The sequence below is a fragment of the Oncorhynchus mykiss genome, chromosome 26 (assembly GCF_013265735.2).
Source record: "Oncorhynchus mykiss isolate Arlee chromosome 26, USDA_OmykA_1.1, whole genome shotgun sequence".
NCBI lineage: Eukaryota > Metazoa > Chordata > Actinopteri > Salmoniformes > Salmonidae > Oncorhynchus > Oncorhynchus mykiss.
Genome location: NC_048590.1, coordinates 31,424,210 through 31,496,298, shown reverse-complemented (window position 1 = coordinate 31,496,298; position 72,089 = coordinate 31,424,210). Strand labels below are relative to the sequence as shown.

Genomic DNA, 72,089 nt, shown 5'->3' with positions numbered 1-72,089 from the left:
CTGTCTGTGTGGGTGGACCAATTCAGTTTGTCTGTGATGTGTACGCCGAGGAACTTAAAACGTATTACCCTCTCCACTGCTGTTCCATCGATGTGGATAGGGGGGTGTTCCCACTGCTGTTTCCTGAAGTCCACAATCATCTCCTTAGTTTTGTTGAGTGTGAGGTTATTTTCCTGACACCACACTCCGAGGGCCCTCACCTCCTCCCTGTAGGCCGTCTCGTCGTTGTTGGTAATCAAGCCTACCACTGTTGTGTCGTCCGCAAACTTGATGATTGAGTTGGAGGCGTGCGTGGCCACGCAGTCGTGGCTGAACAGGGAGTACAGGAGAGGGCTCAGAACGCACCCTTGTGGGGCCCCAGTGTTGAGGATCAGCGGGGTGGAGATGTTGTTGCCTACCCTCACCACCTGGGGGCGGCCCGTCAGGAAGTCCAGTACCCAGTTGCACAGGGCGGGGTCGAGACCCAGGGTCTCGAGCTTGATGACGAGTTTGGAGGGTACTATGGTGTTAAATGCTGAGCTGTAGTCAATGAACAGCATTCTCACATAGGTATTCCTCTTGTCCAGATGGGTTAGGGCAGTGTGGTTGTGGTCTGTGGACCTATTTGGGCGGTAAGCAAATTGGAGTGGGTCTATGGTGTCAGGTAGGGTGGAGGTGATATGGTCCTTGACTAGTCTCTCAAAGCACTTCATGATGACGGAAGGTAGTCGTTTAGCTCAGTTACCTTAGCTTTCTTGGGAACAGGAACAATGGTGGCCCTCTTGAAGCATGTGGGAACAGCAGACTGGGATAGGGATTGATTGAATATGTCCGTAAACACACCAGCCAGCTGGTCTGCGCATGCTCTGAGTTAACACGTTTAAATGTTTTCCTCACGTCGGCTGCAGTGAAGGAGAGTCCGCATGTTTTGGTTGCAGGCAGTGTCAGTGGCACTGTATTGTCCTCAAAGCGGGCAAAAAAGTGATTTAGTCTGCCTGGGAGCAAGGCATCCTGGTCCGTGACTGGGCTGGTTTTCTTTTTGTAATCCGTGATTGACTGTAGACCCTGCCACATACCTCTTGTGTCTGAGCCGTTGAATTGCAATTCTACTTTGTCTCTATATTGACACTTAGCTTGTTTGATTGCCTTGGAGGGAATAGCTACACTGTTTGTATTCGGTCATGTTTCCGGTCACCTTGCCCTGATTAAAAGCAGTGGTTCGCGCTTTCAGTTTCACGCGAATGGTGCCATCAATCCACGTTTTCTGGTTTGGGAATGTTTTAATCGTTGCTATGGGAACGATGTCACACCCTGACCATAGTTTGCTTTGTATGTTTCTATGTTTTGGTTGGTCAGGGTGTGATCTGAGTGAGCATTCTATGTTACATGTCTAGTTTGTCTAGTTCTTTGTTTGGCCTGATATGGTTCTCAATCAGAGGCAGGTGTTAGTCATTGTCTCTGATTGGGAACCATATTTAGGTAGCCTGTTTGGTGTTGGGTTTTGTGGGTGATTGTTCCTGTCTCTGTGTTTGCACCAGATAGGGCTGTTTTGGTTTTTCACATTTCTTGTTTTGTTAGTTTATTCATGTATAGTGTCTTTATTAAAGTACCATGAATAACCACCACGCTGCGTTTTGGTCCGCCTCTCCTTCACCACAAGAAAGCCGTTACAAACGACATCTTCAACGCACGTTCTAATGAACTCGCTCACCGAATCAGCGTATTCGTCAATATTGTTATCTGACGCAATACGAAACATATCCCAGTCCACGTGATGGAAGCAGTCTTGGAGTGTGGAATCAGATTGGTCAGACCAGCGTTGAACAGACCTCAGCGCGGGAGCTTCTTGTTTTAGTTTCTGTTTACAGGCAGTGGGTTAGCTAAAGAAACTGCAGTTGCTGGCCCAGCAACATCTACCAGTTAATCAAGCTTTTATATGGCCCACTTGGGCCAGTAGGCTACATTTTCAAACTCCAAAATAAATATTTGTATTTAATCCTTCACAATCTCCCTGACGTCTGACACTTCACACTTGTTATCAACCAGCATTCTCTCTCAAGTGACCCCCGCCTCCAAAAGATTGGCCGCTTCGTGGGTGTGTGCGTAGGCATGAACCATTTCAAGTAAGTAAATGTATTATTAGCTAGCTAGCTACAACAAGCTAATGAGCTTCTAGCTAGATAGCTAGCTAGCCAACTTTACATACTATAGCTGTCACGCCCTGACCTTAGAGATCCTTTTATTCTCTATGTTTGTTTGGTCAGGGTGTGACAAGGGTGGGAAAGTCTATGCTTTCTGGTTCTTTGTTTTTGGCAGGGTATGATTCTCAATCAGGAACAGCTGTCTATCGTTGTCTCTGATTGGGAATCATGCTTAGGCAAATTTTTTCCTTTTCTCATTTGTGGGTTGTTGTCTTTGTTTAATGCATGTATAGCCTGACGGAGCATCACGTTCGTTTTTGTTGTTTTATAATAAAGAAAAATGTACGCTCACCACGCTGCACCTTGGTCCGGTCATTTTCAAGACGACGTTCGTGACAATAGCTAAGTAAAATGTCATCAGCTAGCTAACTACATATTAGCATGTTAGCATGTTATATTGTTATATTAGCATGTTATAGCATGTTATATTGACGTAAGCCTATTTATAGTTGTAAATTATAAACACATGATCCAAATGCATTTGTAGATAACAACAATGTAAAAGGGTGAAAGGATTTGCTGCTCCAGCTGTCAGAAAAGGAAGTAGGTGTACTAGTTAGATAGGGCAGGTTGTCCTTTATGAAAAGATTCTAGTCCATATAGAGGAAAACTAGGTAGACAAAGAGAGATAAGCCAGAGCTGTCTAATTGTAATTATTAAAATTTTTTTGGTACTTTGTTACCCCTTTTTCGTGATATCCAATTGGTAGGGATGAACTCGGGAGAGGCGAAGGTCGAGAGCCATGCATCCTCCGAAACACGACCCTGCCAAGCTGCATTGCCTCTTGACCCACTGCTTGCTTAACCCGGAAGCCAAATCCTCCCCTAACCTGGACGACGCGTGTTCCTTTCCAAATCATCTCCAATCACTTGAATGTACCACAGGTGGACTCCAATCAAGTTTTTAGAAACATCTCAAGGATGATCAATGGAAACAGGATGCACCTGAGCTCATTTCGAGTCTCATAGAAAAGTGTTTTATTTTTTTTGTCTAAAACACTGTTTTTGCTTTGTCATTATGGGGTATTGTGTGTAGATTGATGAGGATTTTTATTTATTTAATCAAAAATGTAACAAAATGTGGAAAGGGGGAAGGGGTCTACGAGCTAGCTAGCTATATGATCATGTATATGAAGCTAACCATAAGCTAGATTTTCTACATGATTTTTCTGACATAATAAATTGTTTAGTGCAAATCCAAACCTTGTATTCTAGGTACTGCACGTGGAAATAAGGAGCTGACAACTTGTAGGATAAAATTACAACAAAGAAAATAATGGGGCGTGGGGAGCGTCGTAATTCTACCTCGTTTATTTGCTGAGAATGATTTTTAGAATACAGAGACAAAATCAGAAGGTCAATAGCATGGAGGAGGATTGCAGGTTGTTGGTGTTGATGGTGCGTGAAGAGAAATTTGCACAACAATGTTTGCAAGTCAAACCACACTTTCCTTTACCCAAAGTACCCATTCATGTGCATTTTACATGCAGGCCTATGTATTTTACAGGAAGTGAGCTATAATCATCAATGTCATGACACAGGTATAATGAAAGAGCCATTAGATATAAGAGAATCATAATGTTAAAATACCATAATCCAATTGGTAGCATATTGCATGGGAATTGTATGCTTAGTGTATAATTTAATGTTATGTGTGATTTCTATCCTTTGGTTGCCGCAATTTCATTGAGTCAACACAATGGTGGCTTTGATCGCAGTTTTGAGGTTAGAGTTGATTGACGTTCATATCTAGCTAGCAGCACAAGCAAATCTCTCTTCACCCATCGTCAAGACCAACAATCTCTGCAGTCCTCTTCCATTCCATTGACCTTCTGATTTTGTCTCTTTATTCTAGCATAGCGACATTGATGCTTTTCATCAACATGTTATTGGGCTCATCATTTCTGGAGGGAATATTACATTTTAAACAGTTTAATATAAGCTATATGTCAACATTGAGAGGGGGGTGGTTTAATCAGTGTAAATATCAGATTTGATGGTTTGATGTAATAATATAATGTAGTTGCCCAGACTGCAAATGAAACATGAAATCAACCACGATTGAAATTCTGTGTGCATAACTTGCTGTGATCTTGGCCCAGGCCAGTCATTTTCTGGTACTGGCCTGGTGTGCCACTGGCAAATTTACCTGAATGTCAAGCACTGGATTGGTACCAAAGGCTAACTGCCTTCCATTTTTAAAGACATTTATGTTCATTGTTAGAGCGGCTATTTGCATATCTGGTCAATATAATGGATAGTCTGTGGTCACACATGATAGTCACACGTGATAGCTTAATTGGGGGGGGCTGAATCCTTCGTGAGGGACGATATGTTACTTGTTATCTCTCTCTTTCGCTCTCTTTCTCTCCCTCTCTGTCTCTCCTCTTCTGCACTTACTTAATGTACATACTGGATTATAAACATTTTACAGTTATTATTGATATATCCTTTTTTATGTAATTATTTGGTTGTGTAATGAAATTCAAGAGCGTTTAATCAAAAGAACTGGAAGGGGTTTACGTGGGCTTATAGCCACATTCTTTATCTACTTTTTCATTGGTGTTTTTATTCCTTGAATAAAGTTGAAGTTAATGCCTCTACACAATGAATGGCCCCCAGCACCCACTCATGTTTATTGTTTATTTATCTGGAGTTACGATTTGTCACTTTGAGGGTTGGATATTAACAGGAATTAGGAAGTGTGTGTGTGTCACGGGCGTCGTAAGAAGTGGACCAAGGTGCAGCGTGGCGAGCGTACATATTCCTTTTTATTAGAATGTCGCCAACAAAAACAATAAACAAAAAACGACCGTGAAGCTTACTAGGGCTATATTGCCACTAACAAAGTCAACTACCCACCAAATACAAAGGAAAAAAGGCTGCCTAAGTATGATTCCCATTCAGAGACAACGATAGACAGCTGTCACTGATTGAGAACCATACCTGGCCAAAACAGAGAAATACAAAAACATAGAACATAGAATGCCCACCCATATCACACCTTGACCAAAACAAAATAGAGACATAAAAAAATCTCTACGGTCAGGGCGTGACAGTATGGCTGTTTGTGCGTGTATACACGCGTATTTGTGCGCGCGTGTGTGTGAATACACGTGCATTCCAGTGGAAATTCAGTGTTTGCCATCCTAGCCCGAGGGCAAGCTATTTCCTACTATACCCACTGGGGAGTCTGTCACACACAGGTCAATGTGAACTGGAGAGTAGTTAAGCAGGGTGTTGGGCAAAATGTCATACAATCCTCTCTCCATCCACTGACTGTCCTCAGATCAGTTGTAATACAGTATTAATGCCCTGTTCCTGTGTGTGAGGCATGCTGCCTAATGTGTGCTGTGTACAGGAACGGCGCCAAATTATTCATAGGCTGATGTGTGTCTACAGAGATATACAGTGACATGAGATATGTAGTATCATCACAATATAAGGGAAGTGCATGAACCCTGGCAAAAGGGCGGCATGTAGCCTTGCGGTTAAGAGCGTTGTGCCACTAACTGAAAGTTTGCTGTTTTGAATCCCAGAGCCAACCAGATATAAATCTGTTGAGGTACCCTTGAGCAAGGCACTTAACCCTACTTGTTCCTGTAATGTAAGTGGCTCTGGATACGAGCATCTGGTAAATGATTTAAATATAAGGATACAGGGAAAGGCTAGTCATTAATTCAGTGTCAAACTCAAATGTTGCCTGACCATAGTTTCATGGTTGCTTCAGTGTTACACTATTGTTGTTGAATTAATCAGACACAGCACATCATGAGAACGCCACCTGAACATACAGGTTGTCTTTGTTCGTCAAAGCAAACTGCAGTGGCCTTCTGTTAGCTAGAACAGATCTGTGAAGGTGGGTAAGGACAAGGACATATTGTCTTGCCTTCATCCATATGGTTCTCTCATCTTTTGCAATGTTTTGAGAGGAAAGTGTGTATTTTTACATGCTATGTGATGTTAGAAACATAAGGCTTGTTGTTTAGAGGAATGGTTCCTTTAATTCCTTTATGAACATAATTGGTTTCCGCCAAATGTCTCAATGCTCTGAATGTCAATATTCAATGTCCCTAATTGATTTGTGTGTTTCATGCTTTTTCCATCACTGCATGTAGACTATGTCCTACTGTATGTGACTATAACTAATCCATTGGGCCTAACAATGGAAAACACACACAAACACACAACTTCGCAATCACCTGACATTTTACATTTCGCCAAGCAGTCTCAATAGCAAGGGAGCCCAAGTAAGAGCATAGTTTTAAAACAATTACCTGCTCAACTCTTGCACTTCTTACACAGCCAGTCATGGCTTGTACCGAGCCCACACTATTCCATAACACCATGGTTGGAAACATATTATAGAGACAATCTCAGACAGTATGATTTTATCAGTGAACACCTCTCAACTTCAATCTCATATGGTGCCCATTCCTGAGCGTTCTGCATCAGTGGTAACTTGTGTCTACCACTTAGAGAGCGGGCCAACAATCAATACCTTCAACTCGGAATGGAATGAGACAGGCTTTACTGGGGGGGGGGGGTCTGGGAGAGTGAGTGAGGTGCCGATGGTGGTAGTGGTTGCTGGGTTGCTATGGCAACAAGAATGTGGGAAACGACATACAGCTGTATATGGAGCTTTACATGGTGTGTTTGAGGATATTTGTGACTCCCCTACACTCTTAGAAGAAAAGGTTCCAAAAGGGTTCTTTGGCTGTCCCCATAGGAGAACCCTCTTTGGTTCCAGGTAGAACTTTTGGGGATTCTTTGTAGAACCTTTTGGGGTTCTATGTAGAACCCTCTGTGGAAAGGGTTCTACATGGAACTCAAAAGGTTTCTATCTGGAACCAAAAAGGGTTCTTTAAAGGGTTCTCCTATTGGGACAGCTGAAGAAGCTTTTTAGGTTCTATATAGTAAGCATTAGTAAGCAAGAACCCTGTTTTATTTGGCGCATGTCACCAATAAAATTTGATTTGAGATAGCACCTTTTTTTCTATTAGTATACCTTATTGGTGGTAAAAAAAAACGGGTTTATTTTTTTTCCATTATTCACCCCCAAATATGTAGAATTTGGCTAATATGGTTTTCAATTACCCCTTCTCAGTTCCATAGGAGCTGAGGTCCAGGGTTGGAGAGGGACACTGACACACTAAAACTAATCTCCCATACTGATTAATAATTGATGCTAGCCATGGGCATACTGAATAATAATTAATAATTTTTACAGACAGTTCCAGCGTACCTTAAATCCTGCATTGATACTGGTGAGAAGATATAATTGTTTTTGAGGCTCATGGTAGCACGTGTCATGCAAGGACACGCACACCAAAGCGTCCATTGAATACTATTTTATATAGCCAGTAGACCAACGGACACCAGCTTGATTAATGGGAGCTAATAGGCTCATCCATCCCGAACAAATCAAAGCCACATAATGAAAATGATGTGAATCTATATGAAGTCATATTTAGTAAATATCATGAGAGACATCTAGTTCATAGTAAATCAGCAGGGCCAGTTTAAGGGACAGACAGTACACCATTATGTCATGTCCCAGTAGCTGAACTGTTTTGTTGATGTAGCTGTCTGTGTATCCTCCTCTACAGTATACTGGCCCATAGGGACACTTAGCTTCCACTCAATTAATTATTACTGATACATCAACACACACACGCACACACACACACACACACACAAATATATGGATGCACAAACATATGTATATCCATAAACAAATAAACACATACACATGTACACAAACATGCACACACTCACACACACTTGCAAACTCGCACACACAAACATACACACAATCGTACATCTAGCTCCACAGCCCATCCCCATGAGGCCATTTAGAATGCTCTCTGAGTCAGAAGCCATGAGCCCAGTGATGTGGAGCCCAGTGATGTGGAGCTGGGAATGTGTCAGACTAACTGAGAGGAGTGTAACTGCACCACTCAGACTACTAACCATCCGTAGGATTAGAATCTTACTTTCTGTGATTAACCACATACACATGCACACACACAAACACATACAATCTTCCTATTTCCGGTTAAGTTTGCACACACGCATGCATGCACACATACACACAAAAACACACACACAGTGGGTGGCAGGTAGCTTAGTGGTTAGAGCAATGGGCCGGTAACTGAAGGGTTTGTAGTTTGAATCCCCGAGCCGTGAAATATCTTCCCTTTGAGCAAGGTGTTCAACACTAATTGCTCCAGGGTTGCCTAATTGCTCCAGGGTCGCCATCAATAATGGCTGATCGCTGGCTGTGTCCCCATTCTCAGGGACATGCAATTTCCATTTCACACCACACACTTGTAAAGGTTACCTTTACTGACTTTATTGTCTCCATGGGGAAATTTTGTTGGTGTCATGTACACGTTTAAAGTGGTGTTTAAAATACAAAAAAATTGACAATATAACTTTCATAATAGTTACATACCAACAAAAAGATACTAGCCTTCTGGCCTTACTGGGTTGACAGGAACATTAGCCCGAGCTATTTAGGAGTGATTTCACACCTGGCACAAAATGATGTCTAGTTGTGTTTTTCCTGCTGAGGGGTGCCCTATACCTGCACCCAGACGGGAGTAGTTCAAAGTCCGGGCACAGCGGGTGGCTTGAGTCTAAAATTATTTTATGAGCCTTGTAGTCTGACGTGATAAAAAAAATCTGAGCAACAGGTAACTCCTCCAAATGGATTCATCCTTCAAATTGATGCATCCCCAAACCTTCCCACCACCTCATCTACAAAGGGCCAATGTGATACTTCAATAATTGACGAGGCCTTTATGAGTGATGCATTCATTTGTTCAGTGAAATATACAGAGGCAGAACAGTTTTGTTCGCTGTCGCATTTTAGCCCTGAAGAAAATGACTAGGTTGACATCCTGAATCTTGTTCCAGTCTCATGCTCTCTAAATGGTTCTGCTTTTAGAGAACAGTAAATAATACCTCCATAGAACTAGAGACCATGAGCTTCTAGTGCTTTCTATCAAAACTAGCTGCTAATTAGCTACAAATGTGTCCAACATAATGGTCTGTTTTTGGCTAAATGTTTCTATCATGGACAATGACCATAGCTAGGGTTCCAGAAATCCTGGTTAGAAGATTCCCAGCATCAGGAGGGAACAAGAAGGAAATCCAACAGTTTTCGAATACCTGGGAATTTTGTGAAATGTATTACATTTTTGCAACCCTATTCATAGACGTTGGTTGTTGGCGGGAATCAGCTAAGTAATCTATATGTAATCTATACATCAAACTCTGGCAGCATTATCACCCAAATCAAAAGTAACATTGAAAAATATTCAGCATTATATACAGAAACACAGAATCCCAAACACCAAGCTTGATGTTCATAAATCTGAGTGTTGTGTGGTGTATACACTTCTTATGTGTCATTTGAACATGTTTGTTTGCTAATTGCAGTTATACACAATGAGAGAATGAGACCGATCTGGGTGTCTGCTGTAGACATGAAACTGCCTGTAATTTGCATGTTTCATAATAGAGATACAATGCAATATATTTAATCATGTGGTTTTCATAGTAAAGTGTAGTGCAATAATGATCAGTAATGCAGGCTTGTTCCCAAGGGCCGAGGGAGGGAAAACCGAGAACATCAGCCACTGCAGAAACCTCCCTCAGCCACTGCAGAAACATCCCTCCCACTCCCATTCACATTCAAATTTCAGTTATTGTCCACAAATAAGCAAATTCATTTTCACAGCTTGAGGAAAACAACGAAACGCATGTTAAACAACAACCGGCAATTTTCCCACAAGGCATTTCAACATTCCAAGTAGAAGCAAACAATAATGTTCCAAATGATTCACTGCAGTTGATCTAAAATTCCTACGTGGGCCATATTGCATCGGAGATATCCATATTAAACCGAAAGCATAGACTAGAAACATGTCTTCTGACACTGATTTATGTTGTCATCTGGTATCACAGTCTGTATCCAGTGTCAATGATTACTTTTGTATTGACATGTCGAGGTTCAGAGATCCACAGTTAAGACACTGAAGACTCCAGCCAGAAACTCCAGGCTTTCCTCAGGATTACAGGCTAACCACTCCACTGCAGCCGTAGGTACCCACACAGCGAGACTAAGACCTGAGTCAATGTGAAGAGATACAGTAAACAATTGGCAAAACGAGTGAAGGGGAAGATGAGGTGTGAGCAGAATATCCTTTACTGTAATCTCTAGAAATGTTTCCTCACTCCATAAGAGAAGGTTTCTTGCTGTTTGTTATCTGCTGTTTGTAGAGACGCCGTCAACCGGGCGAGGGGAGTTCCCTGAGACAGAGGATTGTTGCTTAATGCTTTGAGGTAAGGTATAGCAAACACCTACACACACACACACACACACACCTACACACTCACACACACACACACACACACACACACACACACACACACACACACACACACACACATACACCCCCCCCCCCCCCCCACACACACACTCCCCCAACACAGCTTTATCCTGTATCCTCCCATGAGGGCCAGGTTTCTGCAGGTCTAACAGGTGTGCACCAGTATCAGCAGGGTTCCCTAACCCCCATCAAGGCTGCTTCCCCCTGGGGTAACACCTAGCCTAGCGGAGCACCAGGCCTCACCCCCTCAGCGGCTCTCGTTCTGTCAATCACCTAGGTGGAGCCAGGAGACAGGCAAAGGGATGGGAGAGGGGGTGTCTTCCTCACTCAGTTTGACAGCTGTTGGACTCCCAGAGTGGATTTGAGGTAAGCCAGTGGAACAGTATCAGTTTCTGCTCCTATTCAGGCTTTCACATTAGCATACTCCCAAGACAATACTGACAACCACACACACACACCAGGTGGGCTAGCAAGTATAAAGAGAGTACATAGTCATTATGGGTATGAAGACGCTAAATGTTTTGGGACAACTCCATATGAGTGCTGAAGAACTCATGTCTGTATAACTCACATGACCCTCAATCTGCTGGAACATGTGTACTTGTTGTCCATAGAGACAGGACAGCATCAAGGTTGGTTATTTTGATCTCTATGCAGATGCATTCGTTTTTGTATTACGCACTGCAGACGTGACCAAACTCATGAACACAGACACATTAACAATGTGAATGTGAACACGAGCAAAGTGACTTTAGCTTTCATGAACATGATTTCCCTCCATTCAGCCTCATGTGTTTCCTTTTCATGTGCACATTACACGTCTGCATTCACCGCTGTAATAGGGATGGACACTTTCAAAAGGTTTGGGCCAGAGCCGAGGAAAGGAAAGGAAAATCATCCCCAGGGATAGGTTTCCATTGTCCTGTCTGCTGTTATGATATAGAGTTGAGTCCAGTACAGTATAGTTATGATATAGAGTTGAGTCCAGTACATTACAGTAGCGGATGTAATAATAGTGACCTGGACTTCCTGCTATGTCCCCTGGCTTGTTCACTCAATTATTTAAGAGAGCTCTCTATCTGTGTTTTGTCAAAGGGTCAGAGGACACACAGCAGCCTGAAAACAGCCTGTTAATAGTGCTAGTCTCCAATTTCACATTAGTCAGAGAGATGGAAGAGTGGACACATGCATGCCCATATGCAGGTAGGCAATCAGACTGACAGGATGCACACACTCACACACACACACACACACACACACACACACACACACACACACACACACACACACACACACACACACACACACACACACACTGAAACCATTATACAGGGGTAACATTTGTTTGACTAATGGATGTTTATTTATTCTCTTATCACCAAGGGGATGATATGTGCCATAGAATTGAGTCTTTGATTCCACCATGCAACACTATTTAGCTCCATTCATCACAGGCCCATTGATACTGTGTGGAGGTATCTTCCACCCAAGTACAGTAGGAATGGAGAGTCATCTAAATGGTGTGTATCGCTATCAGGTAATGGCATTGAAAGGAGAGATCTAAGGGAGATAGAATTTGATATTACACACTATCTAATTATCTCTGCTTGTTACACAGAGAATAAAAGACCCTGGGTCTATTTTTAGCGTCATTCAGGCCCTTTCCTCCACGCTGCGCCCTGAAGACACTACTACCATGTGTGAAGAATGCATCCATTCAATTAGCATTGGGCTTTTCAGGGTTGACGGCAGTTCACGGCTCCAAGTTAAAATTGCTTCTTTTTTATTTGCGTCTTTGGTGCTTCCACATTCCCGTGTTCCCATCCCCTCCCTCTAGCAACCCCATTCTCCTGAAAATCTGATAACGAGGGTTTCATTTGAATTTTTTAAGGGGCCTGGTTTTTAGCAGAGAGCTGAGGAAATAGGGAAGCATTGTGTTGCTCGCTCTAACACAAAACTACAGCATGAGAATGGTGGGGCGCTCTAACACAAAACTATAGCATGAGAATGGTGGGGCGCTCTAACACAAAACTACAGCATGAGAATGGTGGGGCGCTCTAACACAAAACTACAGCATGAGAATGGTGGGGGAGTGATTCTGTGTGTGTAACTGTGGCTGTAACACTGGGGCATATCCACACACGTTCTTAGTGTTTAGTGTGGGTCCAGCAAACCCCGGTCTGTTATGAGGGTATCGTGTCTGGTAAATGGCCAGGAGAGGAGCTGGCCTGGGGGACAATACAGTGGTGGTCATCTCAGAATGTAAATTAGGCAGTTTTCACTCAAGAGACGCTCTCTGTTCACAGCCATCTAAAGCCTGGGTTAGTTTGAGTCTCTTCTCTGTTTTCTCAGCTCTTGTAAAGGGTAGTGAAATGCCTGTTGGATATATCAAGATGGTTGTGTTTTGTATAAGCATGGTACGATGCAATTAATATACACATTTCACAATAGATATCTTCATCGTTTTGCTATACATTATTAATAAACTTGTTACACATCCATACTGGATTGAGAGGTATGTATACTTGGTGTAGAAGTGTAAGCCTGATATACAATGGAGTAAACACATAAGCTACTGTGAATGGTGAAGGTTGCGAGATGAGAGAGTGTACCAATCTGCCACATCTCAGGAAGATGGGATAACGAGTGGGCTACAGGAAAGCTCAGGCCATCCAGACGATTACCGAAAGATTACAGGATGCTCAGAGTGCTTTACTGTAGAACACAAGGGAGCCATTTTACATCTCTCAGTCTCCTGCTCGCTAAAAAGCCTAGCGCTGGAGATGTGAGTGAAATGCAAACAGGTTAGATGAGACGTGAGGTGAGATGCTAGATAATCTTTATATAGAGAAATTGTCATCAGTTTCCACCAATGGGGGAGCGACTCATACATGGAGGAATGACTCATACATGGAGGAATGACTCATACATGGAGGAATGACTCATACATGGAGGAATGTGATGGAGTGATGTTTGGTTTGCTGGAAGTAATAGAGGTTTCATTCAAGATATGAACTCTGAAGCGAAAAGGTTAGCTAAAGCTTTCAGGGATGCAGGTCTCTGTCATGCATATTAACTACAAACAATACAGCACAGTTATCACAAGCCAAATCAGTAACAAACAGAAACAGCTCTTGATGAAGTCTGAATGAGACAGCACTATCTTTCTTTAGGGCTGAAATACAGAGAGAGGTATCTGCCTACTCATTTGCTTCAGATGTAAATGAAATTCACGATTGTCTGACACATGAGTTCGGATTGCCTCAGAGAAGTGTTTGATGTCGTGTTTTACACAAGGGGATTCAGGCAAACACAGAGAGAGGAGGAAGTAGAGCCTGCCATGCAATGCTCTCTCCTCTGGAGCAGATAGTAAAGTGTTCCTCGTCGCAGCTTCGCTACTCCTTCTCTCGGTCTCTCCAGGGAATACGTTGATGAAAAATATAAATATGTTTACGGCTAAAGCTCTTTGGTTGCGTGGTGTGTATTCCCTGGGGTTCCCGCTTTAGTGTGCCTTCTGGAGGGAGAGAGCAGACGAGGCAGGTGGCGCCAACACACGCTTGTCAAAACACCCTCAGTGCGACTTCTTAGACCTAAGCCACAACGCATGTTTCATAAATCCATAAGCACTCATATACGGAAAGACAAACAAACACGCCTTTTGAAATGTATTGGCATATAAAAAGGGCATTAGCACCACGGAAGCTGGCATGTCCTGAAGCCTACTGTGTCTTTATCCTTTATCAATGTAACTGATAACAGATGTTTGCACGCTGGCCCTATGCATGTGGCATAGAGTGAAGGCTCTGAGACCAGCAGGAATCAATGGTAGACTATATTTGTATGATTTTCCATTCTGAGCTTGGGAGATAGACAGGTGCGATGTCAGCCAGATACTCTGAATGGCGATTGGCAGCAAATCACTCAAATGAACTGCAATTACGGCACTGGCACTGCCAGGTGAAGGTCTCATTTCCCTAGTTAATGAGGCAAGAGTGGTTGTAGCAAAATGACCATAACGCCTCTAGCCAGTGGGCTCTAAGCATGGACATGGTCATGACCAGCTGTGGTCAATGGTTAATGACTGCCTGCTGCCAGATCAGTGGTCCCAGGCTAAGCAGAACAGATTACCTGTGGAAGTCTTCTTCACATATAATTCTTGTGATAGAGAACCTGGTGGTTGTGTAACACCAGCCTTTGTTTTAAGACATGGAGTTAAGAGGCTTGGGCATCGCTTGTGAGGTTCTGCTTCCAATCAACAGTAATGAATCATCTGAGTTATGAGATACAGAACCATCTCTCCCTCTATCCTCCCTGGATGTTGCAGATTGGCAGAGGGTCTTTGGGAGGCTTCTAATCATCCTCTCTTTTTTAGACTGAAAGAGAAAAGGAAAGCTCAGTCAAGCTCTGACAGCGACACATTTTCATGGCATCCAGAGATGCTTCTCTTAGTCTGCCATCCAAAACATTTACATTTCTCCATTTGACATTTCAGAATCCCCTCACTCTGTCCTACCTTCTGGCAGTGATGGCTTAATTGTGTACTGCACAGAACAGTACAGCCATTTTGCATAAACTTTGTATTTGGAGGGATTTTTTAAATGTATAATTATCCTCTTTCAGCAATTTGCATTTATTTTGGGCACTCATGTTTATTTGATGCGGTGATGTATCAGAGTATTTAAGATTGAACACTTAAAACCATACAGACCAATTGCAACAGAAAAGAGCCAGAGGCACGATTCAGCCTAGCTTCCCAGCATAACACACCTTGAAACGCTTATAGTGCTCAATAGTGCTTAAACCCTATACACCACAGGCCCACAGGATACGAGAGAAGGAAATAGAAAAGGAGACAGATCCATGAAACAAGAGAAAAAGAAAGAGATCCATAAAACAATATCAACCACTCATTACAGAACATCGCCATCGCAGAATAATCAATCAGAAAGTGTTTAGAGATGGGCCAGTCTATTGGATTAATGTTACAATAATCCAAACACAGGGTCAAAACACTACAGAAAGAGCCATATATCCTGGTTGTATTGTGGCACTGATTAGTTTTGAATTGATCATGCTATATGCTTTGTTTTAATAAACAAACACCAATTGAACTGCACAATCTGTACATGTATCTAATTGATACAGTAGGCTGAGCTTTGATCTAAGCTGTAATCATATGATCATCACACCGGCTCTGCCGGTGCATTCCACCAGCCTTTTATCACTGTGATGCTCTGCCCCATTGAGCTGCTTCTCAGCTACAGACTGTAACACACTGCCATTACTGGAGCAGGAGAGAGGGATGGAGAGAGAGAAATAGAGATATGGATACAGATGGGATTATGGGTAGGAAATAATTGAGGAGGAAAATGAGACAATGTGGATGATTGAGCCATAGAATAACTGGAGGGATGATGGGAGAAGGTGCATAGGGATAGATTAAATAAAGAGGCAGGGTAGATATCGAGAAGAGCAGGAGTAGAGGAGGCAGGGTAGAGGAGTCAGGGTAGATATAGAGAGGGAGCAGGGTAGATATAGAGAGAAGGCAGAGTAGAGGAGCCAGGGTAGATATAGAGAGGAGGCAGGGTAGATATAGAGAGGAGGCAGGGTAGATACAGAGAGGAGGCAGGGTAGATATAGAGAGGAGGCAGGGTAGATATAGAGAGGAGGCAGGGGAGAGGAGGCAGGGTAGATATAGAGAGGAAGCAGGGTAGAGGAGGCAGGGGACAGGAGGGTAGAGGAGGCAGGGTAGATATAGAGAGGAGGCAGGGGAGAGGAGGCAGGGTAGATATAGAGAGGAGGCAGGGGAGAGGAGGCGGGGTAGATATAGAGAGGAAGCAGGGTAGAGGAGGCAGGGGACAGGAGGGTAGAGGAGGCAGGGTAGATATAGAGAGGAGGCAGGGGAGAGGAGGCGGGGTAGATATAGAGAGGAAGCAGGGGAGAGGAGGCAGGGGAGAGGAGGGTAGAGGAGGCAGGGTAGATATAGAGAGGAGGGAGATATGGGAGTAAGGGATCATGTGCAGAATATGCTGTAGATGAAAAGAGGAGGAGGAGGAAGAGAGGGTAATGGAAGATGGAAGGGAGAAGAGCTGGATGAGAGGAGGGAAAACAGAAAGTAAAGTGGGAAGAGGAGTGGGAATGGGAGGGTAATTCCCCACTTGAGCTACCTCATTTCCCTAAACCCAACCATCATATTGGCTGAACAATAAGGGAGGTTAAGTAGCTTACTGTAACAGACATGCACATACACCTATTTTCAGTGAAAGAGAGAGAGACAGAGACAGAGAGACACTATAGAAGAAGAGACAGACAGAGATTCACAGAGAGGCACACGTGTCTCTTAGTTGCCATGGACACCAAGAAAGCTGACTTGAGGCTGTGCAGAAAGAATTTCTCACAATTCACACACACCAACAAACACATACACACAGCACCATTGCCACCACCCACTTTTCTCTTCAGCTTTCTCCCTTCCAACTGGGATGGTGGAGTTTAGATACAGAAAAATGCCTGTATGAGAAAGAGAAAATGGTATACAAATGGTGTGCTTCTAACAGAATGACTGTGGTAATCGGTGCACAGTTTTCTGATGTTGTTGTGTGATAAGTATGCATTGTAGGATAAAACTGTTCTTTATTTAATGCAGGTGTGAAAGCACAGCACGCAATTGGAGAAGCGGAGGAGGATGAAAGCGGGAACGTGAATGTACTGGTTACAGTTCACTGTGAGTCGTGCATGTCTTTGATGGCATGAACACTGCTGGAATCTGTGCTCTTATTTGAGAGCAGGCAGAAAGCACATGAAGGCTCACTCATCTCTCCTCTACTCCCTCGAATTCTTATATATTCTGTGTGTGTGTGTGTGTGTGTGTGTGTGTGTGTGTGTGTGTGTGTGTGTGTGTGTGTGTGTGTGTGTGTGTGTGTGTGTGTGTGTGTGTGTGTGTGTGTGTGTGTGTGTGTGTGTGTGTGTGTGAGATTGTGTGTGTGTTTGTGTGTGTGTGTGTGCGTGCGTGCGTAAATAGTCATTCTAATGCCACCATATTTGCAATGCTTATACCTTCACGTATATCCTACTCGACAAACGGGGGCCAAAATAATCAGAATTGAAAGATGATCATACTACAGTTGCGTGGATGCACTGAGATGGAAGGCTCTGATCATGTGTCTCACTGATTGAACTTCATTCAGTTGTAGATGTAGGATATGATTGGACCCCCTGATCACTCAGTCTAGTCTGATGTAGGCTATTATTGGACCCCATGATCAATCAGTCTGTTCTGATATAGGATATAGGATATGATTGGACCCCCTGATCACTCAGTCTAGTCTGATGTAGGCTATGATTGGACCCCATGATCAATCAGTCTGTTCTGATGTAGGCTATGATTGGACCCCCTGATCACTCAGTTTAGTCTGATATAGGATATGATTGGACCCCGTGATCACTCAGTCTAGTCTGATGTAGGCTATGATTGGACCTCCTGATCAATCAGTCTGTTCTGATGTAGGATATGATTGGACCCTGTGATCAATCAGTCTGTTCTGATGTAGGATATGATTGGACCCTGTGATCAATCAGTCTGTTCTGATGTAGGATATGATTGGACCTCCTGATCACTCAGTCTAGTCTGATGTGGCTATGATTGGACCCCGTCCTCAATCAGTCTGTTCTGATGTAGATTGCACCCCCTAATCGTTCGGTTCAAAGTAACTGACATACCTGATAGTTATTTTTTTCCTATCAACCGTGTTTTCATACTGGTGTTCAGACAAAATGGTCAGCATAGTTGTTTCTTCGCAGCACATTATGTACAACAAAGGCAACCTGCAAAGACACTATGTCAGAAGTGGAAGCCAAATTAGTGCTGTATATGCTTCCTATACTGTGTATTGTTCCATCTCCCAACCTCACTAAAGATGCGGTTTCTCTTCCTTCCTGTGATGTAGAAGAAATGTTTGATGTGCTGTTGCATGAGAAATTATTGCACATACTGTAGATCATCATTTTTGTATTAATTATACCTTGGTGGTGACCTAGGTTCGAACCAAATTATTACAGTGGCTTAGTATACTGTATGTGCTGTATGTACAGTGCATTCGGAAAGTATTTAGACCCCTTGACTTTTTCCACAATTTGTTGTTATTCTAAAATGGATTAAATAGTTTGATGACGGGAAAACAATCTACAGACAAAGCAAACACTATTTTTTAGAAATTCTTGCAAATGTATTTAAAATAAAAAACAGAAATGCCTTAAGGCTCGGCCTTAAGGATCGGCAGGACAGTTGTAAATCATGCAGCGCGTTATGTCAAGATCGCAGATTTTAGAGAAACAACAAACGTCGGTAAATATAAGTGTCTTATATCAGCTGAAAGCTTAAATTCCTGTTAATATAACTGCACTGTCCACTTTACAGTAGCTATTACTGCAAAAAAATGACATGCTATTGTTTGAGGAGCGCTCCTAACAACAAAGCACTTATTTCAATGTGATAGGTTTGATCAATTTACCTCTGAAGGTGAAATGTGTACTTACATTCTGAAATCTTGTTCTGATTTATCATCCAAAGGGTCCTAGAGATAACATGAAGTGTCGTTTTGTTAGATAAAATAATTTTTCATATCCTAAAAAGGTCCATAAAGCATGCACAATATATTTGGTATTTGAAAATCTGTATGAAAATCTCACCCTAAACGTTGTTTGAACGAGTCAAATCACATTCGTATGTATTCCTCAGAAATCCTAAAAGGTCACAAAACTTCACTATTTCATTAGGATTGTAGTATATCCTATAGGACACCATATATGGTCAGAGAGCGATGCCCTCATGGCACGCTGAAGATGCGGCCATCACTCGAACGACTGTATCTTTGTCAAATAAGCACCAATTGTGGTCAAACAAAGCTAGCTAGATAGCCAATAAGGTGGGCTTTATGGGAGTATCTGGAAACCATGTAAATGTAGGCACTAACCTTGTACGACAGCATGCCTTTTAATTTTGGACAAAAATGCTGAACTTATAATACGGATAATAATACTTGGAAAGCTAAATCAAAGTCTAAGTATACAGATTTGATGATATTTTTGCTGAAAAATTTAATATTAATGTGAATGTCTCCTTCACGATTTGCCCAAATGTACAGTGCCTTGCGAAAGTATTCGGCCCCCTTAACTTTGCGACCTTTTGCCACATTTCAGGCTTCAAACATAAAGATATAAAACTGTATTTTTTTTGTGAAGAATCAACAACAAGTGGGACACAATCATGAAGTGGAACGACATTTATTGGATATTTCAAACTTTTTTAACAAATCAAAACCTGAAAAATTGGGCGTGCAAAATTATTCAGCCCCCTTAAGTTAATACTTTGTAGCGCCACCTTTTGCTGCGATTACAGCTGTGAGTCGCTTGGGGTATGTCTATCAGTTTTGCACATCGAGAGACTGAACATTTTTCCCATTCCTCCTTGCAAAACAGCTCGAGCTCAGTGAGGTTGGATGGAGAGCATTTGTGAACAGCAGTTTTCAGTTCTTTCCACAGATTCTCGATTGGATTCAGGTCTGGACTTTGACTTGGCCATTCTAACACCTGGATATGTTTATTTTTTAACCATTCCATTGTAGATTTTGCTTTATGTTTTGGATCATTGTCTTGTTGGAAGACAAATCTCCGTCCCAGTCTCAGGTCTTTTGCAGACTCCATCAGGTTTTCTTCCAGAATGGTCCTGTATTTGGCTCCATCCATCTTCCCATCAATTTTAACCATCTTCCCTGTCCCTGCTGAAGAAAAGCAGGCCCAAACCATGATGCTGCCACCACCATGTTTGACAGTGGGGATGGTGTGTTCAGGGTGATGGGCTGTGCAGTTCATCCAGAGTGATCATGGGCCTCTTGGCTGCATCTCTGATCAGTCTTCTCCTTGTATGAGCTGAAAGTTTAGAGGGACGGCCAGGTCTTGGTAGATTTGCAGTGGTCTGATACTCCTTCCATTTCAATATTATCGCTTGCACAGTGCTCCTTGGGATGTTTAAAGCTTGGGAAATATTTTTGTATCCAAATCCGGCTTTAAACTTCTTCACCACATATCTCGGACCTGCCTGGTCTGTTCCTTGTTCTTCATGATGCTCTCTGCGCTTTTAACGGACCTCTGAGACTATCACAGTGGAGGTGCATTTATACGGAGACTTGATTACACACAGGTGGATTGTATTTATCATCATTAGTCATTTAGGTCAACATTGGATCATTCAGAGATCCTCACTGAACTTCTGGAGAGAGTTTGCTGCACTGAAAGTAAAGGGGCTGAATAATTTTGCACGCCCAATTTTTCAGTTTTTGATTTGTTAAAAAAAGTTTGAAATATCCAATAAATGTCGTTCCACTTCACGATTGTGTCCCACTTGTTGTTGATTCTTCACAAAAAAATACAGTTTTATATCTTTATGTTTGAAGCCTGAAATGTGGCAAAAGGTCGCAAAGTTCAAGGGGGCCGAATACTTTCGCAAGGCACTGTACCTGGGGACTTCACACTAAAAGTCTTGAGGATCAGTCATACTCCAAGTTATCCATCTGGTTATCCATCTGCACGTACACTGCTACCATCTTGTGGACACTATCGGAATTACAACCAGAGTGATGGCTAAAACAGTGACCTTTCTCTTCCATTTCAAAGATGGTGGTAAAAAAAACACTGAATGTATTTTTCTTTGTATTTTCTTCTACCAGATCTATTGCATTATATTCTCCTATAATCAATTCACATTTCCACAAACTCCAAAGTGTTTCCTTTCAAATGGTACCAAGAACACCTTTTTCAGGGCCTGAGCTACAGGCAGTTAGATTTGGGTATGTCATTTAGTCAAAATATTAAAAAGGGGGCTATCCCTAAGAAGTTTTTTTAAGATAGATATTCAGACTCGAAATTGAGCTCATGATAATCCTTGATGCTTCTACAACGGGACTGGCGTCCACCTGTGGATGAGCTCCAGAGATATTCTGTGGAGATGGGAGAACCTTCTAGAATGACAACCATCTCTGCAGCACTCCACCAATCAGGCGTTTATGTCAGAGTGGACAGACGGAAGCCATTCCTCAGTAAAAAGCACATGACAGCCCACTTGGAGTTTGCCAAAAGGCACCTAAAGAACTCAGATCATGTGAAACAAGATTCTCAACTCTTTGGTCTGAATGCCGAGCGTCACGTCTGAAGGAAACCTGGCACCATCTCTACGGTGAAGCATGGTGGTGGCAGCATCATGCTGTGTGGATCTTTTTCAGTGGCAGGGACTGGGAGACTAGTCAGGATCGAGGGAAAGAAGAATGGAGCAAAGTACAGTGAGATCCTTGATAAAAGACCTGCTTCAGAGTGCACAGGACCTCAGACTGGGGTGAAGGTTCACCTTCCAACAGGACAAAGACCCTGAGCACACAGTCAAGACAATGCAGGAATGGCTTCGGGACAAGTATCTGAATCTCCTTGAGTGGCCCAACCAGAGCCCGGACTTGAACCCGATCAAACATCTCTGGAGAGACCTGAAAATAGCTGTGCAGCATCACTCCCCATCCAACCTGTCAGAGATTGAGAGGATCTGCAGAGAAGAATGGGAGAAACTCCCCAGATACAGGTTTTCCAAGCTTGTAGTGTCAAACCCAAGAAGACTCGAGGCTGCCAAAGGTAGCTTCATCTGTTACGAACCAGCTCGAAGCCCGTAACAAAAAGGGAGACAACGTGGCGATAATGAATAACAAAAATATATTTATTAACTGAGGTAAGCTATATACGTACAAATAAACCTATATACAAATGGTGTGTGTAGTCAATAATCAGTAGTGTAAGTGAGTGGTTGCGTGTATAGATGTGATAATGAGGAGTGTTGAAAGATGCCAAAGCACGCAAACAAACCAGTCACAAAAATGCCACAACCAAAATTCAACAGTGTGTCTGCATGGAGAGAGTCTCCTCAATGAATGGGGAAAAGGACTATTTAACCCAGGACACACCCGGGCCCAGGTGTGTCCCAGTTCGCTGACGACCCTCCCAGCTCTGCCCACCGACACCAGAGCAAAGAGAAAGAATACGGCAGACAGAGTGGGAGGGTCGTCACACAACAAAGTACTGAGTAAAGTGTCTGAATACTTACGTACATTTTTGATAAAACATGTATAAGCCTGGGGTATTGTATGGGGTATTGTATGGGGTATTGTATGTAGATTGATGAGGGGGAAAAACGATTTAATACATTTTAAAAGAAGTCTATAACGTTACAAAATGTGGAAAAAGTCAAAGGGTCTGAGTTCTTTCCGAATGCACTGTATCTGACAATGTTCCATTGAAATGTTGGGGCGGCAGGTAGCCTAGTGGTTAGAGTGCTGAACTAGTAACCAAAAGGTTGCAAAATCAAATCCCTGAGCTGACAAGGTCATTCTGTCATTCTGCCCCCGAACAAGGCAGTTAACCCACTGTTTCTAGGCCACCATTGAAAATAAGAATTTATTTTTAACTGACTTGCCCAGATAAATAGAGGTAAAAATAATATATATTAAAATACACTTGGATCATGGGAATAACCAAACCCTGGTTTCTCTTCAAACGAATTATATGAAACAAAGAAGTCTATGATTTCACTGAATGCCGAATACATACATTTTTTGGCCCTTTGGTGCAATTTTCACTCTTCGTACAAAACTCAAAACAGATCATCAAAAAGGCAGTTGTTTCAAAACTCTGAGCAGAATTTCAATTGACAAAGTACAATACACAAAAGCACAGTTACTTTTTGACCTAGAAATACATGTTTGACATCCCAATACATGTTAATAGAAACTAAATGCTTTTCACAATGCAGTGATCATTACTTTTGATATGATTATATTCTCTTTTGTTAAAATACATTTTACTATTACTTAATCCGACTGCTTTTAATTGCTGATTACTTAAACGTTTGGTAAACCTGTAGATTTTACAGGTAAACAAACTGGTTTGTCTAATACAGATTTTAAAAACTACATAATACAAATGTCTGTAATGTAGGGGGGCTTATACTGATTTACTAAAATTGCATTGGCCATGTCGTCCAAAAAGCTATACTATTGACTCAGCTGTCCATAGAACATTCTTCCAAGTGTCTTGATGATCATCCAGGTGCTTCCAGGTGCTTTTTTTTGCAAACTTGAGTTAACTTTTTGGAGAAGATGGGAACCATTATGTCTGGTGAAAATCAAACACTGCATTACACAGTAAGAACTTCATACCAACGATCAAGTATGTGTGGTGGTTTGGAGATGCTTTTCTGCCTCAGGACCTTCACGACTTATGAATTATGCTCTGTATCAGTGAATTCTACAGGAGAATGTCAGGCCATCCGTCTGTGAGCTGAAGCGCAATCAAGACGACATGAAAATTGTTAAAAAGCAACAAATTGGAAGTTTTGGAATGGCCTTGTCAAAATCCAGATCTAATCCCAATTCTGATGTTGTTGTGGGACCTGAAACGAGCAGTTCATGCTTAAAAACCCCAAAATGCCACTGAGTTTTAAAGCAGTGTGGCATGCATTTCTGGAAGGCATAAAATGTGACATGTTGTGACCCCAATGGCCTGAGCCTGATCTAATAGCCCAACCTTCTGCATTTCTCACATGCCCCTGATTGATGAATGGTTCAAGATGTGGCTCGTAACCCCACCCCCATCCTTTCAGTCAAAACCTCTCTTCACTCTCCCATCTCCTTGCTCCCCTCTCCCTTCTACTCTACCCTCTTCTCTCCCCTCCATGGTGTGGTGGGAGACTGATCAACAACCACAGGAAGCATTTGGTTGCAGTCATTGCAGCTATAAGTGGCACACACTGTTTTTTTCCCTATGTTTTTTATTTCACCTTTATTTAACCAGGTCGGCCAGTTGAGAACAAGTTCTCATTTGCAACTGCGACCTGGCCAAGATAAAGCAAAGCAGTGCGACACATACAACAACACAGAGTTACACATGGAATAAACAAACGTACAGTCAATAACACAATATGAAAAAAACAAACAGATATTGAGTGTAAGGGGGCAATTACTTTTTCACACAGGGGAATTAGATGTTGCATAACTTTGTTAATTAAATAAGTAAAATATGTATCCATTTTTTGTTGTTATTTGTAAACTCAGGTTCCCTTTATTTATTATTAGGTTTTGGTTGAAGCTCTGATAACATTCAGTATAAACAAATATGCAAAAATAGAGAAAAATAGAATGATGGAAAATACTTTTTCACAGCAATCTATGCCATTTACGAAGCAGATATTTTTTACCTTTTGGTATGTGTCCCCAGTGGGAATCTAACCCACAACTCTGGTGGTGCTAATGCCATGCTCTCGTCAACTGAGCCACGCACAAGACCACTACAATACATGTTTACAATGGAAAATGTATGATTGCCATCCCCATGAGAGCAACAGCCTCATTCAGGCCATGGATGAGATATGCAATGACTTAAATCCAGACCTACAGTATTTAGGCTTGGATTCACCATGCCAAAAGGTTTTTCCCCAGCTGCATGAACAATGAGGATATTTACTGTGATTTCAATGACAACCTATGTCCAAATGCTCAATACAGGCTTGATACAAACTAATGCCTTAAAACACTAGGTTTCTTTAATTTGTTTCATTTGATTACATTGTAAAGAGGTCTTCAATGGTCACACCATTGACACACATGGGATAGAAATGTACATTTTATGTTTAGTCAGTTTGAATGAGTAGTGGAAGAATTTGTACTAGCATATAACATCCAAAGAGCAATTTATCTTAAAAGTTTTGCTTTTGATGAACTGGTTGTTAAAATAATGACATTGAGAAGATATCATTATGTTGTGTTTTGGTGATTAAACCAATGTACTCATTATATTTCACATTAAACATATATTTTGGATCAATGGTTGTTAAGTGAATATAGTACCGAAGCGACAAACATAATGTTAAAGTGTCCAATGGTGATAAGCTTTATTTAATGTGTTGCTCTTTATGAGGTAACCATGCCCTCCGGGATGGAAAGGGTTTGCTCTCATTCATTATGGAGTCTGATTCGACTCCTGTATAAGGCTCTATTGGGCTGGTAGCTTTAGCTCCTTTGTGCTGCTTAAATAACTATTTGGTGCACAGGGTGTTTTCATTCCTCTTTACAAAACAGTCTGGACAGGAATGTATTACATACACCTCAATTGCCCTATAGTTCCATCTTTAGATCTATAGATCCAATACATATTCTGTACATGCATGCACACACACACACACACACACACACACACACACACACACACACGGTTAATACATTGCCTGTCAATCACTGAACTAGACTGAGAAATTATTAAATTGACTGCACAATAAAAGAGGTGCTTACTGATCAATTGTGCAAATCTACAATATAATGAGTTATCAACCACCCTTAATGGCATTGACATACTGTATATCCCAAGATAAATATGTAGAACAACAGTCCTACCTGGCCACTATTATGTTGCACTCTCTCTAACATATCCAAAGCGATAAACAGAACAGCATAGAATATAACTGAGAAAAACAATAAAAAATAAATGCAGTAGCAGAAAACATGCACAGTCAACACCCCTAATTAGTTCGTTCTCAGGGCCAGTTCTATGGAAAGCCAGTTGAGCGTCAGTGTTGACGTGCATTTGGATGCCAGCCCAGGGGTCTCGGCGCAAAGAGAGCATTGGAGGTGCCGTTACTAAGCGGAGCGATTTGAACGGTGGAGAGTCGGGATCGCGCTCGCTCATTGCGTTGATGGTGAGTTGAGAGACCGGCTGCGCGGCGCCGGTCATTCACGCATCGAGAGAGCGCATATGCACTTTTTCAGCACCAATTGAGTGTGGACAGCGCACGGCGCCTCAAGCCTGTGAGTGGTCGGACATTCAACCTGTGGCTAAATTGTACGATAGGCAACTTTTGATTTGGGAAAAACCCACAATTGAATACTACACACTCGAAAAGGGATGCCCGACATTTGGAAATAAATAAAGGAATATTATGTTTTTTTTGACCTAGTATACTTACCTGTTCCTCCTCCGCTACCCTGGTTGGTTTTTCAGACAGCCAGAGTGGTGCTGAGCTGCTGGGTGTTGGTGACTCCGCTTCGGGTGGAGTGGTGCGCTGCTACTGGGGCTTCAGTTGACTCTCTGCCGGGAGGATTAGTGTGATTCTGCGGGGGCAGTCGACTCTCTGGTGGGCGGGGTGGTGCCATAGGAGCCCCTCCATTCAGAAGGATGCTGGTGGGAAATGCCTGGCGACAGAGAGGACGAGATTTGTCAAAAAGCACTAGAACTACTGTCTGATCTGTGCTCTAAAGGGGAAGTACAGAATGAGAACTGTCTGGATTTCATTTACCATTTCCGGGACCTCGCCAGACCACGCTACACGGACTCAGGTATTAATGCACCGGTCAATCGTATCCAATTAATCGGCCCTGAAAGCAGTGTGTGTATGCAATGCGTGTGCGCATTTCAGTTTGAATTATACAAAGATGTAACTTTTTTTTTCATGTGCTCTGAAATCTACATAACACTTTGATCTGAATATATGTTTTCACACATTACGCTTGGAGAGATAGGGTTCCATTTCTGCACAGAACTTGTTGCATGGAGATTAGGAGTGGGGGAATTATTTTATGCAGGATTTTGCAGGAACACTTGTTTGATAAAAAACAAAAGTCAGTTGGCTATTTTCAACCTGGCCAATAAATGTAGTGTGGGATATGTGCGCGCCATGGATCTTGTTATATGTGCCTGTATTTCTGGTGCACCTGAGGTGGATGGGGGGTTGGGAGTGGAGGGTAGTGACTGGCGCGAGTTTGCGTAGTCCTTGGTCGCATTCATTGAAGCTTGAGCTCGCGTGATTCCCAATGCTATCTCATTTTTTGCATTGGCACATGCGATACAATACTCGGCCACACTAAAGATCTCAGCGGATTCGTTTTGTGATCCCAGACACATTCATCAAGGGTGAGCGGTGAGTGCATGCGTATGTGTGCTAGCCTCAGCAAGAGAGGGAGGCAGTGCTTATAGTGGAGCGAGCATTTTGGGGAACCTAGCACGCCGAGCAAGCGCGTCTGGAGACGAGGAAGGAGTACATTCTTAGTAATACAGTATCACACGAACCCACGCGAACTGTTTGTGTGTGTGTGTGTGTGTGTGTGTTCCACTCTACCCACTGATCCATGACTGCCTGTTGCAGACCCTGGTGATTACTAGAAGGTTCTCTGGAGGTTTCTGGAAGGCATAACATGTGACATTGTGACCCCAATGGCCTCAGCTTGATTTAATAACCCAACCTTCTGTATTTCTCACATGCCCCTGATTGATGAATGGTTCAAGATGTGGTCCATAACCCCACCCCCATCCTTTCAGTCAACACATCTTGTCACTATCCCATCTCCTTGCTCCCCTCTCTCCTCCCCTTCCCCCTATACCCCCTCTACCTTCTACTCTCTGTGCACTATCAGTCCCTGCTCCTCTCCCCTATGCACCATTTTTTCTCCCTTCAACACTATTCTCTGTGCACTCTCTTCTCTCTCCATTCTCCCCTCTCCCCTCTGTATTGACAGCCAGGTGGAGTGTATGGTGGGGTTATTGAACTGCGATCAGAGGCAGGTTCCCATGAGTCCACAGTCCCTGGTTTTATTTACATATCCAGCTGAGCCATGTCATCCGGTCCTGGATGACTGGCACCTCAATAAAACCAGAGAGAAATAAGGATGAAAGCGAGAGGAGAAAAAGATATAGGAAGATTGACAAGTCTTTTTGCATTTGTCTCTGGCATTCAAAGATAATATGTGACCCAAATGGAGAGGAGTGTGTGTGTGTGTGTGTGTGTGTGTGTGTGTGTGTGTGTGTGTGTGTGTGTGTGTGTGTGTGTGTGTGTGTGTATTGTGTGTGTGTGTGTGTGTGTATTGTGTGTGTGTGTGTGTGTGTGTGTGTGTGTGTGTGTGTGTGTGTGTGTGTGTGTGTGTGTGTGTGTGTGTGTGTGTGTGTGTGGAGGGTTAAAAACCAACCATGGCTAACACATTTGCAGTGTTTGTACAGGCCAAGCGACTCCTTCACACCAGATCAGGTCAAAATGAATGTCTGCACCTTACTCAATGTTAATGCCACTGTTGAAGCTTACTATTTTAAATCATCTGGAGAATAAAAATAAAAAATAACTTACATTAGATCTCTCACCTTTACCAAAATAACTTCACAGACATCTGCCAGCTGTCTATACATTAATGTAGTGCTGAGCATGTTGCTAAGCACTCAGACCCAGTATGCACAATGGTGTGATTCTGGGCTATATGTATAACATATGCCATGTTGAGTCTTCAGTAATAGCAACGCCGGGGGAAATTAAGCTACTCTATCTTAAGCCAGATCATGGCCATACAGAGAGTGGCTGGGGAAAGAGAGTTCCCCTGCTGTGCTCACCTTGTAGACTTGATAGACTGAGAGCCGGACTTCCAGCTACTCAACACTGTTTAAGTGTCGTTGCCACAGTATTATCAAACTCTACTTATAGATAATGTCTGTGATATATGCCTGTGAGGTTTTTGGCTGGTAGCAGCTCACTCACATTCACATACAGTAGCTAATCTACACTGAGTGTACAAAACGTTAAGAATACCTTCCTAATATTGAGTTACAAAAATATGTTGTCTTGCCCATTCACTCTCTGAATGGCACACATACACAATCCCTGTCTCAATTGTCTCAAGGCTTAAAAATATTCCCCTTCAGCTATACTGATTGAAGTGGATTTAACAAGTGACATCAATAAGGATCATAGTTTTCACCTGGTGTGTGTGTGTGTGTCTTGGAAAGAGCAGGTACAGTGGGGCAAAAAAGTATTTAGTCAGCCACCAATTGTGCAAGTTCTCCCACTTGAAAAGATGAGAGGGGCCTGTAATTTTCATATCATAGGTACACTTCAACTATGACAGACAAAATGAGAAAAAAAAATCCAGAAAATCACATTGTAGGATTTTTAATGCATTTTTTTGCAAATTATGGTGGATAATAAGTATTTGGTCAATAACAAATGTTTATCTCAATACTTTGTTATATACCCTTTGTTGGCAATGACAGAGGTCAAACGTTTTCTGTAAGTCTTCACAAGGTTTTCACACACTGTTTGGCCCATTCCTCCATGCAGATCTCCTCTAGAGCAGTGATGTTTTGGGGCTGTTGCTGGGCAACACGGACTTTCAACTCCCTCCAAAGATTTTCTTATCAGGTTGAGATCTGGAGACTGGCTAGGCCACTCCAGGACCTTGAAATGCTTCTTACGAGCCACTCCTTCATTGCCCGGGCGGTGTGTTTGGGATCATTGTCATGCTGAAAGACCCAGCCACGTTTCATCTTCAATGCCCTTGCTGATGGAAGGAGGTTTTCACTCAAAATCTCACGATACATGGCCCCATTCATTCTTTCCTTTACACGGATCAGTCGTCCTGGTGCCTTTGCAGAAAAACAGCCCCAAAGCATGATGTTTCCACCCCCATGCTTCACAGTAGGTATGGTGTTCTTTGGATGCAACTCAGCATTCTTTGTCCTCCAAACACAACGAGTTTTGTTTTTACCAAAAAGTAATATTTTGGTTTCATCTGACCATATGACATTCTCCCAATCTTCTTCTGGATCATTCAAATGCTCTCTAGCAAACTTCAGATGGGCCTGGACATGTACTGGCTTAAGCAGGGCGACACGTCTGGCACTGCAGGATTTGAGTCCCTGGCGGCGTAGTGTGTTACTGATGGTAGGCTTTGTTACTTTGGTCCCAGCTCTCTGCAGGTCATTCACTAAGCCCCCCCGTGTGGTTCTGGGATTTTTGCTCACCGTTCTTGTGATCATTTTGACCCTACGGGGTGAGATCTTGTGTGGAGCCCCAGATCGAGGGAGATTATCAGTGATCTTGTATGTCTTCCATTTCGTAATAATTGCTCCCACAGTTGATTTCTTCAAACCAAGCTGCTTACCTATTGCAGATTCAGTCTTCCCAGCCTGGTGCAGGTCTACAATTTTGTTTCTGGTGTCCATAGACAGCTCTTTGGTCTTGGCCATAGTGGAGTTTGGAGTGTGACTGTTTGAGAGTGTGGACAGGTGTATTTTATACTGATAACAAGTTCAAACAGGTGCCATTAATACAGGTAAAGAGTGCAGGACAGAGGAGCCTCTTAAAGAAGACGTTGCAGGTCTGTGAGAGCCAGAAATCTTGCTTGTTTGTAGGTGACCAAATACTTATTTTCCACCATCATTTGCAAATAAATTCATAAAAAATCCTACAATGTGATTTTCTGGAATTTTTTTTCTCATTTTGTCTGTCATAGTTGAAGTGTACCTTAGAACTTGCACAATTGGTGGCTGACTAAATACTTTTTTGCCCCACTGTATTCCTAATGTTTTGTAAACTCAGTGTATATTGACTGCTATTGCTGCTTATGACTTATTGAGGAGAGGTGTAGGTAATGTAAATGATTACGTATCAGTTTGTTATAGGGGCACACTAATTAGTGCTTCCTAACTAATCTCTCACTAATTCAACATCAAACAATTTGTAAGGAACATTAGAGCATCACAAAGGAATACTACTGTAGGTCCAAGGTAATGCTTAAAAATTGGCAGTACCCCCCCCCTCTCTTTCTGTTGAATGTTTTTGTTAGCTATTGGGGTCATTTGAGTCTTTTCAGATATACTATGAATCTCTACCTCAGGCATCCTGCCAAGTAAACCACCACTAGGCCTCTGGATCAATGTGCTCTCAGGCTACAGGGCTGCCCATGTCAGTCTATCACACTCATCTCTGCGCTCAACAGCCACTGTCCAATCAGATGCCACAGTGTGATCTAAACACAACTCACCCCTGGTGTACCATGTCTTTGGTTGGTTATGCCACACAGGTAACAGGAGTGTCTTTCCACATTTTGTCTTTAGACAGTTGTGCATCATTTTTTACTGTTACTGATGATTGCCAAACAGCTGTCTTCACTATCTTCACCCCTGTGGAGGTACAGTATGTAAAAGGCTATGATCAGATTTCATTAAGATCTGGTCACTGAGATCCAGAGAAACATGGTATCTCACAAACCCAAACCTTGTTTAAGACAAGATAACATCCCGAGTGTTCTCTTGCATAGCCCTGTCTGTCTGTCTTAGTCATTTAGCATATATAAAAAATGTTATAACTCCCCCAGTGGATTAATTAGACAAATCAGAATTTAATATGCCACAATTGATGTAAACCCACAGGGTTTCATAAACAAACGGACAAACAGGGCTGGAGAATGGGACAGCATATGGAAAAATATGGTGAACTACATGGTACAACACTGTATGATGCACAACAAAACAATGGGTCTGTTTTGTGAATGCCTCTAGAAAATCTGACCATTTTACTCCCATAAAGAAAGCTAGGCAAAATGCCTTTGCAGGTGTGTCCTTATGTGTAATAGTGATAAGTGCTGATTTACTCTGCAGTTCGGAAGGTGTACGTTAGTTAGCTGTCATGCATTGTGTTACATTGACCCTCCAAGTTCAAGGGGTGACAGCTGTACCCAAATTATGAATTCCCAATGACACTGATTAATCTCTTTGAAGATCTTTGGCGGCCCTTCCCCCTCTTCAGAAGAATTCCCAGAGAGTGATCTCATCATCACTTCACTTCCTGTAATTTCTTTGGAGGCGAACTGCAAGATGAATCAGAGGGCACTTTGTGACTGTCGTCTTTGTGCCTTCCCCCCCCCAGTGACTGGGGACCCTGTGCCAGTGTGAATGAGCACACTATTATTCATCACAACACCTTGAAATCTTAATCTTTTATTTGTGATATTTCAGGCTGCAGTGATATGGCCAAAACGTGCCTGCGATGTTGCATGGAAACACAGTAAACCCTAAAACAGCCTCTCTAGCTCATTCTGAATGTGAGCAGTACTGCGGTGCTCTGTAATTATAATGAAGCTGACACAAATTTCACATTCATAGGACTGACACTGCTTCCTACAAGACCGTTATGGGGACAACAAAGTGCAACACATCAATCGCATCATCAACATACAACTACACAACATATTTGCAAGTCATGCTCTAAAAGCTGTCACATTAAAATATATTTACAGGATTACTTGCAGGATTTTCACAAGGCTTCTCACACATACATGTAGTATCTTAGTTTAAACCGTGTAGAGGATGAGGACCAACCTAGATATAGTTAGATTCTCCATTGGGCATAAGTCCATTCTCTCCTCAACTCCTCCTGACCTGGAAACCGATAAGTCATTGCCATATGTAGGAGAATATAAGGACACAAGGCGAGACACAAATGCAGACACAGGAAGCAGATGGATTACTAAATAGGAGCTCAACCATGGGGTAGGCAAAAGGTAGGTCGGGGACAGGCGAGAGTTCATAAACCAGGACAGAGTCCAAAACAGTACCAGACGAAGGGCAGTCTCGAGGTCAGGCCAGGCAGGGGTTTAGTAACCAGATCCGAGTTCAAACAGTGCAAGGGGATGGGCAGGCTTGAAGACAGAACAGGTAGAGTGGTCAGGCAGGCAGGGTCGGAGTCAGAACAGGCAAGTGTTAAAACCAGGAGAACTACACACAAAAGAGACTGGGGAAAAAATAGGAGCAAGGAAAACTGCTGGTTGACTTAGCAAACAAGACAAACTGACACAGAGAGACAGGAAACACAGGGACATATACATCGGAGATAATACGCGACACACGGAGAGGGTGGAGACAATCACAAGGACAGGTGAAACAGATCAGGGTGTGACAGGAGAATGTCAATTTGTTAATAGGTGAACAAAGGAGTTTGCTCCTCTCCTCGATAGCCTCTTCCGGCCGAGAATTCTTACCCGGATTCCTACCAGGAAGAGTTTTGTAATCTGCCACATCCCCTTTGAATCAACAGTTTTTTTCTCAGAGAAGAAATGCATGCACACATTTTAAAACCCCCAATTTTAATCTATAAAATGTCTGGTACAGCTAGCAAAATGTGTTTGTACCACGTTATACATAGTTTACCTAATGAGACACTTTTGGAGGAGAATCTCATTTCATTCAAGCGCATTTGTTTCCACTCCTCAGTTACATTGACATTTTTCAAAAGGAGGCAGAAGAGAATGGAGGAGGATGCATCCTTGAACTATTCACAATTTCTTCAAAAATAAGTTGAAATTGAAAACATTGGTGTTCACATGTGTATTTGATTGATTTACAACTGCACAGGACCACTTCAAAGTCCAAAAATGGCATGGACAAATTATAAAAAATTCAAACTAATTTGGTTGGAGGTAAGTGATTCTCAGCAAGTGTAAATTACCTCACCTGTGCCAACGGGGCAAAAATAGCCATTAAACCAGCCATTCAACCAGTTGAGTTGAGATCTGGTGACTGAGACAACCATGGCATATGGTTTACATCATTTTTATGCTCATCAAACCAAATTAACTCAGGATCTCCACTCGTGTGGAAGCTCATGCTTTCAATATAATTTGTATCCCCCATTTACTCAAGTGTTTCCATTATTTTGGCAGTTACCTGTATGATGTGGTTAGTTGGTACGTAAAATACCTATCCAGGCATAAGATCTGGCATGCTTCAGCAACCCCTGGGCAGAGGAGCGTGCCCTTTACCTGCACCAACAGCTCTCCTTGAATGAGGAGAAGACGTTGGGCATCGGTAAAGGACCTGGCATAAATCATTCAAACCTCTTGTTACGCTCGAACATCTTACTTTATTAAAAATTAACACCGAAAAATAACAAAATACCAAACGTAAAGTTCTGCAGACTACACAGCACCTATACAAAATCAAGACCCCACAAACTAAAGGGGGAAAAAAGGCTGCCTAAGTATGATCCCCAATCAGAGACAACGATAGACAGCTGCCTCTGATTGGGAACCATTCCAGGCCAAACAAAGAAATAGGAAACTAGAATGCCCACCCAAATCACACCCGACCTAACCAAATAGAGAAATAAAAAGGCTCTCTACGGTCAGGGCGTGACACCTCTAAACAGGTATTCTGTTCTCTATGAACATAGCCTTGGTTAGTGCAAACCTTTATACTGTATACACGGTCTATGTCTATGGCATAAACATTAGAGTTTCCAATACTAAGGCTAAACATTTCAAATGGAATTATATTTTAAGAAGACATACTTGCCGTTTCTTATTTTATATTACCCTACAAGCATAAGGTTTTATCTTGAATTAGATATAGCTGGTATGTTTGTGGCAAACAATTGAGCAAACAATGAGTTCTGTGAGGAGAAATGAACAGAAATGTCCGACGTCGTCACACCATTTTAAACTCTTACAGAGGATCCATCACATACTTTAATCCCCCAAAATTGCTGTTAAATATCACCTGCACGCCAGGTATATCTAAATATAGATGATTTTAGCATGACGAGGGGCTTAGAACCCAAGATGGGTCAATAGATTACCGTAGAATGTTTCCCCACAACACATTGTCTTGCTCTATTCTTCTCAGTTAAGGACAGTGGATACAGCAGCGCCACAATCAGGACCATGGCCTCATATGGGACTCCAGAGGAGATAATTAAACAACTTCGGATAATTACTAATTAAGTTTGTCACGTTCTCTCTTTCTTTTTTTCATAAGGGAGGATGAGAAAAGTTCCTGCAAGCCATGTTTTTTCAATTAGTGCACAGTGATTTAATTAGTCTTATGCCGTTCCTTGTGGTGTGTCTTTAATGGCACGCAGCTAGAGAAGCACACAGGCAAACTATGACTTATACGTTACATGACCAAAAATACGTGGACACCTGCTTGTTGAACATCTCATTCCAAAATCATGGGCATTAATATGGAGTTGGTCCCCACTTCGCTGCTGTAATAGGCTCCACTCTTCTGGGAAGGCTTTCCACTAGATATTTGAACGTTGCTGCAGGGACTTGCTTTCATTCAGCCACAAGAGCATTAGTGAGGTCAGGCACTGATGTTGGGAAATTAGGCCTGGATTGCAGTTGGCATTCCAATTCATCCCAAAGGTGTTCGATGGGGTTGAGGTCAAGGCTCTGTGCAGGCCAGTCAAGTTCTTCCACACCGATCTCGACAAACCATTTCTGTATGGACCTCGCTTTGTGCATTGTCATGCTGAAACAAGAAAGGGCCTTCCCCAAACTGTTGACACAAAGTTGGAAGCACAGAATCGTCTAGAATGTCATTATGTGCTACAGCGTTAAGATTTCCCTCCATTGCAAAACAGCGCCAAGCTGTAATAAGCTCAGAATTTTTTTTAAATTATCCGCCATGTTGGAGTCAACAGAAATCGGAAATAACATTACAAATATTCCCTTACCTTTGATGATCTTCATCAGAATGCACTCCCAGGAATCCACAATAAATGTTTGATTTGTTCGATAATGTCCATTATTTATGTCCAAGTAGCTACTTTTGTTAGGGCGTTTAGTACACAAATCCAAACGCTCGTGCAGGTCCAGCCAAACGTCGGACGAAAAGTTCAAAAAGTTATATTACAGGTCGTAGAAACATTTCAAACGATGTATGGAATCAATCTTTAGGATGTTTTTATCATAAAACTTCAATAACGTTCCAACCGGAGAATTCTATTGGCTGTAGAAAAGCCATGGAACGCTGGTCGCTCTCATGTGAAATGCGCATGACCAGGACCTGGCTCTCTGCCAGACCACTGACTCAAAGAGCTCTCATCCGACCCCAAATCACAGTAGAAGCCTCATTCAAGTTTCTAAAGACGGTTGACATCTAGTGGAAGCTCTAGGAAGTGCAACTTGAACCATATCCCACTGTGTATTCGATAGGGCTCAAAAGGGTTCAAAAACGCCAAACCTCAGATTTCCCACTTCCTGTTTGGATTTTTTCTCAGGTTTTTGCCTGCATTTTTTTCTCTCATGTTTTTGCCTGTTCTGTTACACTCACAGACATCATTCAAACAGTTTTAGAAACTTCAGAGTGTTTTCTATCCAAATGTACTAATAATATGCATATGTTAGCAACTGGGACTGAGGAGCAGGCCATTTACTCTGGGCACCTCTGGACACCTTATTCATCCAAGCTACTCAATACTGCCCATGCAGTTTAATGTGAGTCTGGAAGGAGAGTTTACAGTCTAACCAGACAGCTAGGTATTTGTAATTGTCCACACATTCTAAGTCAGAACCGTCCAGAGTAGTGATGCTAGTCGGGCAGGAGGGTGCGGGCAGTGATCGGTTGAAGAGCATGCATTTAGTTTTACTAGCATTTCAAATCAGTTGGAGGCCATGGAATTAGTGTTGTATGGCATTGAAGCTCGGTTGGAGGTTTGTTAACACCGTCTCCAAAGAAGGGCCGGATGTATACAGAATGGTGTCGTCTGCGTAGAGGTGGATCAGAGAATCACCACCAGCAAGAACGACATCATTGAAATATACAGAGAAAAGAGTCGGCCCAAGAATTGAACCCTGTGGGACCCCCATAGACACTTCCGGAGGACCGGACAACAGGCCCTCCGATTTAACACACTGAACTCTATCTGAGAAGTAGTTGGTGAACCAGGCGAGGCAGTCATTTGAGAAACCAAGGCTGTTGAGTCTGCCGATAAGAATGCGGTGATTCGAAAAGCCTTGGCCAGGTCGATGAAGACGGCTGCACAGTACTGTCTTTTATCGAAGGCAGTTATGATATTGTTTAGGACCTTGAGCGTGGCTGAGGTGCACCCATGACCAGCTCGGAAACCAGATTGCATAGTGGAGAAGGTACGAAATGGTCGGTGACATGTTTGTTAACTTGTCTTTCTGAGATTTTTGAATGGCAGGGCCGGATAGATATACTGTAGGTCTATAACAGTTTGGGTCTAGAATGTCTTCCCCTTTGAAGATGGGGATGACCATGGCAGCTTTCCAATCTTTGGGGATCTCAGGCTACTTCCGGCGCCGACAGAGATGGCCGCCTCGCTTCGCGTTCCTAGGAAACTATGCAGTATTGCATTTTTTAAGTGTTTTTTCTTACATTGGTACCTCAGGTAATCTTAGGTTTCATTACATACAGTCGGGAAGAACTATTGAATATAACAGCAACGTCAACTCACCATCAGTACGACTGTAACGTTCTTCGTCGGGCGAAAGAGAGGAGGACCAAAATGCAGCATGATGATTATCCATTTTAATAAAATACTTTAACAATGAACAAAAACAATAAACCGACAAAATGAACGAAGACGAACCAGTCCCGTAACGTGAATACACACAGGAACACAGGAAACAGGAACAATCACCCACAACCCATAATACAAAACAGGCTACCTAAATATGGTTCCCAATCAGAGACAACGACTAACACCTGCCTCTGATTGAGAACCATATCAGGCCCAACACATCGAAACATACAAACTAGACATACAACATAGAATTCCCACTCATATCACACCCTGACCATACATAACATAGAAACAATTAACGCAAACTATTGCCAGGGCGTGAAAACGACCAGGAACAGGACTTTCGCGAAGCGGATCCTGTGTTCTGCCTTCCACCCAGGACAACGGAATGGATCCCAGCCTACGACCCAAAACAACAACGTCGTAAAAGAGGCAAACAAAGCGGTCTTCTGGTCAGGCTCCGGAGACGGGCACATCACGCACCACTCCCTAGCATACTACTCGCCAATGCCCAGTCTCTTGACAACAAGGTTGATGAAATCCGAGCAAGGGTAGCATTCCAGAGAGACGTCAGAGACTGTAACGTTCTTTGCTTCACGGAAACATTGCTCACTCGAGAGACGCTAACGGAATCGGTGCAGCCAGCTGGTTTCTTCAAGCTTCGCGCCTACAGAAACATACATCTTTCTGGTAAGAAGAGGGGCGGGGGCATATGCCTTAACGATACGTGGTGTGATCACAACAGCATACAGGAACTCAAGTCCTTCTGTTCACCTGACTTAGAATTCCTCACAATTATATGTCGACCGCATTATCTACCAAGGGAATTCTCTTTGATTATAATCACAGCCGTATATATTCCCCCCCAAGCAGACACATCGATGGCTCTGAACTAACTTTATTTGACTCTTTGCAAACTGGAATCCATACATCCTGAGGCTGCATTCATTGTAGCTGGGAATTTTAACAAGGCTAATCTAAAAACAAGACTCCCTAAATTGTATCAGCATATCGATTGCGCAACCCGGGCTGGTAAAACCTTGGATCATTGCTATTCTAACTTCCGCGACGCATATAAGGCCCTCCCCCGCCCTCCTTTCGGAAAAGCTGACCACGACTCCATTTTGTTGCTCCCTCCCTACAGACAGAAACTAAAACAAGAAGCTCCCGCTGAGGTCTGTTCAACGCTGGTCCGACCAATCTGATTCCACGCTTCAAGACTGCTTCGATCACGTGGACTGGGATATGTTCCGCATTGCTTCCAACAACAACATTGACGAATGCGCTGATTCAGTGAGCGAGTTCATTAGAAAGTGCATTGACGATGTCGTTCCCATAGCAACGATTAAAACATTCCCAAACCAGAAACTGTGGATTGATGGCAGCATTCGCGTGATACTGAAAGCTCGAACCACTGCTTTTAACCAGGGCAAGGTGACCGGAAACATGACCGAATACAAACAGTGCAGCTATTCCCTCCGCAAGGCAATCAAACAAGCTAAGCGTCAGTATAGAGACAAAGTAGAGTCACAATTCAACGGCTCAGACAGAGGTATGTGGCAGGGTCCACAGTCAATCACTGATTACAAAAAGAAAACCAGCCCCGTCACGGACCAGGATGTCTTGCTCCCAGGCAGACTAAATAACTTTTTTGCCCGCTTTGAGGACAATACAGTGCCACTGACACAGCCGGCAACCAAAACCTGCGGACTCTCCTTCACTGTAGCCAATGTGAGTAAAACATTTAAACGTGTTAACCCTTGCAAGGCTGCAGGCCCAGACGGCACTCCCAGCCGCGTCCTCAGAGCATGCGCAGACCAGCTGGCTGGTGTGTTTACGGACATATTCAATCAATCCTTATCCAAGTCTGCTGTTCCCACATGCTTCAAGAGGGCCACCATTGTCCCTGTTCCCAAGAAAGCTAAGGTAACTGAGCTAAAGGACTATAACTTCCGTCATCATGAAGTGCTTTGAGAGACTACTCACGGACCATATCACCTCCACCCTACCTGACACCGTAGACCCACTCCAATTTGTTTTCCACCCAAATAGGTCCACAGACGATGCAATCTCAACCACACTGCACACTGCCCTAACACATCTGGACAAGAGGAATACCAATGTGAGAATGCTGTTCATCAACTACAGCTCAGCATTTAACACCATAGTACCCTCCAAACTCGTCATCAAGCTCGAGACCCTTGGTCTCGACCCCGCCCTGTGCAACTGGGTACTGGACTTCCTGACGGGCCGCCCCCAGGTGGTGAGGGTGGGTAACAACATCTCCACCCCGCTGATCCTCAACACTGGGGCCCCACAAGGGTGCGTTCTGAGCCCTCTCCTGTACTCCCTGTTCACCCATGACTGCGTGGCTATGCACGCCTTCAACTCAATCATCAAGTTTGCGGACGACACTACAATGGTAGGCTTGATTACCAACAACGACGAGACGGCCTACAGGGAGGAGGTGAATGCCCTCGGAGTATGGTATCAGGAAAATAACCTCACACTCAACGTCAACAAAACAAAGGAGATGATTGTGGACTTCAGGAAACAGCAGAGGGAGCACCCCCTTATCCACATCGATGGGACAGTAGTGGAGAGGGTAGTAAGTTTTAAGTTCCTCGGCGTACACTGAATTGGTCCACCCACACAGTCAGCGTCGTGAAGACCACAGGAGACTGAAGAAATTCGGCTTGTCACCAAAAGCACTCACAAACTTCTACAGATGCACAATCGAGAGCATCCTGTCGGGCTGTATCACCGCCTGGTACGGCAACTGTTCCGCCCATAACCGTAAGACTCTCCAGAGGGTAGTGAGGTCTGCACAACGCATTCCGGGGGCAAACTACCTGCCCTCCAGGACACCTACACCACCCGATGTCACAGGAAGGCCATAAAGATCATCAAGGACAACAACCACCCGAGCCACTGCCTGTTCACCCCGCTATCATCCAGAAGGCGAGGTCAGTACAGGTGCTTCAAAGCAGGGACCGAGAGACTGAAAAACAGCTTCTATCTCAAGGCCATCTGACTGTTAAACAGCCACCACTAACATTGAGTGGCTGCTGCCAACACACTGACTCAACTCCAGCCACTTTAATAATGGGAATTGATGTAAAACATATCACTAGCCACTTTAAATAATGCTACTTAATATAATGTTTACATACCCTACATTACTCATCTCATATGTATATACTGTACTCTATATAATCTACTGCATCTTTATGTAATACTTGTATCACTATCCACTTTAAACTATGCCACTTTGTTTACATACCCTACATTACTCATCTCATATATATGTACTGTACTCGATACCATCTACTGCATCTTGCCTATGCCGTGTACCATCACTCATTTATATATCTTATGTCAATATTCTTTATCCATTTACACTTGTGTGTATAAGGTAGTAGTTTTGGAATTGTTAGTTTAGATTACTCGTTGGTTATTACTGCATTGTCGGAACTAGAAGCGCAAGCATTTCGCCACACTCGCATTAACATCTGCTAACCATGTGTATGTGACAAATACATTTGATTTGATTTGAATTGGTTGCAGCAGTTTTGGCGGATACTTTTATAAAGAGAGGGTCCAGCTAATTTCTAGGGATACATATTTTGCGGCTCTTTCAGAACATCAGCTGTCTGGATTAGGATGAAGGAGAAGCGGGGGGGGGGCAAGTTTCTGCAGGAGGTGCTGAGCTGTTGGCCGGGGTAGGGGTTTCCAGGTGGAAAACATGGCCAGCCGTAAAGAAATGCCTGTCGTATATTTATCGGTGGTGACAGTGTTTCCTAGCCTCAGTGCAGTGGGCAGCTGGGAGGAGGTGCTCTTATTCTCCATGGACTTTACAGTGTCCCAAAACTTTTAGGAATTAGTGCTACGGGAGGCAAATTTCTTTTTGAAAAAGTTAGCCTTAGCTTTCCTAACTGACAGTATGTATTGGTTCCTGACTTCCCTGTAAAGTTGCATATCGTGGGGGCTATTCGATGCTAATGCAGTACACCACAGGATTATTTGTGCTGGTCAAGGGCAGTCAAGTCTAGGGTGAACCAAGGGCTATATCTATATATTTAAAAGTTCTACAATTTTTGAATGGGGCATGCTTATTTAAGATGGTGGGGAAAACACTTTTAAAGAGCAACCTGGCATCCTCTACTGACGGGATGAGGTCAAAATCCTTCCAGGAGATCCGGCCAGGTCGATTAGAAAGGCCTGCTGGCTGAAGTGTTTAAGGGAGCATTTGACAGTGACGAGGGGTGGTCGTTTGACCGCAGACCCATTACGGACTCAGGCAATGAGGCATTGATCGCAGAGATCCTGGTTGAAGACAGCACAGGTGTATTTAGAGGGTAAGTTGGTCAGGATGATATCTATGAGGGTGCCCATGGCTACATATTTATGGTTGTACCTGGTAGGTTCCTTGATAATTGGTGTGAGATTGAGGGTGTCTAGCTTAGATTGCAGGATGGCTGGGGTGTTAAGCATATTCCAGTTTAGGTCACCTAACAGTACGAGTGCTGAAGATAGATGGGGGGGCAATCAATTCACATATGTTGTCCAGGGTACAGCTGGGGGCTGAGGGGGGTCTATAACAAGCGGCAACGGTGAGAGACTTATTTCTTGAAAGGTGTATTTTTAAAAGTAGAAGCTTGAATTGTTTTGGCACAGACCTCGATAGTATGACAGAACTCAGGCCATCGCTGCAGTAGATTACAACTCTGCCACCTTTGGCATATCTATCTTGTCGGAAAATGTTGTAGTTGGGGATGGATATTTCAGAATTTTTGGTGACCTTCCTAAGTCAGGATTCAGACACGGCTAGGACATTAGGGTTGGCGGAGTGTGCTAAAGTAGTGAATAAAACAAACTTAGGGGGAGGCTTCTGATGTTAACATGTTGAAACCAAGGCTTTTACAGTTACAGAAGTCAACAAATGGAATCACCTTGGGAATAGGTGTGGTGCTGGGTGCTGGGGGCAACAGGGCGTGGGTTAACCTCAACATCACTAGAGGAGGAGTGGATAAGGTTACGGCTAAAGGCTATAAGAACTGGTCGTCTAGTGCGTTGGGGACAGAGAATTAAAGGAGCAGATTTCTGTGTGTGGTAGAATAGATTCAGGGCATAAGGTACAGACAAGGGTATGGTGGAAGGTGAGTACAGTGGAGGTAAAGCTGAGCATTGAGTGACGAAACCAAGAATATGCATATCCTGGGCCTCCGCAGTGGTTAAGGGCGCTGTACTGCAGCGCTAGCTGTGCCATCAGAGTCCCTGGGTTCGCGCCCAGGCTCTGTCATAACCGGCCGCAACCGGGAGGTCCGTGGGGCGACGCACAATTGGCCTAGCGTCGTCCGGGTTAGGGAGGGCTTGGTCGGTAGGGGTGTCCTTGTCTCATCGCGCACCAGCGACTCCTGTGGCAGGCCGGGCGCAGTGCGCGCTAACCAAGGTGGCCAGGTACACGGTGTTTCCTTGGTTGGGTTGTGTATCGGAGGACGCATGACTTTCAACCTTCGTCTCTCCCGAGCCTGTACGGGAGTTGTAGCGATGAGACAAGATAGTAGCTACTACAACAATTGGATACCACGAAATTGGGGAGAAAAAGGGGTAAAATTCAAAAAAATATATGTATTATATGTGTGGAGGGTGTGACAAAGAGGCATTTAGATATAAAACAATAATAACTAACCTAAACAGCAGTAGACAAGGCATATTGACATTAGAGGCATGAGTAACCGAGTGATCATAGGGTCCAATGAGCAGCAATAGGTCGGGGCCATTCGGTAGTCTCTGCTACGCTAGGCGAGCTGGAGACACGGCGATTCAGAAAGCTAGCAGGCGGTAGATGGATCTTCGGCAACGTTGCATCAGAAAAGCCTGTTGAAACCATCTTGAACGATTACGCCGGCAGACCAGTCGTGATGGATCGGCGAGGCTCTGTGTCGGCAATAAAGGGTCCAGGCCAATTGGCAAAAGAGTTATTGTAGCCCAATAAATAGCTGGTGGACCTTTTCGGCTAGCCTGGATATGGGCCTAGCTCGAGGCTAGCTTAAGGCTAACTGGTGCTTGCTTCGGGACAGAGACGTTAGCCAGGAGTACCCACTCGGATTGCAGCTAGCTAGCTGCAATGATCCGGTGTAAAGGTCCAGAGCTTGCAATAGGAATCCGGAGATGTGGTTGAGAAAAAGCAGTCCGATTTGCTCTGACTTGATATCACGCTGTGCAGACTGGCAGGTATTTACCGAGCTGAGGCTGGCTGGTGTCCGAGTTAACCACTAGCAGTGGCTAACTGAAGACCGCTAGCAGTGGCTAACTGACTACTAACTAGTAGCTAGTTAGCTGGCTAGCTTCTAATGGGGGTTCCGGTATAAAGTATAAAATAGCAGATCTGTACCACATTGGGTGAGGCGGGTTGCAGGAGAGTATATTCAGTCCGTAGATGAAAGTGAGATTAAAATATATACGAAATATATACGAAAAAATGAGAAAAACTATTATTTACACGGGACAAGACGGTACAAGACAAAACAGACATCCGACTGCATCTTGGAAATGTTTGATGTGGTGATGATGATTAATTCTCTCCCAAGCCTTTGTCTTGTACATGTGTCATTGAGCTTTGTTTGTCTCACTGTGCCTCTCAGCTCCTTATATCAGTAAAATGACCCTACTAACTCTCTCCCTTTCTTTCCTCCCTCTCTCCCTGTTTCCCCCCTTCCTGCATTCTCTAGATGTGTCAGTGAGCCTGCTGTCCCTGGTGGTGACAGCCTGTGGCCTGGCCCTGTTCGGGGTCTCAATCTTCGTCTCCTGGAAGCTCTGCTGGATCCCATGGAGGGAGCGTGGCCCCTCCCCCAGCATCAAGGCGCCCACCCATGGGCACCACGATTCCCCCATGGCACCTTTACAACCCTATGTCCCAGCCAGGGAGCCAGTCTACACGGCCGTCGACCCCCCCGTACCCGCCCTCGACCGCTGTGAGTCACATCGCTGCTCCATTGTCCCTGTGGCATCTGGGACAGTGACGGGGCCGGTGACCCCCGTCTCACCGCCCCCCATAGCGGCGATCATTCCCATCCCAGAGGTGGCCATGAAGATTAGCCACACGTCTCCAGACATCCCCCTGGAGTCCCAGAGTAAAGGCCGCGAGAACGGGGTTCACACCAACCCTCGTACGCAGAGGCAGACCGCTGAGCCCTCACCCTACGTCCGGTCAATGTCTATACACACCGATATTGGGTAAGTACTATATCACAGTCCTCTACTATGATGAAGTCGCTATTGTGCTATGTACTGTGCTTGCATACTGTAGTACTTACTATACCAAGCTCCCTTACAATAAGACTGCTGCTAAGACTGCTACTTTGCTTTCATAATACACAGTATTTAATTAGTTAACCACAATGGTTATCACAGTAGGAGTAAAGTTTTCAATACAGTACACCGCCAGTCCATGAGTACCACAGTCCACCAGGATTGGGGTTGATTCCACAAATGTATTATAAATTCAATTAAATTAAAGCCAAATTCCAGGTCAATCTTTCAATTCAGAGATAATTCCATTCCTCTGATTTCCAATGTTAGGTTTAAATTCCAAGTATTCAACAAATTCTAATTAAAATTAAATTCCTTCAGGCTTTCAGGCTGATCATGTCACCGTTCAGACTGCCTAGCTAAACTGGAAATATAGGATTACAGGTTCAAATTATTCAAATGAATTATTACTACATTAAATGTGTTATTCTATTTATGTTCAGTCCTTTAACTGGGTAATGTAAAAATATTGAATTCCAATTAAATTCCAAAGATTACATTTTTTTACAATTGTAATTCCATTCAAATTAAACAAGTACCATCTAATTCCAATTCCATAACTTGAAGATTTTTTTACATTTCAATGTAATTCAATGTCAATTCTCCACTATGAGTGAATTTATGAATTTAATTTGAATTTCTAGTTAAATTAGAATTTACCCCAACTGTACAAATATTTATACTGTCCTTCTGAAGTAAAGACATCATAATTGTTCGCGACTTTGGTTTGCACAATATTTTCCACGAGTAAAATACACCCTGAGAGCCCATTCATTAATTTGAAGAAAATGTCTCCAGATTCTTAATTTCACTTTCAGAACATTGTAAACTTCATCCACATTTAGGTAGAAACCATGACTCACTCCGGAACTGCAGTCTGGGAGGTATTCCATGGATATTCCCATAGACAGCGATTTCAATGAGTGGTGAGCTCAAAAAAAGAAAATCTGCATGGATTCTTCTCGGGTTTTTGCCTGCCATATCAGTTCTGTTATACTCACAGACATTATTGTAACAGTTTTGGAAACTGTAGAGTGTTTTCTATCCAATACTACCGATTGTATGCATATCATAGCTTCTGGGCCTGAGTAACAGGCAGTTTACTTTGGGCACCTCAGTCATCCAAACTTCCGAATACTGCCCCCTATCCCGAAGAAGTTTTAAAGCCCTGTGTGACACAAAAGAGGCAGTTGGGAAGTTCTAGCATTAAGCAGGTTTAGAACACTGAACAGAAGCTCAGACATAGCAACCCAGCAGCTGTAGGGCAGCTATCCCACTGAGTCTTGTGGAGTCACGTCCTCTACAGAAAACAATGTTCTGTGAGTAATTCTATCCCCAGACACTCTTTGTATCAATGAGTTTCACTTTAGCTGTTAGTAATTGGTTTGTGTTTGAAGGAAAGTCTATCCACTGCTCAGCACGTAAGACTTACCCACAACTCATCCCTCTTGAAAAACTGAGTAGAGTGAGTTTGTTATTTTTGTTGCTTGAGCCGTAATGTTCATATTTACAGAAATCCTTCATCTATATTATTCAGGTGCTCTATTGTTGTATCAAATACACATTTTCTGTCTCTCTGTGTATCTCCTGTCACCTATGCTGACGATGGTAATGTGTCTCTTTCTGTCTGTCCTCTGCACAGGTCTAACTCAATTCGTAGATTATCCGTAAACAGGTCCAACCCGGACTTTAACGTGGCCCAGTTCCAGAGACAGGACTCTCTGACTGGGATGGGCCTGGGTCTGGGCCGTCTTAAACCAGAGCTTTACAAGCAGCGCTCCCTGGAAGGGGATGAGGGGGGCCGGCGGGGCGGAGGTTGTGGACGCCTACACTTCATTCTTAAATTCGACTGTGACCTGGAGCAACTAATTGTCAAGATCCACAAGGCGCAGGATCTCCCCGCCAAGGATTTATTGGGCACCTCGGACCCCTACGTCAAGATCTACCTACTACCGGACCGGCAGACCAAGCACCAGACCAAGGTTCACCGCAAGACACTCAACCCCGTGTTCGATGAAGTATTCCTGTTCCCCGTGGAGTACGCTGAGCTGCCGACGCGCAAGCTGCACTTCAGTGTCTACGACTTTGATCGCTTCTCGCGCCATGATATCATCGGCCAAGTGGTGGTGGACAACTTCCTGGATCTGGTGGACTTCCCTGCAGAGACAAAGCTTTGCCGTGACATCCAGTACGTCTCCACGGTCAGTCAACTCATCCTGTTTGATCACTTCCTGTTTCCGGCTTTTAGGGGAATGTTTGTTCTGCTTAAACCCTGTTAGATTTACTAAGATAAATGGTAAATTATAACTATAGCAGGATATTAATTTCAGATTAGCCATTTTTACAGTACTGTCCTCTGGTTGAATGCCTCATATACATTTTTTCAAGATGAGCCACAGTAAGCTGTCAGTGAGTCGCTTCATCTGAAATAGAGACAATAAGATTTCTTTTCGGCTGGCGTTAAGGCGGCTCTAGTGTCAAACTTGCGTTAGTTTGCAATTTTGTCATGTAAAAACTGGAGCACTGGCATTTTCCAGCCCTAACGCCGGGTTCGGCAATTTACCTGTCTTATACCAGCTCACTTGTGCTCCGATGAGAGGAGTGGAAATAATTTAGGTGTGTCCTTAAAAACATGATACAAAGTGCTCATTTCAGGCAGCACTGATAGAGATATGTAAGACCAACCAAACGTTGGTTTTAGCATTAACGCAGTTGGTTATGTCATGAATTTTGACAGCAGAAACGCAGCCCTATCCAGCCGTGACAGACAAGAGTAACCTAATGTGCTTTTGGTGCCTGCATATACTTCGTATTTAGAAACAGAAAAAAACATTAATATATATATTTGTTTCATTTTATTTGGTTAGAAACTGCCCAATGCAATTGCGAAGAAGTCAAGACTCGATAAAGGCTTTGGCTCCTGAGACCGCTTGGAAAACTTCATTACCATAGCTTTATTCAAATATTAAGTTTGAGAGGATTCAAACAGTGAGCTGACATTTCCCTTTCATCTATGCATTGTAGGCAAGCCCACATTATGTTAGCCATGCAGGTCCCGTTTGGACGTGTTTTAAAAAACAAAAATCATGTTGTAGGCTGTGTCAATGCCCATCATGAATAGAGAGATGAGAACCTTGGTGAATACCGGTGAACCTTGTATTCAGAAGTTATCTGTACCTGAAACAATTGCTTGTTTTCCGTTTAATATGTTCAAAACCCAAGCCCTCCCTTAGGCCGACTATAAGACCCAAGCCCTCCCTTAGGCCGACTATAAGACCCAAGCCCTCCCTTAGGCCGACTATAAGACCCAAGCCCTCCCTTAGGCCGACTATAAGACCCAAGCCCTCCCTTAGGCCGACTATAAGACCCAAGCCCTCCCTTAGGCCGACTATAAGACCCAAGCCCTCCCTTAGGCCGACTATAAGACCCAAGCCCTCCCTTAGGCCGACTATAAGACCCAAGCCCTCCCTTAGGCCGACTATAAGACCCAAGCCCTCCCTTAGGCCGACTATAAGACCCAAGCCCTCCCTTAGGCCGACTATAAGACCCAAGCCCTCCCTTAGGCCGACTATAAGGTTCAACAGCAATATGTGTCTTTTATATCCTGGAGATTTTGCATTGATTTATTGTTGTTGTTTAAAAAAAATGATTGCTGGTTTTTTGTTTCATTTTATTACAACCAATCTTATTAGAATGATTCACCTGCGTGGTTTAATGGTTACAATGTCCGCCTGCAATGCAACTTCTGGAGATGTGTGAATGTGACCTGATCTGTAAGATGGTTCCGATTATGTTCATAAAACATATACTGCTCCCAAATCGGCCTAACAGTGAATGGACATTCTCCCTTTCTCTTTATATTGGATCTTTGTCCAGCTACTGTGAAAAGTTACGATGTTCCGTAAAACCCTCCATAGTCTGTATTGTTTTAATATTATATGGCCATGGGGAGAAATGATGGTGCCTGGAAGTGTGACATTGTCACGTCTTCTATGAGTAGTGGGTGTAGAAGTCAGGCGCAGAGAGCATGGTAGTTCACAAGATGTGGATTTTTAATTTCCAAAAATCCAGAGAGACGGTCACGCCACACACACAAAGGCGCGTCAAGACCCAGTCCAAACAACAGGACGAAACTGACCGGAAAAATAAATACCACTAAATAATCACACACCATAAACAGAAAAGCAAGCCCGCACAGAAGCCGCCGGGCCTACTGGGTTTAAATAGCCCACAACCAAACCTAAACACAAAACAGGTGCAACTAATCAGACACAACTAAATTAAACAGAAAAGGGGATCGGTGGCAGCTAGTAGGCCGGCGACGACGACCGCCGAGCGCCACCCGAACAGGAAGAGGCACCATCTTCGGCGGGATTCGTGACAGACATAGCCTTATCAAAAATTCATTTAATCTTGCTTATTGACAAAATGTGGCATATCCCTGCTTAGCCATAATGCAATTTACAGTAAACCTAGACCCTATATAATTGTGAATGCTTTTGAAGCCAAGCAATTACTTAGAACAATGTGGACTGCATATGGGTTCAGGTTAATGTGTTTAGCAAAGATAGGTCTACATTTTGTTATTTAGTTTCTGTAAGCAAAGCTATAATGGACTAACATTGAAATTGGAGTTGATTCCAAGGCAATACATAAAATACAGTAAATATACAACTTGAAGCAACCACATATTTCACCAGGAGCACGTTCTGATTGGCCAGTGAGCGGCCATGCCTCGACACACCCCATAACACAGCCCTTTCGCACCAACGCCAGCAAGTGATAGTAATTGTGATAGGGATCACAGCAAAAATATTTTGGACACACAACTGAACCTATAGCGCTACCGAATGCACTTAGATTAACCATTGTGTTAGGTTTGTTAAAATAGAGCCCAATGTGTGTCATTTGTGGGAGAAAGAAGTCGACAGGAGACATCTGATAGTGAAGACCTACCCAAGAAAGAGTGTCTTAACGTGGAGAGAACAGAAATGACTGCTAGCCAGCTCACTGAGCTGACAGTTGGGGAGGAATTAGAGGAGTTAGCTGGTGCGTGGAGCGAATGGATGTCCACTTTTTCAAAGAGGATTTCTCTTGGGATGACTTTGTTCTGTCTTACTGTAGTTCTGGTGCTAGTGAGAAGGACGTTTCTTCAAACTGGAGCATAGTATCAGATCATTGTCATGACACTAAGCATAATGAGAGACTCTGTTGTGTTATCCTGACAGGTGTGGGGCAATATGAGGTTCATATTGTTGGGCAGATATGTCAGTACCTACAGTAGTCTTGAAATCCGACAAAGGAAAATAGGCATCATTAACCCATATGGTGCATAGCATGTTATTTAATTGAGTCTAATTTCAGTTAGCCTACCCTTCATTATGTTTCTTCTCAGATTTTGCCTGCGCATACTGTATGTGACTGGTTACAGGATCCTAGGCATTTGACGCTAGTTCCTACTTCAAAAGGGAGCCGTTTGAAAAAAAATGGCAAGTAGGGAGAAATACAGGATTCTTCCAGGCTAGCCATGATTGGCTGAGATAGTGGAGGGGCTGGAAATGTCGAGAGATGAGTCCTTATCATTGTGTCACATCACAAGCTTCTGTGTAAAAAAATTATGGGTGTTCCCCTGGTCAGTAAATAGATCATCTTTTCTACCACAGATTTTTGGAACACTATAGCTTTGGACAACTGCAAAAGTGTTGCTAAAGCTCTCAACAACATTGCTGCCCTGAATTTCGCTGGTGCTTTCGATAAAGCTCAGTGGCAGAAGGTTGTGAGAGACTACTTTCTGGAGGACAATGCCATGCTGACTCCCAGGTGTTACATTTGAATTCTTAAAGAGATGGGTGGGGCTAAGGCTTCAGAGGGTGTGAATGATGCTGAATAGCCATAAACAAAGAGGAGCTCACTAGCAAATGTTAAAATCACATCAAAAACATTGAAGTGCTTTTCTCAAAAGTGGGTAAACAAGTATATCAACTTTCATAGCAGCATTACTTTCCCATTACTTTCTCCAATTGCGGTGTGTGATACACCATTTTGAAGCTCCAAGTGTGTACTGTTATAAACTGTATAAAATAAACGTTTTAGTGAAAAATGACAATAAGCCTAGGATCGTGTTGCCAGTCACATATAGTAGACTATCTATGGTAATGTGCAAGGTAATGATGGAGTATATGTTCCAGGGCTGTGCACAGAACAGACCTCTGGTGGGGCAGGTGCTCAAAGTGAAAAAAGGGCACCCCCCTCCCCCCAACAAAAAACAAAACATGTACTGCAATGATCTGCCACACTCACAGTGGCAGAAAGGCAGGGGAGGGGACTTTTTTTCAAGATTCTTAAGTTTATGAGAAATTGTCTAATTTGGATAGGCAGTTAATTTTATTTACAGTTACAATTGTATTTTTATTTAACCTTAATTTAACTAGGCAAGTCAGTTAATAAGTACACATTCTTATTTACAATGACTGCTTGGGCAAACCCTAACCCGGACCACGCTAGGCCAATTCTGCGCTGCCCTATGGGACTCCCAATCACAGCCAGTTGTGATACAGCCAGGAATCGAACCAGGGTCTGTAGTGAAGCCTCTAGCACTGAGATACAGTGCCTTAGACCGGTGCGCCACATGGGAGAAGAGAATAGGAAAATAAATAAATAGGAATAGATACAAAAAAATAAAAAGTAATTTGTTAAAAATAAATAAAAAAATGGGCAGATGCCCCAGCACCCCTAGGGCTCTAACTATCTCATCTCTCAGTAGTGAAGCATTGTATCCTTCAGGAAGATAACTCATAATCACTTTCTCTGCATTGTTCCATCAAAGTGGACCCTTCACCCCATCTCAGCTCCTTTCCACCAGGTCCTAACCTCAGTCAGCAGAGCTAAATGGGACCATGGTGATGATGCCTGAGGTCATCAGGAATGAGTGCTCATCACAGTGCCACGCAAATTAGACAACTGACAGCACTGTGTGTGTTTGTGTGATGTAAAAATCAGTGTGTGTGTGTGTGTGTGTGTGTGTGTGTGAGTGTAAAAATACACTACTATTAAAAGCAGCCAGGCATATGTGGGAACTCCTTCAAGACTGTTGGAAATGCATTCCAGGTTAAGCTGGTTGAGAGAATACTAAGAGTGTGCAAAGCTGTCATTAAGTCAAAGGGTGGCTACTTTGAAGAATCTCAAATATAAAATATATTTTAATTTGTTTAACACTTTTTGGTTACTATGTGATTCCATATGTGTTATTTCATCATTTTTATGTTTATGTGATCGCATTGATGGACCAGTGCCTTTCTCAGTGTGTGAGTGTGTGAGCTATAGTAGCTGTGATGTGACCATTGATCCTGTCTGTGTTTTTCATGTCACATGGAACTGGCATTTATCAGAGCTCTACCCTCCCATTGATTATAAAATATGATTCATATTATTTCAGGGAGGTCAGTGCTGAATCAATGAGGCGTAGCTGATGAAGAGAACACCCTCACACACACTGATATATGATGACATTTGTCACAGAGGATTTAACACCCACTCAGAGCATTCCTGTACACACAGGTTTGCGATACAGTCACAGAGCAAGGACAGCATGCAAATGTTGAGTTATGAATAATTCATGAGCTGGTTATTCTGTCCTCTGTGTTGGGGTTCAGGTGATTCTGTACCTTTAATAGTGATACAAGTCTTTGTAGTTTGTCTGAACAGCAACCATTTTGACTTTCATGAGTTTGGAACCCAGGTGACCTGACCATCATTCCTTCAGGATGACTGTGTTAGAGCCCTGTGCCCTCTTGCCTGGAGAATAATAAGGATAGCTAATGACCTGTCTTTCCCTTCAACCCATATCAATGGAACTCAAAGACATTTAGACCAGGGGTGGTCAATCTTACTCTGTCCCTGGCTGTAGACTTTTGTTCCAATGTGGCTAGTTCCATAGTGTAAGTCAGGGCTGGCCAGCCCTACTCCTGCGAAGCTATATAGAGGGTGAGCAGACTTTTTTTCCAACCAATGCCCTGCTGAGTGGTAGAAACCTGTGTTAGTGCTGGGCTACATTCAAATAGGGATTTGTTTTATTGCGGCCCTTGGATTTTGGATGTAAAGGTTGGGCCTCAGAGTGTACTCAGTGGTAATTATCTGAATGCAGGCCCTCTGCTGCCTTGTTAACATCAGCCGTCCTCTCCTCTCTGCTCTCTCTCTTCACTGCTCTCCTCTCCTCTCCCCTCTCCTACTCCGCTTTCTATCTTCACTGCTCTCCTCTCCTTTCTCCTACTCTGCTCTCTATCTTCACTGCTCTCCTCTACCCTCTCCTACTCTGCTCTCTATCTTCACTGCTCTCCTCTCCTTTCTCCTACTCTGCTCTCTCTCTTCACTACTCTACTTTCCTCTCCCCTCTCCTCTCTCTTTTCAATGCTCTACTTTCCTCTCCTCCTCTCTCTTTTCACTGCTCTACTTTCCTCTCCTCTGCTCTCTCTCTTTTCACTGCTCTATTCTCCTCTCCTCTCCTCCTTTGCTCTCTCTCTTCACTGCTCTACTTTCCTCTCCTCCTCTGCTCTCTCTCTTCACTGCTTTACTTTCCTCTCTCCTCTCCTCCTCTGCTCTCTCTCTCTTCACTGCTTTACTTTCCTCTCCCCTCTCCTCCTCTGCTCTCTCTCTTCACTGCTCTATTCTCCTCTCCTCTCCTCCTCTGCTCTCTCTCTTCACTGCTCTATTCTCCTCTCTCCTCTCCTCCTCTCTCTCTCTCTTCACTGCTCTATTCCCCTCTCTCCTCTCCTCCTCTCTCTCTCTCTTCACTGCTCTATTCTCCTCTCCCCTCTCCTCCTTTCTCTCTCTCTTCACTGCTCTATTCTCCTCTCCTCTCCTCCTCTGCTCTCTCTTCACTGCTCTATTCTCCTCTCTCCTCTCCTCCTCTCTCTCTCTCTTCACTGCTCTATTCTCCTCTCCCCTCTCCTCCTCTCTCTCTCTCTTCACTGCTCTATTCTCCTCTCCCCTCTCCTCCTCTCTCTCTCTCTTCACTGCTCTATTCTCCTCTCCCCTCTCCTCCTCTCTCTCTCTCTTCACTGCTCTATTCTCCTCTCTCCTCTCCTCCTCTGCTCTCTCTCTTCACTGCTTTACTTTCCTCTCCCCTCTCCTCCTCTCTCTCTCTCTCTTCACTGCTCTATTCTCCTCTCCCCTCTCCTCCTCTGCTCTCTCTCTTCACTGCTTTACTTTCCTCTCCCCTCTCCTCCTCTGCTCTCTCTCTTCACTGCTCTACTCTCCTCTTCCCCCCTCTGCCATCTTTTAGTCTCACATAATTGGTTGTCTAAGATATTGACCACATGTGCATGTGTGCCTGACTGTCTCAGTGGGGTTTAATTGGATGCTCTGTGACACAACTGAACCCTACCTCCATCCCCTCACCTCCTCTTCCCCCTCTCTCTCACCTCCTTCCTCCCCTCAGCTCTGCCTCCTCCACCTCCACCTCACCTGTTTTTCTCTCTCTCTCTGGGTGATTACAGTGAGATGCCGCTGTACCCACCATCTCTGAAGAGCTCTAATATAATCTGCATGCTAATGTTAGACTAAATAATAATATGAATACACTCTTAGAAAAAAACGGTTCTACCTGGAACCAAACATGTTTTTACTAGGAGTGTACAGTGGGACACAATGAGGGTGGTAATAGGCTGGGCAGAGAAATAAAAGTATATAGTGGAGGGCAGACTCAGTGTAGGTAGTAATTCATAAATGGCCACTCATATTGGGTCTTTGATAAGTTTAACTGGACTTTCAAATGTCTTTGCCACTTTGATCCAGCCATTATTTAGGAAGATTACCTAAATAATGTGCCAGTGAGGGGTTGTCTGGTAACATGGGTCATTAGCTCTGAGTGTATCTATATTTGGGAAGGACAAAAATATCAGTCTCAAGCTCATGGTATTTCATTTAACCGCAGGCACAAGATTGAGAGTAGTGGTATTTGGATGTGCGTGTGTGTGCGGGAGTGTGAGTGTGCATGCATATGACACGTGCTTCTGTGGATGTTTATGTTTGCATACACATAGCAGGATGGAGGGCTTCATTTCAGAGGGGAGTGACCGAAATCTCGGCTGTTAGTGTGAGGGAAGCAGCTTTGACAGGTTGACATAGAGATGGTGATGGCATCCATTAATCACTAGAGCCTGTCTAGTGCTGGACCGGGTCTCCCACTAAGTCTGGAGCCCCAGCAACAACAGGGAGCAGCCCTAACCAAGACCATGAAATCATACATCCCTCATGACTAAGACCAGGAGTTTTCCTGACCATGTACCCTGACCAGGAAATACTCTAGGCCTAATTATAGCCTGTAAGTTATACATTTAAAGTTTTTGCTCTTTATATTTTATTTTCACAATGGTATTACAATTGGAATGCAATAGTCTTGTTTGTGTTGAGCTGTCTGTGGTTAGCATTCCTTAGCCTGAGGGCACATGAAGCTCTCTGGAACAGTTCAAAACCCAAACCAAACCACAATAGATCTAAGATGCTCTGTCAGAACAGTTCATAGACCCAGCCCAGTGAAATGACTTTCATAAGCAGGTACATGGCGCCAAACACAACAATTTACTGCAAATGACAACCCGCTCATACAGAGTGTAGCTACAGTATATTATGTACATGTTAACCCCTCACTGTGTACTGTGACATGAATACACATGCATATCGGAGGAGGTTGTTAGGGTCTTGAAGGTAAAACTTTTGTGGCTGATGAGGGGGCTTGAAAGAGATACTGCAGTTATAAATAACACATTACCTTCAAAGCTATCATGTAGCCAGCCAGAGTCTGGACCCAGTGAAAAAGGTCAGAGCACACTTATATTAGCATATATCAGAAGAAACAAAGAAACCTGACAGGACTACTCTCTAGTGTCTATAACACTCGGTGTCCACCCAATATCTTCCCTCTCTCTGAACCACTAGTCAAGGGGAAAAGAGAAAGAACAAAAAACAGAGTGAGATGAAGGGTGAGACGGTATGAAACAACCCCGCTGAAGTGTTACTGAGAAAGAGGGAGGAGTAGGTTTCGTAGAGCTCTCGCTTCTTTCACAACCTGAGGCAATCAGATCCACATCTCCTCACATAGCTGACAGAATCACACAGGCGGATCCTCACTGACCAGCTGTATCAGTGCTCGGTATGATGGGGAAGATATACATGGAAATATAATGTTATTCTTTACAACATTCCAGTTGCTCTGAAATCTCACGGTTATTGTAAGATAACAACACGCCTCGATTACTTTGAAATTGTAGCAGTTTCTCTGAAATGGCATTGTTATTATTATGGAGTTTTAGTTTTCCCAACATATCAGTTTTTCTGAAATGGAACAGTTATTGTGAGATAACAACTTGCCTCGAATGACAAAATAACTCCTCATCCCTTTCATCGTTAGCTAGACACAGGCAGAAACCTGACAAAACAGTTGCATTGTTCAGTGATGTCACAGCCTTTCGGATCTGTTGTAAGCTGCGGTTATGTTTGCCAGCAGCGTGTCAACTTCGAATATGTGTAGACAGAGTGCATGTTACTACTGCACTCCGATACCACCTCACACCAAACATAGACGAGTCGACGACAGTTATAGCTCCCGAAATAGGAGAGCAGTGACGTTGTTCAATTTATTTGAAAAATATATTTTTCACCTTTATTTAACCAGGTAGACCAGTTGAGAACAAGTTCTCATTTACAACTGCGACCTCGCCAAGATAAAGCAAAGCAGTGTGGCAAAACAACAACAGAGTTACACATAAACAAACGTACAGTCAATAACACAATAGAAAAATCTATGTATAGTGTGTGCAAATGTAGACGATTAGGGAGGGAAGGCAATAAATAGGCCGCAGAGGCAAAATAATTACAATTTAGCATTAACACTGGAATGACAGCTGTGCAGATGATGATGTGCAAGTAGAAAATAGAGATACTGGGGTGCAAAAGAGAAAGAGGATAAGTAACAATATGGGAATGAAGTTGGATGGGCTGTTTACAGATGGACTGTGTACAAGTACAGTGATCGGTGAGCTGCTCTGACAGCTGATGCTTAAAGTTAGAGAGGGAGATATAAGTCTCCAGCTTCAGTGATTTTTGCAATTCGTTCCAGTCATGGGCAGCAGAGAACTGGAAGGAAAGGCGGCTAAAGGAAGTGCTGGCTTTGGGGTGACCAGTGAAATATATTTGCTGGAGCGCGTGCTACAGGTGGGTGTTGCTATGGTGACCAGTGAGCTGAGATAAGGCGGGGCTTTACCTAGCATAGACTTATAGATGACCTGGAGCCAGTGGGTTTGACCTGTTATTTGTGTTGTTGTAGATGAGTGGTCACCATTAACTCTCAGATTAAGGTGGGGTAGCGTGCTGTATCTGTCTGCCTGACAACCAATCAGAGGGAAGGATTCCTGATGGAAGAGGGTAGGAGGGAAATTCAGGGATACAAATACAATAAGCCCGTCCTCCTATAGCTCCTCCCACCATCCTCTATTTCAGTCTTTAGCACATTCTCTCTTCCTTATTCCCTCCTTCAGGTTCTCTACAATCCTTTGGGGAATGTCTAATCCAAGTATGGCCTTCTGTTGTTAGCCAATGCATACACACGCTTATTTTTACATTTTAGTCATTGAGCAGACACTTATCCAGTGCGACTTACAAGAGCAATTGCGGTTAAGGGACAGATTTTTCACCTCGTCGGCTCAGGGATTCGATCCAGAGACCTATCGGTTACTGGCCGAAAGCTCTTAACCGCTAGGCTAATTGCCGTCCAGCACATACAAACACGCACGCACACACACACACACACACACTCACACTCACACTCACACTCACACACACTCATACACACATGAACGCATACACGAACACATACACAAAACCAATATCAGTTGAAGTATAACTGATTGTTTGGCCCGGGGGAGAGCAGCTCTGCTAGTCATAGAGGGGTGTTTGCTTATCTGCTGCAATATTGTCCGTTTGTCGTAATCATGGCACAGCATAGGCTTCTATTGATGGTGAATGCAGAGTCATTGTTATAAATGAAGCAGAGACAGCTTGCCTGTATAACTGACTGGGTGCTATTTCATGTTTCTGTTCCTCTGCTCAGGGAAGATGCAGCACCAAGGAGGAAGCAGCATTGTTGCATTTTAATGATTTAGAGCTATGAGCACACAATAAGAAGACGTCTCTGACAGGATCCAGTACACTTGTTGTTTGTCTCTAGTGTGAAGGGCCTATACAGTTCAACGGAAGTGCAGCTGTATTCCGCATCTGTGCTGAGGCCATGACCATAGAAGACTCCTTGTATATGTAATTATGCGGTACTGAAACAAAGAGGTATGACTGCACAACTGTAGCTTCTCCTAGGCAGAGTAGTAGCTTCTGTAAGTAGATTGTGTTACCTGAAACCATGGTGCCAGCATTTGGGGCCGTGAGGCGACGTGATGACCAGATGACAGTCATCACCTTCTCCTGCACCCGCTGTTGCCTTCTACACCTACTGTCCCCCCCCCGCACTTTTAAAATGCTATATCCTACTGGTGAAGGTCCTTCAGGGAGTCCCTGGATGCCTGGAACACGGATCCACCCCTGAGCAACCCGATAGGAAGACGATTAGGGAGAGGTGTGTAAATGTCACAGGACGCAGGGACCTCATCACGGAACACCGCAGGGGGTTCTAGGAGAACACAAAAACGCCCCCCCCCCCCCCCCCATCAGGCATGGTAGACGGCAGAGAGAGACCTGCAGAACGCACTGCTATTAACAGTCTGAGGGGCCTTCTGTTTGTGTTCGCTAATCTAGTTTGGGAAGGAGAACGTAACGGTAAAAAAAAGAAATACACAGCTGCACGCGCATCAATATGTCTAGAGGTGTTCATTAGTAGGACTACATTACTATATAGTAGCAGAACATTTTGTGTTACGTTTGGTAGCGTTTTTATGAAACCTTTCATTGGGTTAATCAATTCAAATCTTGCATAGAAAGTTATTGCTCTCCCATTAAAATGTTCCAGTGGAATTCTCAGTGTGTCAGAGGAGATCTCACTACCTCTACGGAGTTATTTTCAGAACAGGGTGATAATTGAGCTGTTGCTTTTTACAGCCGAACAGAAGTCTTCTCTCTCGCGTAGCATCAATGTTTATTATTGGAAATATGAGAGGGAGTTTTCCAGACCAATGACTGGGAAGCGTTTCAGATAAATCTAGCCTGACACCTTTGCTACAGCACCGTTACCTGTGAGTGAGCTAGTGATGATACTTATGAGGACATGTCAGTAATGAGTTCTCCTATAAATTAGCAACATATTAGTTATAGAGGGAGTGAGGGAATTTGCCATTGTTAATCTCATAATAAAAAGCTCTGCCTACCCTTCAGCGAAACCAACTAGAGAGTTGCCATGACGGGGTTATTGGTCAACATGTTGGCTCAAGTCCTTGTAAAATCCCAAGGCACTGGTTTGAGCTTGATATGGTCAGAGCCTGTTGTGATAGTGTTCTGTTCCATCCTTATTCTAATGATATTGGGGTAAGAACAATAAGGATCTTGTCCTTAACCGATCCTGACCGTATATTGATTATTTTGAGATTATTTATTTAGTGGTTGATATAGTGGTGTTGTGTTTCCACCCTGCAGGATACAGTTGTTGATATTGTTGTGTTGTGCTTCCACCCTGCAGGATACAGTTGTTGATATAGTGGTGTTGTGTTTCCACCCTGGATACAGTTGTTAATATTGTTGTATTGTGTTTCCACCCTGCAGGATACAGTGGTTGATATTGTTAGGTTGTGCTTCCACCCTGTAGGATACAGTGGTTGATATTGTGGTGTTAGGTTGTGTTTCCACCCTGCAGGATACAGTTGTTGATATTGTTGTATTGTGTCTCCACCCTGTAGGATACAGTTGTTGATATTGTTAGGTTGTGCTTCCACCCTGCAGGATACAGTTGTTAATATTGTTGTGTTGTGTTTCCACCCTGCAGGATACAGTGGTTGATATTGTTGTATTGTGTCTCCACCCTGCAGGATACAGTTGTTGATATTGTTAGGTTGTGCTTCCACCCTGCAGGATACAGTTGTTGATATTGTTGTGTTGTGTTTCCACCCTGGACACAGTGGTTGATATTGTGGTGTTAGGCTGTGTTTCCACCCTGGACACAGTGGTTGATATTGTGGTGTTAGGTTGTGTTTCCACCCTGCAGGATACAGTGGTTGATATTGTTGTATTGTGTCTCCACCCTGCAGGATACAGTTGTTGATATTGTTAGGTTGTGCTTCCACCCTGCAGGATACAGTGGTTGATATTGTTATGTTGTGCTTCCACCCTGTAGGATACAGTGGTTGATATTGTGGTGTTAGGTTGTGTTTCCACCCTGGACACAGTGGTTGATATTGTGGTGTTAGGTTGTGTTTCCACCCTGCAGGATAATGTGGTTGATATTGTGGTGTTGTATTGTGTTTCCACCCTGCAGGATAATGTGGTTGATATTGTGGTGTTGTAATGTGCTTCCACCCTGCAGGATACAGTGGTTGATAGTGTTGTGTTTCCACACTGGACACAGTGGTTGATATTGTGGTGTTAGGTTGTGTTTCCACCCTGGACACAGTGGTTGATATTGTGGTGTTAGGTTGTGTTTCCACCCTGCAGGATACAGTGGTTGATATTGTTGTATTGTGTCTCCACCCTGCAGGATACAGTTGTTGATATTGTTAGGTTGTGCTTCCACCCTGCAGGATACAGTGGTTGATATTGTTGTGTTGTGCTTCCACCCTGCAGGATACAGTTGTTGATATTGTTGTGTTGTGCTTCCACCCTGCAGGATACAGTTGTTGATATAGTGGTGTTGTGTTTCCACCCTGGATACAGTTGTTAATATTGTTGTATTGTGTTTCCACCCTGCAGGATACAGTGGTTGATATTGTTAGGTTGTGCTTCCACCCTGTAGGATACAGTGGTTGATATTGTGGTGTTAGGTTGTGTTTCCACCCTGCAGGATACAGTTGTTGATATTGTTGTATTGTGTCTCCACCCTGCAGGATACAGTTGTTGATATTGTTAGGTTGTGCTTCCACCCTGCAGGATACAGTTGTTAATATTGTTGTGTTGTGTTTCCACCCTGCAGGATACAGTGGTTGATATTGTTGTATTGTGTCTCCACCCTGCAGGATACAGTTGTTGATATTGTTAGGTTGTGCTTCCACCCTGCAGGATACAGTTGTTGATATTGTTGTGTTGTGTTTCCACCCTGGACACAGTGGTTGATATTGTGGTGTTAGGCTGTGTTTCCACCCTGGACACAGTGGTTGATATTGTGGTGTTAGGTTGTGTTTCCACCCTGCAGGATACAGTGGTTGATATTGTTGTATTGTGTCTCCACCCTGCAGGATACAGTTGTTGATATTGTTAGGTTGTGCTTCCACCCTGCAGGATACAGTGGTTGATATTGTTATGTTGTGCTTCCACCCTGTAGGATACAGTGGTTGATATTGTGGTGTTAGGTTGTGTTTCCACCCTGGACACAGTGGTTGATATTGTGGTGTTAGGTTGTGTTTCCACCCTGCAGGATAATGTGGTTGATATTGTGGTGTTGTATTGTGTTTCCACCCTGCAGGATAATGTGGTTGATATTGTGGTGTTGTAATGTGCTTCCACCCTGCAGGATACAGTGGTTGATAGTGTTGTGTTTCCACACTGGACACAGTGGTTGATATTGTGGTGTTAGGTTGTGTTTCCACCCTGGACACAGTGGTTGATATTGTGGTGTTAGGTTGTGTTTCCACCCTGCAGGATACAGTGGTTGATATTGTTGTATTGTGTCTCCACCCTGCAGGATACAGTTGTTGATATTGTTAGGTTGTGCTTCCACCCTGCAGGATACAGTGGTTGATATTGTGGTGTTAGGTTGTGTTTCCACCCTGGACACAGTGGTTGATATTGTGGTGTTAGGTTGTGTTTCCACCCTGCTGGATAATGTGGTTGATTTTGTGGTGTTGTATTGTGTTTCCACCCTGCAGGATAATGTGGTTGATATTGTGGTGTTGTAATGTGCTTCCACCCTGCAGGATACAGTGGTTGATAGTGTTGTGTTTCCACCCTGGACACAGTGGTTGATGTTGTGGTGTTGTATTGTGTTTCCACCCTGCAGGATAATGTGGTTGATATTGTGGTGTTGTAATGTGCTTCCACCCTGCAGGATACAGTGGTTGATAGTGTTGTGTTTCCACCCTGGACACAGTGGTTGATATTGTGGTGTTGTATTGTGTTTCCACCCTGCAGGATAATGTGGTTGATATTGTGGTGTTGTATTGTGTTTCCACCCTGCAGGATAATGTGGTTGATATTGTGGTGTTGTATTGTGGTTCCACCCTGCAGGATAATGTGGTTGATATTGTGGTGTTGTATTGTGTTTCCACCCTGCAGGATACAGTGGTTGATAGTGTTGTGTTTTCACCCTGGACACAGTGGTTGATATTGTGGTGTTGTATTGTGTTTCCACCCTGCAGGATAATGTGGTTGATATTGTGGTGTTGTATTGTGTTTCCACCCTGCAGGATAATGTGGTTGATATTGTGGTGTTGTATTGTGTTTCCACCCTGCAGGATAATGTGGTTGATATTGTGGTGTTGTATTGTGTTTCCACCCTACAGGATAATGTGGTTGATATTGTGGTGTTGTATTGTGTTTCCACCCTACAGGATAATGTGGTTGATATTGTGGTGTTGTATTGTGTTTCCACCCTGCAGGATAATGTGGTTTATATTGTGGTGTTGTATTGTGTTTCCACCCTGCAGGATAATGTGGACCTGGGAGACCTGATGTTCTCTCTGTGCTACCTGCCCACTGCCGGCAGACTGACCATCACCATGATCAAGGCCAGGAACCTTAAGGCCATGGACATCACTGGGGCATCAGGTAGAAGTCAACACTACCTCACACCATAACAACACTACCACAAAAACACATAATATCTCACTGTGTATTTCTATTCAGAACATCACTATAACACTGTGTGTTTCTATTCAATACTACTTAACATCAAAATATGCTGTATACAACAACAATAGCACAGCAGACTCTGTCTCAGTCTCAATGTCTCAATGTCTCAGTCTCAATGTCTCAATGTCTCAGTTTGTCACTCTCTATGTCTCTATCTCTCTAGACCCGTATGTGAAGGTCTCTCTAATGTGTGACGGTCGGAGATTAAAGAAGAGGAAGACCTCCACTAAGAGGAACACTCTGAACCCTGTCTACAATGAAGCCATAGTCTTTGATGTCCCCCCAGAGAACATTGACCAGATCGGCCTTATGATCGCAGTCATGGACTACGACCGGTGAGTAAATTTAACTCAGAGATCCAGTAGTTTTTAACTCAGTGACTCAGTAGTTTTTAACTCAGTGACTCAGTAGCTTTTAACTCAGTGACTCAGTAGCTTTTAACTCAGTGACTCAGTAGCTTTTGAAATTGCTAGCTACTGCCCTCATTCAACACCATTTTGACTATGCTAGTACTTCCTGGTTTGTGGGCTTATCTAAATTTATGAAGGGGAAGCTCCAGATAGCCCAGACTAAGCTGCTCAGGGTGGTATTGAAGGTGAGTCCTCATACTCACATAGGCAGGAGCTACTTCCAGGAACTAAACTGGCGGCTGCCTGTTGAGGCTAGGGTGTCCCAGATTAGAATAGGTTTGGTTTACAGGAGTATTTATGGTCCTGCGCCCAGATATCTAAGTGATTGATTTCCTCGTGTTAGCGATGCATACAATCACAGCACCAGATCAGGTGTTGTGTGCTTATACAGGTTCAGGAGTAATGCTAGGAAAGATACTTTCTTATGTACTGAAGCCTCAGAATGGAATGAGTTGCCTCTGCCCATAAAAACAACTTCCTCTCTGGGCAGCTTTAAAAATAAAGTACAAATATGTTTGATGTCTTCTGTGCCCATATGAAGAACCCCTATGATGTAACTGGAATGATGAGATAGATGTTCATCTTCTCTGTTTTTGTTTTATTATTTCACTGCCATACTGTGTTTGATCTTGTCTAGCCATCTTGTCTCAAGAGGACCACAATGGAAATAAGTCCCAGACTTTATTGTGTGTTATCCTCAATGATTTTATTCATGTGCACGTATGGCTTTTTCAAGTTTTATGTGTGCTTGTTTTTTTAAATGGTCGAATGAATAAATGAAACTAAAAGCTAAACTCAGTGACTCAGTAGCTTTTAAATCAGTGACACAGTAGTTTTTAAATGGTGGTTCTTATGCAGTATATACCCGTGTGCTACTTGTCAGTCTCTCAGGTTTCTTGTAGCCCCTTGAGCGTGTAGATACCTCCAGTCTAGACAATACTGATTCAGAATTGATGCGGGTTATATAGATGGTTAAAAAGCTTTCAATGCAGAAGGGAGTGAATTAGAGAAGGTTACATTACCCCGAGCCTCCTATCTTGTGGGTAGCAGTCCAACATCTCCTCGTCTTTATCTTCCTTCTATTCTTTCTCTTATCAACTCTCATTTTAGTACCGCTATGTTTTTCTACCATGGAAAATGTATCATCATTACTGTGAAGGCAGACATATTCACATGATCACCTAGCTTTGAATGACTGTTCTGTCACACCATGATTGAAAAGATACTCTCATTTCGTCGCATCATTTAGTTCTGTCACACCATTCATACAGACGCAATATGAATGTTCTTTCCTGAGATTTTACATCCCATCATACATTTTGGTTGATGCCCTATTTTTTGATGAATTCACACATTTTCAATGATTCATGTGATTCACTTTTAGATCCACACAGGGTTACTGTAATGTTACTTTAATGTTCTGTCTAAAGTTAGGAATAAACTTGTAGGTTTATCTTACTACCCAAATAAACGTTACGTTTAGGTCGAGACAGTACTCCTTCATCTCCAGTCCAAAGGCAGGAGTAATGAAGGCCTCTGTGTGTTTCCCTATCCAGTGTAGGCCATAATGAGGTCATCGGGGTGTGTAAAGTGGGCACCGATGCAGAGCACCTGGGCCGAGACCACTGGAGCGAAATGCTGTCGTACCCGCGAAAACCCATCGCCCACTGGCACCCGCTCATAGAGGTAAAGCCGGTGTTCGTGTGTGTGTGTCCACATATGTGTCTTGTTTCCAAGTGCAACATTTCCAAGGTTTGCCTCAGCCTAAATAGGTTTGTATTGCATACTGTCAAAATGACTCAAATACCCGACATCTTTGAGCAGACTAGTTTGACCTATGTCTGGTGGTTTCAGACTTTTAGAGTGTCGTTACCTGCCACAGGAACTCTTTCATCAAAATGATCCTCCTCTTTTCTAAGGCCTCATTCTTCTCAATAATAAATACCCTAAGAGGCTCTCAAACTCTCTACCTCCTAGCGCAAAAAAATCCTCCATTGTTAAAAACAACCACAGCTGAGAATGCAGAAGGCTTTCAGCGAGTAGGTAGGTGTATCTTGATGGCAGCAAGAAGCATGGCAGCAAGTATACTGATTCTTCTGAAGAAGAATCAAGGCCTTTCTACATCTCATGTTTACATTGCATTGTATAAGATGTTGCTATATACAAGGTAGCTGAACAACGGTATACATAAAATAGCTGCCATTAATTGGAAATATATAATAATACATGTATTATTATGGCGGATAGATTGAGTGGAGAGGAGTGTTGAGGAGTTGAAGGAGAGAGTGTGTGACCTGTGCACTCAGCCTTGCATAATGGCTTTATTGCGTTGTCATCAAAGGAAACTGTCTTCCTTTTAGAACACAGCTGAGTGAACCACCAATGTTTAGAGAGGGAGCGAGGGAGAGAAAGAGAGAGTGAGACAGACAGATAGGGAGAGACATACTGTAGATTAAGTGAAAGAGACAGCACGAGAGCAAGAGAAGAGGTAGAGAGACAGACAGAGCAGGATTTGAGAAAAGGAACAATTAAGTGGACTATTCTGTTTGCTTCAGGGTTACTTACTTAGTTACATGTACATTATGTGACAATGCTTTGAAATCCTAATTTGAGCCCCCAGGAAAGCACATCTATTGTTTAGCAGTCTGCCTCACCAGCCATTTGAATCAATGTTGTTCTGCCTTCACAAGGCCCTCCCCCCAAAAATCACATAGTCAAAACACACCCGGGACGCAAAAGGACTTCAAACGCAACTATGTTTGTGTGTGTTTGTTTGCTCTGTAACCCATCATTCTCTCCCTCACTCTCTTTCTGTAATGGCTTCTGTCTTTTTGCTTTTAAGCCAGCAAACAAAACACTTACTGTCAAGAAGAACTGAACCTTTCACTGCAAAATACATCTGACTTTGATGAGATGAAAAGAGAGGAAGACATTTTGCTGCTTGCTTAACTAACCGATTCTGAGCGGCTAGATTTCTGCAAGCGAAAGAAGAGAATCAATCAAGATCATTCATGTTGAAGTGCTGGGAGTTTGAGAGAATCTCTGTTTTCACTATGGGTGTTTTAGAGAGTAGTTATGTTTGGCAGTCTTCTAAGGAGGATTCAGAGGCAATAAAGATAATTTCCAAAACATATTTTAGTTTGGCACAGCTTGTTGCTTATCACCTACAATTCGTGAGAGATCCTTGTATTAGTGAGCTCTTATTTATGTCTTTAGGTCACAATTGCTGCTATTAAGCTTTAACTACAGTGCAGTGAACGTCACTTTCTAACAGAACTTACAATTTAATTGGTTTATTGAAGTAGCAGATTTGGTCAATACACTGACCCGAAGTGATCTGTTATCTTCTTCCCCTCTACAGAATGTCTCTAGGACTATTAATCTACATGTACACAGCTATCTTTATTGGAGGTTTATCTCTCTTTCGTCTCTCTCTCTCTCCCACAGTACCAAGGCACCACAGGTGGGAGCCAGGCAGGGTCCTGTAATTCTCTGAAGACTCCTCCGTCTCCGTAAGCCCGTAAGCTTAACCGCGGGTCCCTCCTGGAATACTACCACAAGGAGAAGAGCCAGGCGGTCCAGCCCAACCGTAGGAACACCGTCCTGCTTGGTGGTCGACATACTGTTATACGTCACGACAGTGTGCGGTCGATCTCATGGTTATCAGAGACCAATCATTGTCAGCTCTGTGTCTCTGGGACAGGGCGTTTGCATGGGGAGTTGGATTGATTCAGTTGCATGTTGAGTGACCACATAATATGGTTGTTTTCTTTTTCATTCAGTTCTAAAAAGAAAATGGATGACAAAAACAACCAGGAGGTTTTAACAGTTTGGTCTAAGCCTGAGTTTGAAGTAACCGTTTTTTACATTAGCCTTGCTCTACCTGTTTTTAATGGGGTGTGTCTGTATTGCACAGTGTACTTAAAAACAACCAGTCGAACTGATATACATATTTCATTTGGAAACAGTGCATGAGGTCATGGTTTTTTGGTGGAATATCTTCTCCTCAGTTCTTTCGGGTTTCTGTTCTTGGAATAGAATGTTCTGTCGGATGATCACATGACATGTGCAGTGGCAATTCATTTCTTAGACTTAGTACCTGTACGTAAAAATGTCCTTTCAATTGTTATCAATAAATATTTATTAATAAAACGCTGGGTGGTCAATGTTATAATCCTCACCTGTTGGTATGACAACTACAGATTGTCTTGAGGTGATAAAAGGCATGCGTGTGAGTCTAAGTGTTTTCTGAGAGATGGAGATGGGGTCTAGTCATTTGATTCATACCTTGTCGATGATCAGTTGTTTATTTTTGCAAATTACAAATCAAATCAATGAGATTGCAGCCGAGTGGATTACCATGACTGGAAGAAGTGCCTGTATTTGTGAGAAGATTACTAATGAATCCACATAGAAACCAATGCCAAATGAACATCTACTCCGAACATTCACAGATGACTTATCATTATGGTTTAGAATAATCTGGATACATGCCTAGTTGCTAACTACTGTTTCACTTTATCAGCTGTGTTCAGTGAATAATACTGTTGCTATGCATACCTCTTGGGGATACATGTACTTGTACATTTGAGGCTCTGACAGAATATTGATTCCACTGTTTCCTACAGTGTCATACAGGCTCGTCAGTTCTAGAGCAAGCTGATTGGCTATCGAACCATGTGTCTCCTCATTGCGTAGGCTGCATGTTCTGGGGCTAAATTGGTCCTCCGTTGCTCTCCATGTATTAGCTGCCTCCAGTGATGATGAGCTGTGATTTGTCACTGTCAGAGAGAGCGTTTTCAATCAGACATGCCTGCCCCTCACAAAGTGCCAGAAATCAGAGTGTGATGAAGTTGTACCTACTCCATATACTGTTCTCAGGTCAATTTAGCATGTTCCTCCTGATGGTAAAGTTATTAGATTAGGAGGGTACTGATCCTAGATCTGTGCCTACTACCCGCAGCACTAGAATCAATTATACCTCGTGTATTGAGCCAGTTTATCAGATATACTGTAGATCAGAAGAGGTCTACCGTGACTGTCTGTTGAATATCCATGTTTCATTATCTGATGCTTTTAGTGATTAATGACTTTGCATGTTGAACTCTACCTGAATGATGGCACCATTGTATTGACTTTAGTCATGGGAATCATGTAACATCTGTTGTACTCTGGACTTTTAACATTTCTGGAAATCACTCTTATGGCTACTGTGAAGGTTAACCACATTTACCAGCACTACTTCATAGCTCCATACACATCTATAACAAGCCAACATTGTGTACGTTTTGAATATGACAAGAGAGAACATTAGAAACTGGAGCCATCCATTTCTTTTTTAGCTGAGTAGGTCATCAGCCGTGGTGTAAAGTATTTAAGTACAATAATAATTTAAATTGAAATTACTACTTAAGCAGTTTTCTTTTGGTATCTGTACTTTACTATTACTTCACTACATTCCATAAGAAAATAATGTACTTTTTACTTTTTACTCCATACATTTTCCCTGACACCCAAAATACTCATTACACCCAAAATACTCAATACATTTTGAGTGCTTTGCTGGACAGGAAAACAGTCTAATTCACTCACTTATCTGGCAGACTCACTAAACATACATGCTTGGTTTGTTAATTATGTCTGAGTGTTGGAGTGTGCACTGGCTATCCGTAAATAAAATACAAAACTAGAAAATTGTGCCGTCTGGTTTGCTTAACATAAGGAATTTTTTAATTTTGATAGTTAGGTATATTTTAGCAATTACATGTACTTTTGGTGCTTAAGTATATTTAAAACCAAATAGAATTTTACTGAAGTAGTATTTTCCGTGTGACTTTCACTTTTACTTGAGTCATTTTCTATTAAGGTATCTTTACTTTTAGTATGACAACTGGGTACTTTTTCCACCACTGGTCATAGGCCGATACATTCCCTCCCTGCATATGAGACACTTCAGAAGATGACGCGTGACACCGTTTAGATGATGATGATGATGATGCAACGTTCGCTATAAACAGGGCAACTTCCCCGTTCTGTGAAGCCTACAGGATGCTTTGGAAATCGAATTGGGAATTAGAACTCTGGAATGGATATGATCCTTCTTATGATGGTCTAAAGGGTCAGCCATTTTGGTCAGGGAGTTGGTCAAACATTATTTGCCAGTGCTGTGATAAGATAGTGTAAAAAAATGAATTTAAAAAATGATCTGCATTGTAAATTTGTAATAGCCAGCCAGTTTAATTGCAATGATTCCATAAATTTTTCAAATTATGCCAATATGCCAACATTCTATTTAAACAATGCAGTCAATCCACAGCTATACACTGGCTGAAATTAGTTGATGATAAGATTTAGACAAGTTGTGAATGCATCAAGTACTGATATTGTATAATATAATATCAAACACAGATTTCCAAGAAAATAAAAATGTTGACATTTATGGTCTGTTTACATATATTTTAGAGGCTATTTATACCGAAACAGTATTTATAATTATACAACAATATTTTGGGGTTACAACTGCCCTATCCCATCTGGACAAGAGGAATATGTATGTAAGAATGCTGTTAATCGACTACAGCTCAGCATTCAACACCATAGTACCCTCTAAGCTCATCATTAAGCTAGAGGCCCTGGGTCTCAACCCCTCCCTGTGCAATTGGGTCCTGGACTTTCTGACGGGACTTTCTGACGGGTGGTGAAGGTAGGAAACTGAAATTCTAATCCAAGATGGCGTAGCAGTCAGACGTCCTTGTCCTGTCGTGTCCCTTGTATATATTGTTTTACATATTTTTCGTCGCATATCCTTTAAAACATTTTGCTAAACCTCATCATCTAAATACTCTCCTGCAACCCGCCTCACCCAATGTGGCGTGGATCAGCTTTTTTTTCCTAAAGTATTTATATTTACTTCGGATCTGGAATCCCTCAACTGAAGCTAGCCAGCTAACTACCAGATATCAGTCAGCAAACCATTGCCAGCGGTCATCAGCTAACCTTCAGCTCGGAAAGCTCTCGCCAGTTCGAACAACGTGACTCTAACCAGAGCATAACGGACCTGCTATTTTTATCCCCGGATTCTTCAAAACTAGCTAACAGCAATCCCGGATGACTACTCCTGGCTAGCGTTTCCATCCCAGAGCAAGCACCAATTTAGCCTGATTCTAGCCCGGCCAGGGCTCCTGTGCTACTACCGAAGCATACTCCTGGGCTACAATATCGGTCTGCTAGCTACCTAGAGCTACTTGGAACACTACTAATTCCACGACTGGTCTATCCCCCCCCCCCCCCCCCCCCCCCCCAAAAAAGGCTAACTTTCTAGCCCCTGCTATCTGCTTGCTTGCAAACCCGGTCTGCTAACTGCTAGCTTGCCCTGGTCTAATAGCTGCTAGCTTGTTTCGCTCCGGCCTACTAACTGTTAGCTTGTTAGCCTGCTAACTGTCTTAATCGCCGTGTCACCAGCCAGCCCAACCACTCTCTGGACCCATATATTCACTTGGCTACGCATGCCTCTCTCTAATATCAATATGCCTTGTACATTACTGCCCTGGTTAGTGATTACTGTCTTATTTCACTGTAGAGCCTCTAGCCCTGCTCAATAAGCCTTAACCAACCATGTTGTTCCACCTCCTACATATGCGATGACATCACCTGGTTTAAACATCTCTAGAGACTATATCTCTCTCTTCATTACTCAATGCCTAGGTTTACCTCCAATGTACTCACATCCTACCTTACCTTTGTCTGTACACTATGCCTTTAATCAATGCTATTGTGCCTAGAAACCTGCTCCTTTTACTCTCTGTTCTGAATGTGCTAGACGACCAGTTCGTATAGTCTTTAGCCGTACCCTTATCCTACTTCTCCTCGGTTCCTCTAGTGATGTGGAGGTTAATCCAGGTCCTGCAGTGCCTAGCTCCACTCCCACCCCCGAGGTGCTCTCATTTGTTGACTTCTGTAAACGTAAAAGCCTTGGTTTCATGCATGTTAACATTAGAAGCCTCCTCCCTAAGTTTGTTTAATTCACTGCCCTAGCACACTCTGCCAACCCAGATGTCTTAGCCGTGTCTGAATCCTGGCCAATCTCAGCGATCACTGCCTCATTGCCTGCTTCCGTAATGGGTCTGCGACCAAACGACCACCCTTCATCACTGTCAAACGCTCCCTGAAACACTTTTGCCAGCAGGCCTTTCTAATCGACCTGGCCAGGGTATCCTGGAATGACATTGACCTCATCCCATCAGTAGATGATGCCTGGCTATTCTTTAAAAGTGCCTTCCTCACCATCTTAAATAAGCATGCCCCTCTCAAAAAATTTAGAACTAGGAATAGATATAGTCCTTGGATCACGCCAGACCTGTCTGCCCTTAACCAGCACAAAATCATCCTGTGGCGTTCTGCATTAGCATCGAATAGCCCCCGTGATATGCAACTTTTCAGGGAAGTTAGGAACAAATATACACAGGCAGTTAGAAAAGCTAAGGCAAGCTTTTTCAAACAGAAATTTGCATCCTGTAGTACTAACTCAAAAAGGTTCTGGGACACTGTAAAGTCCATGGAGAATAAGAGCACCTCCTCCCAGCTGCCCACTGCTCTGAGGCTAGGAAAAATTGTCACCACCGATAAATCCA

General features: G+C 43.2%; 1 protein-coding gene across 1 annotated transcript; it reads left to right on the top strand.

The window, feature by feature from the left end:
• Positions 1–26,294: 26,294 nt before the first annotated feature.
• LOC110506630 (synaptotagmin-9) lies at positions 26,295–69,146 on the top strand. The gene is made up of 7 exons (XM_021586387.2): positions 26,295–26,996; positions 44,479–44,983; positions 46,701–47,259; positions 62,845–62,965; positions 63,213–63,384; positions 65,016–65,145; positions 66,907–69,146. Exons 1-7 carry the CDS (start codon positions 26,849–26,851, stop codon positions 66,973–66,975), a joined length of 1,704 nt encoding a protein of 567 aa, XP_021442062.2. The 5' UTR covers positions 26,295–26,848; the 3' UTR covers positions 66,976–69,146.
• Positions 69,147–72,089: the final 2,943 nt, after the last annotated feature.

What these genes read in the sequence shown, in the direction of transcription:
- LOC110506630 (XM_021586387.2), top strand. Translation starts at nt 26,849, where the DNA reads ATGCCTGGCGACAGAGAGGACGAGATTTGTCAAAAAGCACTAGAACTA. An exon ending in TCTATACACACCGATATTGG is followed by an intron (nt 44,984 to 46,700) that starts GTAAGTACTATA and finishes TCCTCTGCACAG; the next exon opens with GTCTAACTCAATTCGTAGAT. An exon ending in GCAGTCATGGACTACGACCG is followed by an intron (nt 63,385 to 65,015) that starts GTGAGTAAATTT and finishes TTCCCTATCCAG; the next exon opens with TGTAGGCCATAATGAGGTCA.